Consider the following 72,089-nt stretch of genomic DNA (forward strand, 5'->3'; position numbering starts at 1 on the left):
CCAAACCAATCTATGTATTAAAAATGAAGACATTGTATGTCAAAATTTGTGAATGCAGAGACGCAGAAAAATTTATAGCTTTAAAACTAACATGAAACAACAAAGATTAAAAGTAAATGAGCTAAATTTTCAGCTCATGATTTTGGAGAAATAGCAGGGACAAAACCCCCCAAAACAAGGACGGAAATGATAAGGATAAAAGCAGAAATCAAGAAAATCAAGAGCAGAACAATAGTGAAGATTAACAAAACCTAATGCTGATTCTTTGAAAAGATTAACAAGGTAGACCTCTGATAAGATTAATGAAAAAAAAGAAGCAAACAAGATACATACAGAAAAAGTGATATAACCATAGATACAAGGGAGATTTGAAACAGACACTGAAGATCTTAGAGGAGTTGAATAGGTTCTTAGAAATATATAGCATATAAAATGCTAAAATTGTCACAAGTGGAAACTTGCATAGACCAAATAAATAATAACTTGACATGATCTCAAACAATTATCCAAGACTGACAGCAATAAACAAACAAGCTCCCCCCGCAAAAACCCCTCAGGTTTCAATGAATAGTAAATTTTACCTAAATATCAATGTATAGTAAATTCTGTATTATACTAGTTGTTAAAGAAAGTACAGAAAGATCAAATATTCCCTAGACCACTTTTCACAATTTTACTGAAGTATAACTTATATAATACAAAACTGACCCACTGAAAATATTCAATTTGATAATTTCTAATACATTTTTACCGTTTTGTAACTTTCACTACATTTGCAATTCGGAACCAACTACATCACCCCAGAAAGTTCCTGTGTGCCTGCAGTCAATCCCCATTCCAACCCCCCTCCCAGGCAACCTCTGATTTGCTTTTTATCTCTCAGGTTTTATCTTTTGTAGAAACTTCATGCAATATATATACAATATGTAGCCTTCTTTATGTCTGGCTTTTTTCACTTACTGTAATGTTTCTCAGTCTCATTTACATCATTATTTGTATCACTCATTCATTCCTTCTTATTGCTGAATAGTCTTGCTATAGGTTATATTCATTTCCTAGGGCTGATGTAACAAAACATATGTAGTTTAAACAACAAAATGTATTATTTCATGTTCTGGAGGGTAGAAGTCTGAAATCAACATGTTGGTAAGGCTCTCTCTCTCTGAAGTAAGGTGCTCTCTCTCTGAAGGCTTAAGGGAAGGATCTTTCCTTTCCTTCCTGGCTGCAGATGGGTGCCAGCAATCCTAGGCATTCCTTTGTTTGTGGCAGCATAGCATCAATCCATTTCCATGACCATCTTCCCTCTGTGTTTGCCTCCAAATTCATCTTTTTATAAGGATATCCATCATGGCATTAGGACCTACCCTACTCAAGGGTGACCTCTTTTTACCTGATCGTTTGCAGAGACTGTACTTCCAAATAAGGTCATATTCACTGGTTCAGGATGGACATGAGTTTGGGGGGGAAACTATTGAACCCACGACCTATGCATATACTACATTTTGCTCATCTATTCACTACTTGGGGAATGTTTGGGTTGTTTCCAGCTTTGGTTATTACAAATATTCTCATAGAAAATTTTGTGTAGACATATGTTTTCATTTCTCTTGAGTAGATATCTAGGAGAGGAATCATTGATTCATATGATAAGTATGTATTTAAATTTTTAGGAAATAGTCACATACTCTATTTCTACACATGATTGTCACATTTGGTATTCCTTTGTTGATACAGTTATTCTAGTGAGCATAAGGAGATATCTTATTTTATTTACAATGACCTCCTGATTAATGATCTTGAGCTGCTTTACATGTACCACTAGCTCGTTACATGTATATTCTTTGATAAAATATCTATTCAAATATTTGACCATTTTATAATTAGTATAATTACTAAATTGAAAATTTTCTATATATATATATATATATATATATATATATGGTCTGGAAAAGTCCTTTATGAGATATATGATTTGTAAATGTTCTCTTTCATTCCATGATTTTTGTCATTTTTGTAATGGTTCTTTTGAAGAATGAAACTCTAAAATTTTGCTGAAGTCAAAATTATTTATTTAAATTATCATTTTTTTTCTTTTATGGCTCACAGTTTTGATATCATAGCTAAGAACTATGATAGTTTTGCCAAACGTAAGTTCACAGAGATTTTCTCTTACGTTTTGCCAAACGTAAGTTCACAGAGATTTTCTCTTATGTTTTTGTCTAGAAGTTTTGTAATTTGAGCTCTTATATCTAAGACTATGATCTATTTGAGTTTATTTTTTTGTATGGTTTGAAGTAAGGGATTAAGTTCTTTTTCTTACATATGGATATTCAATTATTCTAGCACTGGTTATTGAATAGTTTATTCTTACCTCATTAAGTTGCCTTGGCCCCTTTATAAAAAAATTAATTGACCATAATTTAAAGGTTTATTTTGTGTCATTGATGTATATATCTATCTTTATGGCATACCATACTGTCTAGACTATTGTAGCTTTATTGTCTTTCAAAGTATGATTGATATGCCTCAAGATAGGAGTGGTGGGTGAGAAGTTGTAAGTAAGGGGATGAAGGTATGGCTGGGGTGTTGCCCTCTCTCTTTTTCCCCCTGAACTCCATTAATCTATTCACAAAAGACCAGGACTTAGATTGACCCACGATTTGTCCTGGACTGTTGATGAACTGGCATGGGTCTTAGAGTAAGGAAAAGGGAATCTTTGGTAGCAGTAAGTCAAGAAGAGACATGAGAGTGGGGCACCTGGTATGGGAGCAGGTGGCTTTCCCATGTTACAAAGGATCAGAAGACCACATCTCCATGGAGACATGATAGGACAATGATGGAGAGCACCAGTGATAGAGGTAATATTTACCATCATATTTAACCAATTAAGATAAAACATCGTGCCCATGAGACTCAACCTTATCTCCAATATGGTTCACAAAATTAGGGAAAAAAACTCTTGCACAGACACAGGCTGCCATAGTGGAGATCAGCTGAGAAGGTATGAATGAGGTCCTATAACTCTATTGCCAACAGTCAAAAAGCAAATATTTGTCCTACTGTTAAAGCTCCTTCCATCTTCCATATCTTCCCCTAGTTTCCTTCCTTCTTGCCTACCTGCCGATCTTATTCCACATAAGATCTGGGTTAGTTATCGAAGGAAACGCACCCTTCATTCCCCGATCCTGATGGCTACCGACATGTGTTTTTCAGTACTTAGAATAACCATCAATGGGGATGAGTTCTAATGTCCTCTCCTTTCTGGGTTCTTTCATAGGAAAAGGATTTTGGACCTCCTAAAAATGGCCTCCTAAAAATGCTTCACATGTTTCACAATGGGCTTTTTCTACTAAGTCACTACCTGCTCTAGAAGCAGAGTGGTTAACCATTTAGTTTCCTGACTTGCTTGTATTCCAGTTCTTACAGAGGCAGAGCACCTGGAAATCATGGAAACCCTGATGAGACTCCACACTTTCTATGGAACAGTGTCCAATAACACATATTCATTTTGTTTTTTATATATATATAATAAATATATAAATATAAATATATTCATGTATTTCCATGGTGTGATTGAAGAGCAGTCTTAACAGCAGATGATGTGACTATCACATATGCATGTAAGATAAAAATCACAATTGTAAGCACAAATTTTCACCAAATGAACAAGCTGTTGAACTAACTGAAATTCTCTTCACGCTTTTTGTGGGGAACTCTCATCAGTGTTTGTTTAAAGAAAATAATAAAGGATAATCTATGTTGGTTGCTACATTCTACGCTACATACTGTGCTAAGTACTTCATGTATATTATTTAGTTTAATAGTCATGACAATCATGTGAAGTAGGTTTATTACTCCTGCTTTATAAATGAAGCAACGGAGGTTTATAAAGTTGGTGTAACTGGTCCAAGGTGACAGAGCTAGTGTGTGTCAGAACTGGGGTTTGAAATCGCATCCACCACACAGCAAAGCTGAGCTCTTGACCATGATGGTTTGTGATGTCACTGAATGAAGGCAGTGATCCATGTTTTACTTGGTTGGAAACAAACAGACAAAATGAAGAGGTCTAGTGAATTTTTCAGTGAGAGTCTTTATTCCTCATCCTCTCTGTCAGTCTTCATGGAAGGATTAAAGGCATTTAAAGATTGCTTGGGGAGCTATGTCTGAAAAATTCCTTTTCAGATGACCAGATCTATCATCTTGAGCAAGTCATTTTTAGAAAATGTCTGACTGGGTGGCTCAGTTGGCTAAGCATCTGCCTTCAGCTCGGGTCATGATCCTGGAGTCCTGGGATGGAGTCCCACATCAGGCTCCCAGCTCCATGGGGAGTTTGCTTCTCCCTTTGACCTCCCCTCTTATGCTCTCTCACTCTTTCTCTCAAATAAATAAATAAAATTAAATAATAAATAAATAAAATAAAAAAAATTCTGACTTCTGAGAATCCATTATGAAAACATGTATTGCCTCTAAATTCTCTGACCATATAAACTTTTGATTGCTGCTGGGCAGGACAGAGAGTTGAGAAACGTAGTCATTCGTCCTTGTTTGAGTGTCTTTTATTCCTTTGGTGGTCACAGAAAGCCATCAGGAGACCCTACTGATCAGAAGGCAAGCTGATTCTAGACAAAGGCATTGCTCCCAGGATTTAGTCCTTGCAGAAACCGACGACATTGTTGTATCTGTCACAAGACGGGGGCTCTAGTGTCTCTTTCTTTAGGCTTCCCTCAGTTTTCAGATAAGTGTAATTTTCAAACCCGTGTTCCAAAAGAATTTTTTCCCCCAAATTTCCAGAATGCTTTTGTATTTAACACCTCTGTGAACTCTGTGACCATGCACACTCATCTGGAAGGTCTATTCAGAGGTGGCTGAGCACTCTGCCAGATTCAGCCTCTGAACCCTAGCACTTCTGCATTATAAATGCTCTTCTTCCCTGACAGCTGGAATTAAATATTCAGAGGCATTTGGCTTAGACTGGAATCGCTTAGTCAAATCTTAGTCACCTATCCATGCACAGAATCTTTAACTCAGGAAAGATTTGTTGGAAACCAGGGAATCAACCTGAGGGATTTTAGTCATGATGTTTCAAGTCAGAGCTAGGTTCTATTAACTGTCTTGAAGAAAGAATGAGCTCACTGTGGGGTGGCTAACAAAGGTTGTTGCTGGAGTGTTCTCAACAGGCATTTTTCCATGAGGAAATCTCCTCTTATCGGTAATGTCCCGAGCAAACCTTTTTTTGCGATTAATTGTCAAGCCCAAACATACATTGATATTCAGTCTCTATCATGGTCACCCTATATAGTTTCTGTACATAGGTGGGCTCACTCTCTTAAAGCACTGAATTGAGATTTAAAAATTTACAGAGCTTAACCAATATTTGCTATGTTTGTCTGCTCTGTACTTCTATTACTTTTTTGGGAAACTCCTCTGACCAAATTTACCTGGTTCTAGCAGTCAATAGCAGTGTTTGTTACAGCTTTGCCCCATCCTGGACCCAGACAAGCTGTGGGCAATAATCCAGACTGGGCCAATCATGGTGGCGAATCAAGGACAAGACTGTGACTCAAGCAGGGCCAGATCACTACACTGAGTTAACAAAGAGAAGTGCTCTTTATAACTAGGAGGATATGAATCTAGGGTTACAGATAGCCATTTATTCTGCAGCATAGTACCTGTCTATGGAAAAAAACCAACATACCAAAGAAAGATGCAGCAGGTGGTAGAGTAAGATAGTCTTGACTACATGGTGTAGGTCCCAGAAGACAGGCCTGAAGTCTTCCCAGGTCCATAATCCCAGTTCTACTTTCTGCTTAATCAAGTTTGACTTTAGTATATGTTACTTAATACACAAAAGTGCCATTATTAACATACTATATCTACTATGTACCAGGTACTGTGTTAGCTAAGGGAGAGACAATGATGAATGAGATATTCTATTATCTTAACTACCAAAACTGAAATATAGACAAAAGACTATGGAAAAATAGTTGGGGAAAGAGTTTGTGTTTTAGAGTTATTGAGAGTTTTTGAACACAAAAACCATGGTATGATCTATATTTGCACTCTGGGTGTACACTCTATATTTACACTCTGGGTGAGCAAAACATTTTATGGCCTTTGCACCAAAGTGAGATTCTGGTCCTTGACAGCCCGATGGGTCAATATAGAGGGTTTCCTGTGGTTGTAGCATTATTTTGGCTAAGTATGTTTTGAATTCATTGATCATAACCTTTTTTTTAAGCCCTCACCTATCCAGACTTTGGATCTAAGAATTTAAATTCTATACTGAATTAAGAATTGTTCTTCTTCCTGAGCATCTTAGTTGTTTCTGTCTGTTGATTTCTAGCTATGTAGTGTACTCTTGAGGCTTGATGATAGACCCATACTAATCACCAAATGAAATAAATTATCAAGAACACTGAAAGCAAAGACTACATTTTGCTGATATTTTGTGTAGTAGCACTAAGTGTGCTTTCTAATGTGTTACAAGTTCTCAATGTATTAGTTTCTCATTGCTGCTGTAACAAATTACCAGAAATCTAGTCACTTAAGACAATAAAAATGTGTTATTTTTTAATTTTGAAGGTCAGAAGTCAAAATTCAGTGTCACACATCTGTATGTAGAAGAATGAAACTTGACCATTCTCTTACACCATACACAAAGTTAAACTCAAAATGTATAAAAGACCTCAATGTGAGACAAGAATCCATCAAAATCCTAGAGGAGAACATAGGCAGTAACCTCTTCGATATCAGCCACAGCAACTTCTTTCAAGATATGTCTCCAAAGGCAAAGGAAACAAAAGCAAAAATGAACTTTTGGGACTTCATCAAGATCAAAAGCTTCTGCACAGCAAAGGAAACAGTCAACAAAACAAAGAGGCAACCCACGGAATGGGAGAAGATATTTGCAAATGACAGTACAGACAAAAGGTTGATAGCCAGGATCTATAAAGAACTCCTCAAACTCAACACACACAAAACAGATAATCATATCAAAAAATGGGCAGAAGATATGAACAGACACTTCTCCAATGAAGACATACAAATGGCTACCAGACACATGAAACAGTGTTCATCATCACTAGCCATCAGGGAGATTCAAATTAAAACCACATTGAGATACCACTTACAGCAGTTAGAATGGCCAAAATTAACAAGACAGGAAAAAACATGTGTTGGAGAGGATGTGGAGAAAGGGAACCCTTTTACATTGTTGGTGGGAATGCAAGTTGGTGCTGCCACTTTGGAGAATAGTGTGGAGATTCCTCAAGAAATTAAAAATAGAGCTTCCCTATGACCCTGTATTTGCACTACTGGGTATTTACCCCAAAGATACAGATGTAGTGAAAAGAAGGACCATCTGTACCCCAATGTTTATAGCAGCAATGACCACGGTCGCCAAACTGTGGAAAGAACCAAGATGCCCTTCAACGGACGAATGGATAAGGAAGATGTGGTCCATATACACTATGGAGTATTATGCCTCCATCAGAAAGGATGAATACCCAACTTTTGTAGCAACATGGACAGGACTGGAAGAGATCATGCTGAGTGAAATAAGTCAAGCAGAGAGAGTCAATTATCATATGGTTTCACTTATTTGTGGAGCATAACAAATAACATGGAGGACATGGGGAGATGGAGAGGAGAAGGGAGTTGAGGGAAATTGGAAGGGGAGGTGAACCATGAGAGACTATGGACTCTGAAAAACAACCTGAGGGTTTTGAAGGGGCAGGGGGTAGGAAGTTGGGGGAACCAGGTGGGGGTATTAGGAAGGGCATGTATTGCATGGAGCACTAGGTGTGAGGCAAAAAGAATGAATACTGTTACACTGAAAAGAAATTTAAAAAAAAAAAGTCAGTGTCACAGGGCTAAAGTCAAGGTGTTAACAGGGCTGGGTTCTTGTGGAGGCTCTAGGGGAAAATCAGCTTCTTCATCTTTTTGAACTTTTAGAGGCTACCTGTATTCCTTGGCTGCCTGCATTCTCTCGCTCTTGGCTCCTTCTTCCAAGTTCAAAGCCAGTGGCCAGTATGTTCCATCTGTATGACCTCTGTTTGCATTGGCACATATCTGTACCTGATTCTGACTCTTGCTTCTCTCTTACTAGATAGGATCTCTGTGGTTACATGAGGCCCAGCTAGACAACCCAGGATAATCTCCCTGTCCCAAGTTCCTTAATTTAATTACATTTACAATGTCCTTTTTGTCACGTTAGGTTATATATTCACAGGTTTTTAGATTAAGACATGGACATTGTTGGTGGGGGCATTATTCTCTTAGCCATGAGAAATCTCCTATTGGATGAATTATTATAATATGATTGATGAGTAACTGATGGGTTATTAGTCATTAAGATGGGCTTCCTGATCTTAATTTTCATTAAGATGTTCATAGAGCCATTTCAGTATTTATTATAGTGATGGAGGTGGCCTACATTAGCTAAAGCTCCAAATTTGAGCTAAGGACTTATTCATAAACTTGCTTTTAGCAAATAACCACATTAAAAATGATAACCTCTAGTTTTTAATAATTGTTAAGACATTATAAGAAGTCTACCTCAAAATTTGTAAACTTCTATTGTTTCATGTACAATGATCATGTGTCCTGGTTTTCAGGGCACAGCCCCAATTTTGATAATTTGTTATATGATTACCCTATTCATATACTGATAGGCCAAATCCCATAACATAGTTTTGAAAACAGTCTCTCCTCTTCACAAAACTATGAAATTTAGCCATGCTAAAGGGCCCAATCATTTTCTTCTGTTGTAGTTCCTTTGTCTAATGTGGGGGAGTCTAAAATCCTATGTAAGTTTTCACACAATTATATGTCTCATGAAAAACTAGGTGGAAATACACTGGAAGAGGAGTTTTGAGTCCTGGTTGCTTTTATAAATTAGCACCAGCAAATACAAAGGGGCATATTAGAAGGTGGAGCAAACAACTTTGCTTTATAGAATAGGTGTATAACTCAAAATTAGCATGTAATTTACATATCACAAATCAGGTGTTTTACTTTATTTTTAAAAATCAGATATTTCACAAACACCAGAAGATTTTCATTGTAAAAAGAGTCATGAAACTTTCATGTTTTGATTGTATTGGGATTTTCCTAAATTTTGATTGTGTTGGAATTTTGATTGTATTAGGATTGTATTGGACTGGGGTCTTGGATACACCTTCTCTTCATTCAGATACTTATTCAGTGCCTGCTCTGTTGTGGCCATCCTGTTGGACACTGAGAAAGAAATCTGGGACAGAATGTTTTGCATGATATAATATTGTAGCTTCCTCTGGAATGTTACTGGTATAATTGATGAAAATGCTTTGGCACTGCTGATTCTCCCAGCTGACCTTTAATTAGGAACTAACTAATTTAACTATTTATTTTTAAAAATAAAGCTAACATCAGATACTTCTTTTAAATAAGTAATCAGATATTTATTTATTGTTTCATTCTTTTCTCTATAAGAGAGATATATTTGAGTGGAATTTTGGGGGAAAATTTCTTTCTATGGGGAAAATTTGAAAAAATTCTGATGAATGTGGTCAACTTGTTGGAGAAGTTGTTTTAACAACAGAATGAGGACAGTTAGTTCTAAAGGAGCACATGGTCTAGTTGTGAGGGACAGACATGCGATCTTGTGATTGAAAATCAGAACAATGTAACAATTATGCTAGCTGTCCACCCAGGGTGCTCTAGGAACACAGAGGCTGGGGTTCAAAATCTAACATGCAGATCTTCTAAGTATTTCTGGTGGAAGCAGTGCCCTCCTTTAGTATGGGAAGATCCGTGTGAACTGGTCAGGTAAAGGCAGTGAGAGGGGCAGCCTATGCAAAAGACCATATATGTCAATTCAGTGAAGTAAGAAACAGTATTTCTGTGTGGCTGAGCAAAGGTGTATAAACAAATAAGAGATCAGGACAAAGGGGTGCCTGGGTGGCTCAGTGGGTTAAAGCCTCTGCCTACGGCTCAGGTCATGATCCCAGGGTCCTGGGGTCAAGCCCCGCATCAGGCTCTCTGCCCTGTGGGGAGCCTGCTTCCTCCTCTCTCTGCCAGCCTCTCTGCCTACTTGTGATCGCTGTCTGTCAAATAAATAAACAAAATCTTTAAAAAAAAAAAAAAAGATCAGGACAAAGAGGTCTTAAAGAGCCTCACACATCCACACATCTAACTAAGGAATTTAGCGTTCCATAAAAGCTAGAGGAGGGGTTTATTTGGAGAATGTTCAATAGGGAAGTGATTTTATAACATTTGCATTTTAAGAGGTTGTCACTTGAGCTCTATGGATAATAGATAGGCTGACAATAGATAGAAGCATGAGATCTCAGGAGTTCAGTTGAGGGTCTAGCTGGGAGGTGAGGAGAGTCTAAACCTGTCTAAACAGCAGTGGGGTTAGAAAGGAAAAAGTGTATTTCATGGGTAAAATATACAATCATATAGCAGTTTGATTTTTGTATGGTAGAAAAGTGGTTATTATTTATTTTAGAAAGAAGATCATTTCTAAAAATTATCTCTGATCATAAAAAAGATTATTTTCAAAGTAAAAAAGCATTTGTCTTCTAATGTCTGACATCAGTGGCATCTCTATGGTGTTGGTACAGGAGCCCAGACTCTCACTAGCATACCACAGAGAATGTGGTGTTATTTTTTGAAATTTCAATTTGGGTAAGAAACATACAGTTTAGCTGTGTTTTTGTGGGTTCTCTGGATATGGCCATACACTGAGTTTTCTTGTGATAGGGGAGATGTCTTATCCCAGGAAGAGTCAGGTGTAGGAATGAGAAGACCCTGGTGGTGGTCCTCTCCTCGCTTCCCCATGAGATTGATTCCAGATTTTCTGATATTCAAAAAGGGATTATGATACCTGTCCTGGATCTCACAAAGCTCTTAAGCGGGTAAACATAAACCAAGAAACAAAAAAATAGCTTTGAATATTATCAGGTGTTAGACTAGGAAGCAGTGTGCTATTTAGAAACATGATGGGCTTTGGCTTCATTAGATACAGGTTCGAAACCCAGGTGGAAATACCTTAGAGGCAAATTGCTTAACCCCATTTGGGTTGTAATTTCAACTGTATAATGGATATAAATAGATCCATTTCAAGGCTCGTGTGAACTAAAACATGTAGAAGAAGTCCTACTGATACTCCTTTTCACTTCCTTTGCAGGAAGAAGTGGCCGGTGAGAACTTGGTTCTTTTCTACTGGCCTAGATATCTAGCTTTTCTTCTCAGGGTGAGGAGGGTGAGGTGGGTAGAGACCTTGCTGCTGCTCTTGGTGTCTGTCAGGCTGAGGAAGACAGATGTTCTGGGATGTTCCCTGTGCCACCTCTTTTAGGCTCTCCTATCTGCTTTGGTCCTTGAGGGAAAACATCTGCTGCTCTTACTGCAGCTTCTCCATTGTCATTTGTCTTCTGATTTGCTTCTGTTTATTTGAAATTTTCATGGATCATTTTAGTAGCCTCCCACTTGACTTTTCCTATCTCCTCCTGCCCCCATTTTGCTCTTTAATTTTCCCATTTTGTTTTCATGGCTACATCATTTATCTTCTTATCAGGCACTTTGGTTGGGTAGAGATTTTGACACGTGTCTTATCTGTTGCTTCCATCTTGGATTTATCAGCTTTGGCCAAAGAAAACTCTTCAGGCAGTGGGCATGGTTTCCTTTTATTGTATTTTTCTTTCCTTTACCGGTCACCCCATTTCTTCTCTGGTCCTACACCAGATTTCCCCCTCACTTCTAGGTTTAATGCTGTCATCTGCCCTTAATGTCATCTCCAGAATGTACTCTGGCTTCTTCCCTGGACATCTTTGCTCTCTTGGCTCTCCACCACTAACATCCCACAAGCCCTTGCTCTTCATATTCCTGTGAGGCATCTGCAGCTTATAACCTTTGCAGGGGGCACTAAGCCTTTTACTGATGACTATAGTGGGATATCACCTGGAGATTTCTTAGAGAGTAGTGCCTTAGGGAGAGAGGAGCCACAGAAAGAGGAGGACCTCACACATTTAAATGTATAACATAACACATATGGAGCACTTTACAGTGGCTGCCATGTTGTAAGTGTTTAATAATTACTACTGCTCAGTACTGGTTGATTACAGATGGCATTTTGGGAGGCTGGGGTAGGAATACCTTGCAACATTTGGAGATTGTGAAACTTAATACCATTCTGATCTAGTCACATGACATTTCATGTTCAGCAGCCGGAACAGAGAAAGAAACATGACTTTGATTTTGGAAGTTGAAAAAGGAATGTTTGGCCCACTGTGATTTTAACGAGTTTGGGGCAGAATCACCCACTCATCTCTTGAAGACCTCGTTAACAGTTTTCTGCTTGCTTGTAAACCACCCTTTCTCCTTATTATTCTGACTTGAAGTATGCACTCATATTCTACTTCCATTTTTTAGAAAGTTCACTGGCCAGCTTGGAGCCGATCTAAAACTATTAGCACTAGTGGCATTTCCCCCTGCTGTGTTTACATGGCATTTCTTCCTTTCCTGGTTAAGTTCATGTGTTTATTGTAGCACTTCTCGTGGTCAGATTTGTGTTCCAGTTTTCCTGTGTATGATCTGTCATTTCTGGGGGACTGTGAGTTTCTGGAAATTAGGAATCATGTTTGAGTCTTTGCATTTTCTGTAGAACTCATATAGCATCTCATACAGAGAGGGCACTCTTTCACGTTAAAGAAACTAAAAAAATAGTCTTTGCCACGATTAAGGGCCAAATGTTCACTAAGTCCAACATAAAGAAATGATTCACTATTTTACAGATTGTCCGTAGAAAAGTTGTTGACAAAAGCTTCTGCTGATGCACTAGCACCAGTTTGTATGGACCCAAGAGAGCTATCATTGAATCTCTAGGAATTTTTTGAGCTAGTTGTGAAGCCATTGGGAACTTGAAATTGGCTTTGCTGGGAATATTTACCCCGTGGAAATCAGCCTGCACTTCCGATCAAGGCTTTTTGAGAGAGTTGTCTAGCTGTCCATGGCTATCTTTGAGATTGTCTTAAACAGCTAAACTTTGCAATAGGAAGCTAAACAGAAGTGCAACCCACGAATTGTCAGTGGGGCAATTAGTTTTCGAAATAGTGAGGGTGAGGGCAAGTGGGGACAACAGGCTTATAATGCTGTCATGAAGAACAGCTCAGCTCTTCCTCGAAAACAAAAGCAAAACCAGATCACAGCGGAAGAAAACAAGGTAACTCCTCGCAGGCAATTTCTCAAAATGGCAAAGCTAGTTCAAGATATTTGCAGGCACCGAGATCTGTCTTGTAATCTAGTCTAGTGGCTCTTAATACTTAAAAATATTTTGCTTCTCTGCCATAGACATATCAAGTTTCCAACAGCATTAAGGAGCACTTTAAAAAACTACCGTGTTAGAAGAAGAGGTTAGAAAATCTACTTGGGGTTATGCAAAGCATATTTAGCACATATCGAAATAAAATGGGGAAATTAAAAACCACTTCTCACTTCGTAATTTCTAGCAGAGTTAACGATACAACATATAAATGATTTCTTAGTGATTCTTATCTGCGAAGACTACAAACATCTTTCATGTTATTGTGCCTGCTTATTTATTAATAACATCTTCACAGATTCTTGTAATTATGAAATTCTTCAAATAATGGTTGTCTAAAGTAGAAATATTAGTCAAGTCCATATACTATGGTGAGACAGTTCCAAAAGAGTGATTATAAAGTTATTTTAAAATGATTTTGAAAATGAATCAAAATATCTTTCACAGGGTATCAGAGTTGTATAATCTGAATATAGTAAAGTAATGTTGGGCTCAGTTTTACTTCAAAGTCTTTAAGAGGTTGAGAGTACAAAATAAATCACACAAAGTAGTTAAAAATAGTCCATGATGTGTAAATATGGTATTTTTGGCTAAAAGACTTCTGGCATCTTACAAGTGACGTATGAAGTCCACTAAAGACTTCTGGGAAAGTTGGAGCTACCATGTTGACTTGGGGGGCTGAAGTAGTGTAGCTCACATATCCAGTTAGTCTTGCCTGTTGAAAAGCACCAGGCATGGGCCCTCAATCACCCAGTGAAGCCATCTCTGGAGATTTTTTTCCCCTGCTTCCCACAAGAGCTCCTTGCTTTTCAGCAGTCCACTGTGTGCCTAAAATTAACAACATGCTACAATGGCTTTTTATAAATGGAATCCCTTAAAGTGATATTCCTTCCCACACTTTTGCAGCCTTCCGGTGGGAATTACTACTGGACTCCACTTATTTGAACAGAAGGTGTGAGTTTAAAGGCACGGACAAACATGCTGGCCATATATTAGCTGTCCTTAGTGATGTACGGATGGATGCTTGAGTGACTTAATGGGCTTAGACTGGCCTCAGAAACCTATTTCACCAAATGCTAAACCTTCACGGAAACCTACCTGGGAAGACTGAAAGTGTTCTGAACAGCTATCTCCACTGAATTTTTTGGCTGAGATTCTCATTTTTCACCTGGTGGTTTTAGTGCCATGAAGCTCCAGCCGTCATCACCATCTTCTGCGAGAAGCTGTAGAGCAAACTTCTGTGACTAGCCACAGGTAGAATCAGCATTCTTTACGAAGGAGATGTTTTAAATAAGGAAACAGAGAGACATCCAAAGGAACAGTGGAAGCTAATTGAACTGCTAGCTGAAGACCAACTCAGAATGACCTTGATGGTGGTGGTGATAAACATTTATTGAGTGCTTATTGCTGCCATGATAGCAAATCATTTAAACCTCACAAAATCCAATTGAGACAGACACAATTCTTATGTCTGTTTTACACAGGATGAAATTGAGGAAAAATGGAAGCAACATACCCTTGGTTATAGAGCTAGAAACAGATGTATGCTGGCTTTTCATCCCAGGAGTCTGACTCCAGAGCTGACTTTTTTTTTTTTTAAGATTTATTTATTTATTTGGGAGAGAGAGAGAGAGAGAGAGAATGCACGTGCATGAGTAGGAGGGGCAGAGGGAGAGGGAGAAAGAATCTCAAGCAGACTTTGCGCTGAGCGGAGAGCACCAGCTCGGGGTTCAATCTCACGACACTGAGATCATGACCTGAGCCAAAACCAAGTTGCTTGCTTAATTGACTGTGCCACCCAGACATTCCCAGAGCTGACTTCTTCTTCTTCTTTTTTTTTTTTAAAGATTTTATTTGTTTATTTGACAGACTGAGATCACAAGTAGACAGAGAGGCAGGCAGAGAGAGAGAGGGAAGCAGGCTCCCCGCTGAGCAGAGAGCCCAATGCGGGACTCGATCCCAGGACCCCGAGATCATGACCTGAGCCGAAGGCAGCAGCTTAACCCACTGAGCCACCCAGGTGCCCCCCAGAGCTGACTTCTTAACTAACACTCTTGAATACCCAAAATGATCCTCCACCACGGGGCACCCAGGAATAATGGAGACAGTGCCTGAGACAGTATGTGCATGTCCTCAAAAACACAGACCTAACCCATGGCCTAATTTCCCATTCTTCCACAGCGTCTATATTTTACCCAACTTCATATAGGCAAGGTCAATCATATATTTGCTTGATTTTTGCAATAAGCTTAGGGTTTTCATATTTGGTGAATAAATATACAGGCTGCCTTATAAATTTGAATTTCAGAGAAGCAAAAAATACTTTTAAAAGTATCAGTACATCCCAAATATGCTTGGTACCTATTTTATATGAAAAGATTATTTTTTTGTTCATCTGAAATTCCAATTTAGCTGGGCATCTTGTATTTTATCTGGCAACCCCAGGTAAGCTGAGCTTCAAACCTGAATGCCAGCACCATGAAAATCATTCTTTCATCTTTTGGAGATGATAGGGAAGAAAACCCCTGCAAACTTGCCTTAGGTTTGTCAGGTTGGAGATGAAATGTTAGTCAAATATGTCTTGGGATGGAGTTAAACAGATGAGATGTGGCGTTTCTATCAATCACAGCTACATTCTCTGGTATTCATGGAGTTGTGTTGCGAATGGGGAGGTGTGTCTTGAGCCCAGGTTATTTTACTTTGATAGCTGCCTAGCACTGCAAACCCGTCACGTAGATTAAAATAAAATCCCTAAATGTTGTTTTAATGAGGTGAGCCCCACATTGCAAATGATCTTCTTTGCTGTGGCCTCTAAAATAAAGTAATCGACCCTGACGCCATTCAGCGTGGGACACATAACTCAAGTCACGGTCAATTATCTTCTGGTGGACTTTAACACAGTGGGAGCCATTGTCCACGTAATGACTATGGAGCTTGCAGGGCCCACGTAACTCCGAGGGGCCCCTGGAGTGCCTCACCTGTGATTAAAGGGCCAGGCCTCATTCATCTTTGCCTGCCCAGCACTTAGCACTGTGTCTGCCACACTTATATTTACAACAAACACTTACTGAGCGCCCACTTTGCACTGGACGTGAGGGCCACAGGAGGAAATGACTTAAGTCCTGGCCCTGTTCTTGTGGGGTTTATAGTCTGGAGAAGGTGTTCAATAAGTAAGTGGAAGAATAGTTAATACAGAGAGTCAAAGCCTTTGAGAACTGGAGGATTCCCTGCCACTCTTCCAATAGATGAGGAAGTGGAGACCCAAGGATGAACACCATATCAGAAGTAAGAAAACTGGAGCTCGGGAACCACTTTACTATTTAGTTTTTGGGAAAGTCACTAAGTTTCTCTTAGCCTTAGTTTGCTTGTCTGTAAAATGGAGATGGTATTTCCACCTAGGTTATAAGGAAAAAATAAGATAATGGTCCAAAGGCTGCAAAGCATTCAGTAATTGTAAAGTATAATGTTCAGAGACATAGAATTGAGATTGCATAGTCAAAACTACAAAGACAGCTTGGTATAGTGGTTAAGAGCAGTCAAACTGGAGCCCGATACCCAGATTTATGGTCAGACTCTTCCATCTACTGACCGTGTGACCTTTGGCAAATTATTTAACCTGTGCCTCAGTTCCCCATCTATAAAATGAGGGCAAATAGGGTACCAACCTTGAAGGATTATTGTAAACATTAATTGAGTTAATATATGACAGCATAATAAGCACTCCATAAATATTGTTTGTAACCCATATCCACTGTAACATCTGGGTATGGGAGGATAGAGGTGTTGTCTTTGGGCTACTGAGACAATGCGCATTTACTATCCGTCCTTCCATTTCAACACAGGGAGATGCATTTTGAGAATATAGTAATAAGAGATGTAAGTTCTACAGTCTGTTTCTTAAATAATTTTCAGGTCAAGGGATGTTTTTATAATCATGTGCTTTGATCAGAGATTTCTGAACAGTTCCCAAATCAAAATATCAGCAATGGAGAATAGAGAGGAATGGAAAACTGATTTATTCATTCCCAGTCAATAAAGTAAGCTTGCAGTAGCTGGATTGTAAATACCCCTGCAAAGTGAGATTTACAAGACATAATATTGGAAGACAGATTTATCCCAGTTGAAAGTGCATTGCTGTTGAAGCAAGTTCAGTGGAATTTATAAGATGGAGCCCTGAATGAGAAGAACTCAGAGGCCTTGGGGAGTCAGACTCATGAGGTTTGCTAGGCACAAGCTGGATTTGCATCTTCAAGAAGGCCAGTCAAAGCATTTTCTGAAAATACTACAAGGAAAGGAGAAAAACAACTCAAGGCAGGGGCATCAGCTTTGTTTAAAACTTCCCTTTGCTCAAGACTGTGGGGTTTATAAATCAAAATTATGTGTCCAGTGAGGAAATGGGAAGTAGAACTGTTTCCAAAAGAAAAAAGGAAAGAAAGCAAGTGATTCATTTTGGCCTAAATAATTGAAAATGCAGAAAGTCCAACTGTTCCTGGCTTCTTTGCCATGAGCTTATTTGTCGTTTTTGCTGTCATGTGGCAGACTCCATGATGAAGACTTGGAAGATGGGCCATTAGAATCCATAAATCTTTAAACTATTTGGTGAAATCAATGGGATCCCAATCTTCAGCTACTCACAGGATTTTTTACTTCCTTTTCACATGGGGCAGAATCCAAACGAAGCAACATGTTTGCATTAATTTTATGTGATAGAAAGGCAGAGAGGGGCACCAGGGTGGCTCAGTTGGCTCAGCATCTGACTCTTGATTTCAGCTTTAGTCACAATCTCAGGGTCACGAGATCAAGCCCAAATCAGGCTTTGCACTTAGTGTGGAGTCTGCTTGAGATTTTCTCTCTCTTCCTCTGCCCCTCTCCATGATCGCATGTGTTAGCTCTCTAAATAAATAAATTAAATCTTTAAAAAATGGAAGAGAAAGGAAGAAAGAAAGGAAGGATAGAGGGAGAGAAGGAGAGATGGAAGAAAGAAAGAAGTAAGAAGAAAAACGGGGGGGGGCAACTGGGTGTCTCAGTTGGTTGCATGTTCAACTCTTGATCTCAGCTCAGGTATTGATCTCAGGGTCCTGAGTTTAAGGTTTATGCAGGGCTCTATGCTGGGCATGGACCCTACTTAAAAAAAAAAAAAAAAAGGATGTGAGGGCAATCTGGCTGTGACATCTGTCACCCCATTGATTGCCAGGTTGATTTGGCTGATCTGGCTTGCTTGCCGGTGTCCCCTTCCTTCTTCACTGTTCCATGTGAATCCTTCCTGAAGATGCATGCTCAGTCAAAGAGGATGACTTTCCCCAATAGAGGAGAGGACAGTTCTTTGGTCAAGGGTGTACCAGTAGCTGCATTTCCCCGCTAGAGCCTCCAAACAAGCTCTCAAGGTCCATTTGTAGGAGAGTATAGGGTAGTTAAGCTTCCAAGACTCCAGAAACATCCCAATGAGGCACTGCATGTGACAGTCTGCCTTTCTAAAAAATAAAATAAAATAAAATAGAGAGAAATGGGGCCAAAGGTAGCTTTTCTGGAGATATAAAATCAGATTTCTAAATGTCACACTGGAATGTCTGATGGGCATTTGGTTCACCTTAAGGGCTGAGTCACTTCCTGGTACAGGGCCCTAAGCGACTGAGAGTCAAACAAGATGTATATTGTGAACTTGTTTTTGGCTTTGAACTATCACATCCTTGAATAATGCCACCAATCAGATTAAGTCCTACACATTTTCTTGATGTCTAGTACGTCAGCAAAATCCCAGGGAGTGGGATTTCATAGTTTTTCAAGCTTTTTCTTCCAGAAGCCCAAAAACATTAAAAAATATTCATTCCTACTATAAAACACCATAGAAAGAGTTAAATGACATGATAGAAAGTAGCAAAATGGGTGAAGAATGCAAAGAAGGGAGATTTTTGTTTTCCTGGTAGGGGGGATAGAAGATTTTTTGGTAAGGGTGGGAGGGACATGGGTGTAGGGGCATGGTGGGGAGCTTTTGAGCTGAAGCCTGAAATGTAGCACAGAGTCAGAAAGTTGTCAGCAGGAGAAAAAAGATATGGTCTATGTGTACAATGGACTATTACTCAGCCATCCAAAAGAGTGAAATTTTGCCATTTGAAACAACACAGGTGGAACTGGAGGGTATTATGCTAAGTGAAACAAGTCAGTCAGAGAAAACAAATGCCATATGCTCTCACGGACGTGTGGAATTTAAGAAACAGAACAGATGTACATAGGGGAAGAAAGGAAAAAAAAAAAAAAAGGAAGAAAGGAAAAAGGGAGACAAACCATGAGAGACTCTTAACTATAGAGAACAAACTGAGGGTTTTTGGAGGGGAAGTGAGTGTGGGTGGGTGGGCTTCCTGGGTGATGGGTATTAAGGTGGGCAGTTGTGATGAGGATTAGGTGCTGTAGGTAAGTGATGAATCACTAAACTCTATTCCCGAAACCAATATCACACTATATGTTAAGAAACTAGAATTTAAATTAAAACTTGAAACAAATAGGGACGCCTGGGTGGCTCAGTGGGTTAAGCAGCTGCCTTCGGCTCAGGTCATGATCCCAGCGTCCTGGGATCGAGTCCCGCATTGGGCTCCTTGCTCTGTGGGGAGCCTGCTTCTCCCTCTGACTCTGCCTGCCACTCTGTCTGCCTGTGCTCGCTCTCACTCGCTCTCTCTCTGGCAAATAAATAAAAATCTTTAAAAAAAAAACTTGAAACAAATAAAAACAACAAAAAAGAAAATTGTTAGCAGAGGAGCTTATGGAAAGAGGAAGGACAGAAAGAAACAGACTAGGATTAGGACTCTCTGGTCATTAAGAGTATTTATTAAAAAAAAAACTGATGGTAATTTTGATAAGTTAGACAAAGACAATAATTCTAATTATTTATCTATTTATAATACAAATGGAGATTAAAAGTTCCCTATCCCGGTCTGCTAACACTTGATATTTTACCATAGAGACTGGGACATTTGTACTTTGCTCCAAAGATATCATTGCTTTAAAATTTACAAATATTAGCCTCATAGGATGTAAAAGAAGTAAAAAGACTATATGAAAGAACTCATTATTCTATGGATTAAGTAGCTGAGTCACAGAGAGATGAAGTGGCTCATTAAAAGGTCACAAAGCTAGTCAGCAGCAGTGCTGGAACTAGAACTCTGAATTTGGAAATCTCAGGACGTTACCTTCTGGTAGAAGGTAGAGAGTACTTGGTAAATATGTGGAAGGAGCCATTTGTTTAATTTCCAAATAAGGACATGGAAAAGCAGCCGCAAGACCAATACCCAGCCATACCTCCTCAGGGTTCAGCAAAAATAGAGAAGGGAATTAAAATATCTAGGTTTCAACCTTTGTGGTTCATCCTTGCAAAAAAGTCTCACCCAATCACGGGTGAAAAAGAAATATATTTTGTGTAACTAGAAAAATAAATGTTTTAATACACAAGGATATTCTGAGAAAAGGGTGGTGATAAAGTTTTATTGGTTGAAAAGTTTTTGCTCTCTTGTTAACTGGACTCAATCTGAAGACTCTTCGTTTCCATTCATTAGAGAGGCGATGAGAACTAGCCTTGCTTAAGGACTGGTTGCTGTTTGGATAAGTTCAGGTTGTGTGCTACCTTCCTGGAGAGGGTGGATCCCTTCAACTGTGAACTCCCTAGGGTTAATGGTTTATTCATCTCTGTATCCCCAACAACTAGTGGTGAGTCCCACGGCGACATTCAATTAAAGTTCTTAGGTGGATCAATATCTTTCTAGACAATTTATTCTGAGCTACAAACCTCATTTCTTTTTTCTTCACAACTTGGCTTATTAAAATGATAGCAACCAAATCCCAACCAAAGTGTTGCTATCATCTGTGATGTGATTTCCTGAAATAAGCCTTGTGGTGGATGGGTCCCCCAGCTGGGTTTAGGGCTCCACTGCAATACAGATTAGATAGCATTCCTTTTTTAAGAACTGGTTTAATCAAGTAAAACTTCCCCTTTCCTAGTCAGGGACTACACAAGTGAGAGCTTTGGCTTTCTAATTTATCAGCCAGTAAATTACAACAGCAAAGGTCTTGTGTAGGCCAGGGATTTTCCACACAGAATGAGGGGGATCCTGGGGGGCCAGGCAGAGCAGATTAGATATGTGACTCATGGTTTGGGTAGCATTACATGTGAACCTGAAAAAGGTCAAGCAGGGAAAAGCTATTTTCTATAAAAAATAAATTAAAAATATAAAAGCTCTCCTTCAAGACATGGGGATTTTGAACTCTGCTGTAAAATTATTATTGAGAACACTGATTAATTTGTAGAAGTATAAAATGAAAGGTTACTTAAGAAGTCGGAAGTAAGGCAAATTTCAAAAGCCCAGACAATTAGAAGATAAAGCAGAAGCAGCTAAAAGGAGCTAATTTTCATATAACTCTCATATTTTCATACAAAAAAATATCATTTATTTCTAGGGTCTTATAGTCCCTATAGTTTATGTTAGCAGAAAACCATGACTGTTGAGATTCTGGCTCTACTTCATTCTGAACCAGAAATATCAGTTTATTATTAATTACATTATCAGTAAGGACACTAAATAATCACTCAACTTGTCTCCCAAGTGTGGATTAGAAGCATTAAACTTGAGCATATTTGAAAATGTTATGAATTTGCATAAGAACATTTAAATAAGAAGCTATAGCAGAATTCTTACCTAAGAGGATGCCTAGATGGTCTCTGAGGACCTTTCCAATTGAGTGACTCAAATGACTTTAAGTAGTCTTGGGGTTACAAACAAACAGAAGTACAATTTACATATTTCTTACTGGTTTTTGCTCTTTGCAGCTGACATTCTGCCTACCATGCTCCCCTTGTAGAGAGATCATCATCTCCCCTGACTTGCTCCCTCTCACTGGACAGTGACCTCCAAGCCTTCTGATGTGTCTGCTAAGATTCTGCAGGCTGAAGATAGGGCTCATGAAGTAAAGGCAATACAGTCTCTGATCTGGACCAGAGAAGAGACCAGTCAGGCTGACCCTTATCAATGAAATCTGGAATGCCTCTCCAACAGGTCCCAAACCTGACCTCTGGCCCTGTACCCACCTGAGGGAGTGAAACGGAACAGGTGTCTGAGAAAGGTGAAAAGGAAGGATCAAAGGATAAAAGGGCTACAGGTTGTTCTCAGCTGGGATTTAGAGGGAGGGGGCTCTAAGCCTTTTTGGAGAGGTGGGGATTTGAATTGCTCTTTGTTTATTCAGTGAAGCCCCAGGAGGTTCTCAAGTGTCCCCAGCACAAATAAGGGACCATGGCAGATGGGATGGAAACAATGGCCATGTCAATGGGAAGAGCCCAGCCAGGCAAGGTAGCATCTGCTTTTGTCTTCTTTCCTTCCCTTGATTAGAGGAAAGAGATGATGGAGCCTTCTGGGCAGATTTTACAGTAATCTCTTGATTTGAATCACAGAATATTAGTGAGGGAAGGCCACAGGGCTGAGGAAGTTGAGAGCAGAGAGAAGTTATGAGCAAGTTGGAATAGGAACCCCACAGATGTATTTCCCTGGTCTCATGTTCCTTTTGTCACATTGCCCCAAGTATGCTTTGCTTGCCTTTCATCTTTATCCCGTTTCCCTTCAGTCTTGATTTCTTGTTTGTTTGCTTTTTTCCCCTCTCTTAACCTGCAGACTGAAAGCTCACTGAAGTCTTTGGTTGTTTTGTTTTGTTTTGTCCTGCTCTGGCTCTTCTGGGAGATAAACTCATTCAATTTATCTGCAATTTCGATCATGAACAACCATCTCTCTTAGATTAGACATGTCTCATCAGAGGTCACTCCAGCCTACGTTTTCCTCCAGCAAAAATAAGTGCTCTGAAAGGTGACCCAGCCGTGGTGGGGAAGAGGAGCACAGGGGACTCCCGTGACTGTGATATATGATGATATTTCTGAAGAAAGTCAAAAGCATTTGGAGACTAAGTTTTGATGAATTGCAGGAAATGGCGGGTTTGCAACCATTCCAGAATTCCCAGGGACTGATTGTCATCGGGCGACGATAAGAATTTTAACTAGCATGTTATGGAACCAATACCAAGGCCAGGACTCAGGCAAAAGCATTCTGCTTGGGTCTCCTATTATGCAGCATTTGCCCCTGGGAGAAGTGCTTAAAGTTGTTTTTAACTTACCTGAGACTTATTTCTCCTTGTCTGCTGAGGCCAAGAATTAGCAGAAAGGAAAAGGAAAAAAAAAAAAAAAAAAGCCTACTGCAAAATACTCCCCTATGAAGATGGAAAATATTTCCCTGCCCTTAATTCCTGTTCTAAGGGCACATTTCTCCTATGAAACCAACCTACATTATAGAATCCTTAACTTGGGCATGAAATTGTCAGGAAAAGGACAAACATTTCTTTGTCTATCAATGGACCTTCACCTTCCAACAGCCAGTGCTGGAAAACACACAGCAGGGACACAATTACACAAGAACAAGAACACAACTGAGACAGTTGAAAACATTATCCCACTATAGATCATGATGACTCAGTTTCATAAGAACAATTGAGGGTAAAGCTAATAAGTAAAAGGAATAGTAGTGAACAAAAGCTTGGGAAGGAGGTTGGCGCTCAATGACCTTTTGAGTAACCCAATCCCTGAAATTCTCATTGTTATCATTCGGAGGGTGTTCGTGATCTCTACCATCTTCTTTGTAAGTTCTTTTCAACCCATCTCTCCGTCAAGCATGGTCTTGGGCACAGAGCACCTAATCCATCTCCATGTTTTAAATGGATTTCTTTCCTTCAGTTGGCGAATCCAAAGATAGGATTTTGTAGGACAAGACTAGGTTTTCCCCTTTCAACAGGGTCATTAAATTATTCAAAGCATGAGATATTTTTATAAAAGCCTGTAGTGTTTTAATAAGGCCAGCTATTTAGGAAGTGGTGACAATGTGCAATCTGCAGAAAGGGGAAGCCTCCGAGGTGCTGTGGTAATAATGCAGTTACTTAAAGAACATTTAAACTACAAATATCTCTGTGGTTTTTTATTTGGTTCCACACTACAGTCACTCTGAGAAATTTCTCAAACCTTGGCTAATCACTTTAAAATGTAAGGCTTAGCAAATGATTATACTTCCCCAAATGCTCTGGTCCTTTCAACTCCACCCCCCCTGCCCCATTTTGGTGTTTGATAAGGGTAAGTAATTCAATACCAAGAAAAGCTACTGAGGGAAATCTAAAGAATTTCAGCAAACAGATGTGGTGGGGAGGACCCAGCTGTAACTCTGAAGTTTCAGTAAAGCTCCAGCTACTGATACAGAAAATAACTGAAATATAATGGAAATATAAGGGAGTAAGTGATTTTCAAAGGCCAATTTGATCCAATGGGATCCATTGAAGTAGGAAGATGTGCTTGGTTATGGTGGAGGGGGAGAACGCACATGGCAAGAGGGCCTGAGCCCCAGTGTTCCAGTGGGTGCTGAGTCATGTTGAAGGAAGCAGCTGGAAGTGTGTGTGTGTGTGTGTGTGTGCTCATGTTGTGTTTGTGTGCTTTAACCTGAATGGGAATGGTGTTTACACTTTCCAGTATCTTTTTATTTGGATGATCATTGATCTAAAGTGGAAATCTTTTGTACAGCCCTCTGGTGGTGTGGTGAGAATATACGGATTTTGCGGACTTCCCCAGGGAGCTGGAGTTAGGTCCCTGGACTAGGAGAGACATTGATATGCACCACAAGAATGGATAATAATGACTGTCTGAGCTCTGCAGCTGGCCTGAAGAAGAGTGACCCAATCGTTTTATTGGTCTCATTTTGGCCAAGGCCAGCAGAAGGCTGTTATTTAGCCATTTCATGAGTGTTAATCTTGTGTGACCAACTCGATTATGAGTTTCTGGAAGGTGGGAATCATGCTTTATACTTAATATTTATGATACTTCTTTAAAAAACCTTTCTCTGCACATGGTACAGTCTATAGAAGGTATTTATAGTATATTTGGAAAATTAAAGAAAATCATCTTTAGATTGGAGAGTACAATATCATAACCTTACTTCCAAGAGGGTCCAAGGTAGCATGCACTCATTATGCCCCCACACCTTGTTCCTACAATACTATTTTCTCATATGTACTCCTGAGTAAACCTCCCAACACACTCTGGAAGGTTTTTATACTCCTTTATCTAATATTAGTGGGCCAATGACTAGTAAATCAAACTATTAAAACCAGAATGTGTAACAGAATCTAGAACTCTGAGCTGGTTGGACTATGGTCCTATTTACACTGACATGTTGGTATGTGCAGAGTGACTACATTTCAACATAACTCATTTTGATAATAATCATAGTTAACATATTTTAAGTATCTACTAAATATGATGGTCCAAACCATATGTACACATACAATTATCACTTTTTCTTAAAACGCCTTTTAGGGTAGGTATTGGTGTTCCTATATTACAAGTGAAGAAATTGATTCTCAGAAAGACTAAGTCAGTAATCAAAGGGCTCCTAACTAGAAAGTAGGGGAATCACGATGTGAACTCAGTCTTTCTGGCTCTAAAGATTGTGTTCCTGCCACCAAACACACTGCTCTTCTGAAACCAAGCAACTAAAAATAAAACATTCAGTTCATCAAAAAATATATATATAAAATATTTAATATTTATATTTTATGTTTTAATTTTATTTTATATTATATATATTTATATTATATTATATATTTATTTTATTTTATATTTATATTGTATATATATTTTATATTAAAGTTCTATATATATATAGTTCCAGACACTATATCTATTTTATATTTATATTTTATATTTTATTTTATATACATATATATATATTCTTCCAGACACTCTTATATTCAACCATTCTAATTCCTTTAATGAACTTAAGACTTTTAATTTCATAAACAACTGTAACTTTTGCCATCTCATTTTATTTTCACAATGGCCCTATAGTATATAGGCTTATGTAATTTGGATTCCAGATGAAGATGGTCAGAATGAGATCATGGAAAGGTAAATAACATGTCCAAGTTCACCCAGTTGGAAAGTGGCAGACCTAGTCATGTATCCCAACTCTTCACTATTGCATAAACAGCTCCTCATGTAAGTCACTTGGCCCATGGACCTGAAGCCCTTTGTGAGCCATCAGTCTCCACATTATAAAAAAGTCAATGAAGAAGTTGTTCAAGTAATTGCGGGCTCCTATCTCCCCATCCTACATTCTGTTTATGACTTTAATGTGACTCTCAGGGTATTTCCTCCTCTGTGAAACAATTCATAGCATGTACCGCAGGATATGAAAATAATATAGTTTGGGGGTTTGCAGGTCAAATAGCCCCAGCATTTCTCCGTATTTTGCCCTCAGATTCCTTTGTTAGGATGACATCTTCGAGACAGCAGGAAGCTTCTAAGTAATTTGGAATAAAAACAGACTCTCTGGTTGTTTCCTCAATTGTATTTTTGCTAATGATTTGCATAACTAGTTGCCAGGGCTAATGAGTAGTGCCCTCCCCTCCCACATTTTCACTAAGGCCATAAATGGAATCTGGGGAGGCTGCATGTACTATTGACTTCTACTTAACAGTGGGTGGCAGGAACTCCGAAGTTTAATCCCAGACCTGCTACTAATTTCCTGGACGGCTTTTGGTCCGTCCATTAATCTCTCTCTATCACTGTTTCCTTCTCTGGAAGAGATAGCAAGAATAATGGGATGTTTTATGCATTAACACATTTATGATCCTAATGTGCTCTGTAAAAGCATGGCTTTCTGGAAATGCTCAGTGGTAGCAGGTAAATCAAATGAAAACCAGTTCCTTTTTTTTCTAATATGACATATTGACGGGATCTATCTTTTGCTGACTGCCATATTTAGAAGATAGGCCTGGGGCGGATTAGAGAGCTGAGTGTGTTACTATGTGAAAAGCACTGTATTTTCAAATGCCTAGTCCTGAATTATCTGATGATAATCACAAAGGTGCCTTAAAGTGAGGACAAGTACATAAGGGGATTCTTCTAATATCAGGACTAATAAAATTAAAATCTCGTACTTTCTCAGGAGGAGCATTTCCATTATTCATGGGGAATGTGAAGCTGGGACCGATCTCATTAGGATTTTGGCTGGAAGTACTTAATTTTTTCTATAACAGAACACTTTGGTTATGAATTTTACAAATATTTTACTGCATCTGAATGACTTATATGAGACCAGGGAGGACAAAACGACCTCCAAGATGTCATTCTGGATGAACTGCATTGCATATTCTCTAAGAAATGTTCTTGCCTATTTTGTCTCTATAAATTCTTCAGCCTCCTAGGAAGAGATGAGAAGGCTCTAAGGAGAGCTCAAATCATATGTGCAATGACCTTGTGCAAGATAGAATTAAAATGTGGTTCAGTTATAAAATTGCAGTCTAGTCTAGTCTTATTTTTAAAAAGTAATACTATAATTTAAATGCATTTGGCTTGTTTTTATGCTTTAGCATTTTCTTTATTCAGGGGCTATTGTTTTTGACATTAGAAATGGGGAAAAATACAAATAATCAAAATTAGTTTATTTTTGAAGAAACCAGAGAACTCCATCAGTTTTTCCTTGTAAGGTAAAATTATAGTGTCTGCTTTTTCAGTGAATTGCTAGTCAACGGAGTCTAAGTGGACCATATGATTATATGAGAAAGTATAAGATAAATCCAGGGAAAACTTTGAATAGATAAGTCAGCCTAAAGCAGGGCATTTTGCAAAGTGTTCATACTGTGCTTTCAAAAATCTCCCATCTTGGAAAATGATATGGAGGGTTTCAGTCAAGAAACTTAGTTATTGTTTGGTGGGTGATATATAATGTGGGAAATACAGTAAATGCAAGGCTCTTTTTGTGGTTTGTGTTTTGGGTTTTCCTAATCCATTTATCTATAAATAATTTATAATTAGTATAGTCAAAGTTCTCAGTTATGACACCAGTGTGAACTTATGTACAGTACACCACAAAGCTCGCTGATGAGATCTATAATATCGTAGTTTAGATTCATTAAATATAGATTTCCAATGTATCTTCCAAATGGAAAATGCCCTCTTATAAACTATTTCTGGTCACTGTAGCCTAGGATATTCAGATCAATCTTCTTGTTAAAAATAATAAAAACTGGATATAATTTCTATTTAAAAATCAAAATTTTCAAAGAGCTAAAAAAAATGGGGAAATTCCAGGTCAATTTATGAATGAAAGCTAGTATCCAGAAATGTAGGTAGAATATTGGAACATTCAGGCTTCTTATGACCTTAAAGTATTTGCACATGCAGCACATCTGGATTTGGGGTAACTAGCTCCATGGAGTATTAGGAATTTTATGGGAAGACCACACTAATTAACTGGGGACCCAAAGAACCATATACTTAAGGCTAAATCAGACCTAAACCCATTCTTTTCCTCTAATGTTAGGGAGTAAAAAAGACTTCATCAGTAGTAAGCATGTCAGAAGAGAAGGGAAGGAAGGAATACATAAAAACCTATCCCAGAAATGGCTATAGACTGGTACAGAATTTTACCCTGACGTATATAACCTGGGTGAGTCCTAGAACTTGAACCCTCAGTTTGAGGTGGTTCCTGTGTAGAAGTATCTTGCGATTCTGCAGAAGCAAAAACAAAGAAGCGAAAACAAAGCATCTGCACTACAAAACAAAAGAGGCAACTATTCATCCCAGGTTGCAGATGGTTTTCTTTTCTTTCTTTCTTTTTCCTTCCTTCCTTCCTCCCTTTCTTTTTTCTTTTTTTAAAATATTTTATTCATTTATTTGACAGAGAGAGAGAGCACAAACAGGTAGAGCAGCAGACAGAAGGAGAAGGAGAAACAGGTTCTCCACTGAGCAGGGAGCCTGATGTGGGACTTGATCCCAGGTCCTTGGGATCATGACCCAAGCTGAAGGCAGACACTCAATGACGGAGCCATCCAGGTGCCCCTCAAGTTTGTTTTCAAGGGCAATGATCAATATGCATTCAAAGTAGCTGACCAAGTAGCAGCTGAAACTGGTCAGCACAGATATCAGATTTTGTATTTAGCAGACCTAGATTATAAAGCAACTATGCCTACAAATTTGAAATACTAAACAAAAAGCTTGAAAAGATCTATAGAAAATAGGAAACCATAAAAAAAATGACAGAAAAGAAATTTACGATTTCAGGATCTCACAACATAACCAAAACCTGAAAAAAAAAAAAAAAAAGGTAGAAATTACATTACTTCTTATCCTTGCAGCTTCTTTTCTGGTTTTGGTCAGTTCTCAACATAGTGTCTTTGAGCCTCAAGGAATCAGATAATAGAGTAACATCTCCTTTATCTTTTCTACAGGGTCGTCATCTCAGCAAACCCTGGAAAATAATTGTCCAATATCTGTTCTTACTTTTTTTTTTTTTAAAAGATTTTATTTATTTATTTGACAGAGATCACAAATAGGCAGAGAGAGAGAGAGAGAGGAGGAAGCAGGATCCCTGCCGAGCAGAGATCCCGATGTGGGACTCGATCCCAGGACCCCGGGATCACGACCTGAGCCGAAGGCAGAGGCTTAACCCACTGAGCCACCCAGGGGCCCCTGCCTGTTCTTATCTTAAAAAAAAAAACCTCCACACAACCAAGAACAGACTTAGTTTAGTTCAGTGCTTTCTGGTACACAGTAAGTGCTTATATAAATGATAGCTACTGTTTTATTTTTTTACTTCAAATGATATTGTTTTAGTAGTTATACACAGAAGAGTCTCTTGCATGGATGAGACAGTCTTATAACACAGTCCTTTTGAAATCTCACTTAGAATCCTGAAGAAAAAAGAAAAAAAAAAGAATCCTGAAGAAAGACTATGGCTAAGTTCTGCATTCCTATCATTGAATAGTTCATTATTTTTTGAGTATTAACTGACTCTAGATAGGTTTTGAACATCTATATCAGAGTATATTCTTTGAGTATGTGTGTGTGTATGTGTATATATGTGCATACGGACATATGTGGGATGCGTCTGTGTGTGTATATGGGTGGATGTGGGAGTGGCACATGACTGTGTGTAGGTATGACTATGTATGTGAGTGAGTGTGTTTGTGGGCACATGCATGTGTGTATGTGGTAGGCCTGCACTCTACTTTTCTGAAACGAGACTCCACATGTGGTGTCATGAATCAAGACTTCCTTCTTTTCTTAGTTTTAGACTTATTGCTGACAGCTACTTATAACCAAGTTCCCCTAAACACCCACACATGATGGAAGAATGGAGACCTGGACAGTTGGGCTTAGTTCCTTCAGGCTTATGAGAAATTTGCTCTAATTTATTGAAAAATTTTCTCAAAATGGATATAAGCCAAAGACTGGGCTGTTAAAAGTGATGTTTACATGGTCCCCTGATATTGTGAGCTCTTGATCCCCAACAGTACTGTAACTGGAATAAAGACCTTGTTTAATGCTTCTGGAGCAGGCTTAAAGAATTACATCTTCTGTGTGTGTGTGTGTGTGTGTGTGTGTTTGTGGTATGACGTGTGTGGTGTGGTGGTGTGTGTGCATGTGTGCGTGGAGTGCACATATGTGTGAGATATGGTATGTGGTGTGTGTACATGTGTACACCTGTGTATCTGTGTGTCATGTGTGTGTGTATAGTATGGTGTTTTGTGTGTGTATAATGTGTGTATGTGTTGTATGTGTTGTGGTATGTATGTGTGTGATAAGTGGGGTATGTGTGTATGTGTGAGAGGCAGGATATATATATGTATACACATATATATGTGTCTTCTACTGCAGCAGTGTGACCAATGTGTGTTGCACTAGACAGCACTAGACGGCACTAGACAGCAATGGGTCTAACAGTCTTTAGGGTTCCTGATGTGCTAAAACTCCTCATATTTCACCATTTCCTTCATTTTTAAATTAAATCTGTCAACACAAAGCTGAAGTTGCAATCCTTTTGTTGTAAAATCATTATTTAAAAAAATAAAACGTGTAAGTCAAACAAAAAACATTGGGAAGAATACTGAGTGTTTTGAAGATGGGCCCAAGTTACAAACAAACTTAGTTTCAACCCAGAACACACCTTTTTGAGCCTCACACCCACACTGGAAAAAGAAAAGAAAGGAAAGAGTAAAAGAAATGATCAGGTTGACTTGGATGTTGTCTGCTCTCATCACTCCTCATTTGGGGGAGAAGATCTGCAGATAGGAAAATTGTGAAACTTGTTTCCAGGATGCCAACAGCTTGGATACAGTCAAATACCACACCAAGATCTAGCGAGAAGGTTTTCTGGAAAGCCCTCTTCTGGTTGTCTTCCCACTTTCCCTCAATTCCAGGAACCCCCTGAGCTGAGTTCCCCTACAACCTGGAAAGAAAATGGTTTTCATCTGCCTGGAAAGAGTATGTGTGACCTGAACAAATCAATCTTGGGCCGTCACATTCTCTGATGTTGGAATGATTATCCCTCCCTTTCCTGGCTAAGTTTTGAGGAGTTGAGATCAACAGGCACCGAGCACATGGGATGGATGGGGGTGCAGACCGGGCACTCAGGGGGCAGGGCAGCTCAGGCCTGAGGAACGCCACCCTCGCTCGGCATCACATTGGCCTCTGGTGGCTCGCAAGCAGCTGACAGACGGCTCAATCATTTCCTCAGGGCCAGCAGGCTCCCGGCACCAGCTGGCTTTGACATTAGTGCTCAGGCCCTGACTGACAGGGGACTTGTCCTTGGCCGAGCCCTGGAGGCCCATGAGAGTCTATTCAAACTCCTCCTTTCGTCTGTTGATTTACTGTCCCTGTTGGCCAGTTGTTGATCCAGTTTTCCTCTCCATTTGCTCACAGGGCACCCCAGAAACCATCTTCTAGTAATATATTTGGTTTATGATTTCCTCAGGAGCTAAGGAAGAAAAACAAGGTAGGCAGTGCACCTGCTGGATTTTAATATGCACGAGGCTGCTCAGCCAGGGCAGCACAGAAAGACAGACGGCATAGGTCCCTGGCCCAGATGGAGCTCACATTACTCTATCAGGATACCAGCAGAAGAAGAATTAGGTCCCTTTGAAATATATTTGTTATTTTATTTATAGCTCCATTTGGGCCGTGCTGCCTGTAAGTCTGATTTTGGCCAGTGCACTGCCACGGAGTGGGATTCCAAATGGCAAACATCAGGAAGATGGAGATGGCCTAGAAGCAGCCACGATGCACTGCAGGTGGGCAGGGATGGCTCTACCACTGCCGAGGTTGAAAGGCAAAGACAACCTGTTTGTTACTGACTTCCTTCCAGACACAAAAAGTGGGTTCTCGGTCTCCTGCCCAAGGCTCCACTGATATTCAGCTGGTTGTGGAGGAAGTCTGTCCTGCAGAATCAAGTCTACTCTGCTTCTCCTTCTAGCCTCTTTTCTACTAAACCTTCATATGGGATCGTGGAACTGCTTGGAGTAAATCTGTCCCCAGCACATATTGTCATATATTTTGTCATCTGGGTTGAACTACATAGGGGTAAGCCATATGCACTTCCAGGATGCAAAGCAAACTGGTGTTTCACCTTCCTGTTTCAGGTGTGGGTTTCAAGGACTCCAAGTGCCTCTCTGTCTTTCTTTCTCCTTTTCCTCTTTAAAAGACAATTGTAAAAAATTGGGGGCAGAGCAAAAAGGGAGGTATGGCAAATGTGTGCCATCTTCAGGTAATACATGCACTGGGAAGCAGAGAAATGCATATAAAAGTGTAATTTGTCCTGCGATTTCTGAATTTATCACTTACACCAGCAGTTCTCAAAGAGTAGCTCCTGGACCAACAGCATTAACATTACCTGGAAACATTAGAAATTCAAATTCTTGGCCTCGACTGCAGGACCCCTGAAGCACAAACTCTGGAGTTGGGGCCTGGTGACCATTTTATCAAGCCCTCCAGTTGCAAATTCCCCTCAAGCTGAAGGTTCACTGGTCTGGACCGATCATGTTTTCTTAACCCCCTATTGGTTTTGATTATCGAGGAGAACCTTGGCCAAGGAGAAGGAAGTATCATGCTTAGGGTGAAGAAAGGCTTCCAGAAGTCACAAGGGTGCCAAGGATTTCCCAAAGGACTAAAATAACAAAATCACACACTGCACAGTTTTTCTGGTTGCTTTGATGCCGGCAAATGAGGGCGCCATTTTCTCCATTCATGAAGTACAATAAAGGCCACAACGTCTATCTTCTCCACAGCTTTAGGAAGCTCTGAAAGGCTCCCCTTTGAGGGCTATCCCATGAGTGATGCTCCTCAAATGAACTGATGAACTAGAATGAAAGTCTGATGATAATACATCCTTCTAACAAGGCTGTTCTCCTGGTCCCTGCTCATAGTCTTAGACAGCCAAGCGGGAGAGGGTGTTCTAACTCCAAAGTGCACATTGTCAAGGCCACAGCAAGCCACTGTCTAAGCTGTTACAGCATGGCCACCCCTAAATTAAGCAGCTGGTAGGTAGCAGCTTCTCAGAGCATGTTCATTCACTGCCTGAATCTCCTGACAGGACTCTGGACTGTGGCAGATGTTGTGCACATTCTAGAATTTTAACCAAGTTTATCTGGGGAAGATCTCCTGATGTATGGAAGTTCTCAGCCCTTGGGACTCTGTCACCAACTGGCTTGTAACCTTGGGTTACCTAATTCCTGGGTTCTGTGTGTTCTTATTTGAAAAATGGGGAGGTTGGATAAAAGCATCTCTAAGATTCTTTGATAGTCTATGATGATCTGATTCATGCTAGAGTCCTTCAGCCAGTTCTTTGGAGAAAAATGATCTTTCTGTGGGAGAGGAGTCTCTTGACTCATTGCCATTGCCACTTGGAATATTCAGTTTAGGTCCTGTTGGGTTCAATGAATATTTATAGGAATCATTCACAAGTGCTCCTGGTTACTTGGGTCACCTTAATGTATAGTTTTCCAACATTTCAGTCATCACATAGTATAGAAGGAGGTATTCACAAGGGTTGCTTTATCAGGAGCCAGCCACTGTGCCTTGACACGATTGTCAAGTAGGGCTGAGGAGAAGGAAGGCGTTTCTCTGGGGCAACTATGCCAAGCCAAGCTTTCTCCCATGCTTTAGGAGGAAGGGTTTGGAAGGCATTTCACTGAGGTCTTCCCTTAGGCTGTCTATGCAATGGCCTGCAGGTGCTAATCAGTGCACCTGCAAAGTCTTGTCAACACACACGCCAACAACTTTTAATAATCTCCAGCTGAAATGATGCTAGGTCCTGGGAGAAAGCTGCCCCCTTAACATCTGGGAGGAATCTCAACTTTAACACAAGATCCAAAAGACTCACCCTCAGGAAACTGCCAGGTACTAAATGTACATTCTTGGGAGGCTCTGATCTTCTTTGCCAGAGTTTAATGTTGATTCCACGCACCTTGGTTTACGAAATCCAAGCTGAGTTCTTTGATTCTCTGCAAGTTGCCCAACTGTGGTTTGCAGTCATCCTGTGAAATGCAATTAGAAACACCAACGGCCCTATGAATGACATCAGCCTGAAGCCTAAAAAAATTTCTCCTAAGATTGTCTGGGAAGAAGAAATAGAGAAACAGGAAAAGACAAAGGGAGAGAGAAAGAAAGAAAAGAAGAAGAAAGAAAGAAAGAAAAGAAGGAAAAAAAAGAAAGAAATCTAAAACAGAACCACGTAATTCAGGATTGAGGACAAGTGTAGCTGTACAACTTCTACATCTTTTGTGAGTCTCAGGAGAAAAGCTTTTTTTATTTTATATTTTATTTTATTTTTATTTATTTGACAGAGAGAGACAGTGAGAGAGGGAATACCACTAGGAGAAGTGGGAGAGGGAGAAGCAGGTCTCCCACTGATCAGGGACTCTGATGTGGGACTTGATCCCAGGACCCTGGGATCATGACCTGAGCCAAAGGCAGATGCTTAATGACTGAGCAACCCAGGCACCCAAGGAGAAAACCTCTTTGAATAGTGTGCTTCATTTTGAGTTTGAGTAGTGGTTGCAGAGAAGAAGGTCAGTACTCGTGAATGTGTGTACTTCCTGGGGAAAGGTCAGATCTGTTGACCTAATGTTGTTGCCTGAATTAGTTCTTGGCCCTGCAGTAACAAAGTTCTAGACACCAAGTTGCTTAAACAACAGAAGTTTATTGTCTCATAGCTCTGGAGGTTACAGGTCTGAGATCGGATGCCCCCACTATTGGTTCCACTGAGGCTGTGAGGGAGAAGCTGCTCAATTCCTCCTCTGCTTCTGGTGGTGAGCTAGCAGTCTTCGGTATGCTCTGGCTTATCGATGTATCACCCCAAACATCACCATCTTTTTCTCACAGTGTTCTCCTTGCGTGTGTGTCTGTCTCTATGGCTGCATTTTCCTTTTCATAAGGATACCATCATACTGGATTCAGGCCCAAACTAATGGGATAATTTTATCTTGCTCATATCCTCACCTCCAAATAAAGTCACATTCTGAGACATTGAGGATTAGGATATCAACACATGAGTTTTTTGGGGAACACAACTTACGTCACAACCTTACACCTCCTCGGTACATCCTTGGTACCATGTAGTGGTCACACTGGTGCCTCTCATCAGTTAGTCTGTGTTGTTTTATGGAAGAAGTTCTACCTCGTTAGGTTTCAGATGTGCTGAACAGATTGGTGAAGCAGGTTTTCTTTTTCAAAGACAGCTGCTAAAGATCTCTTGTCTCAGATGTTCTTCTGAGCTCTGCCGCTCCCCACCTAGAGGGAGAAACCGTTCCTCTCTCCTTCAGTCACAACTGTTCTTCATGTCTCAGTAGAATGCAACACAACTACTGTCCTGCAAATTCTGATACCAACTCCCGTGAAAGTCTTGCAGCTTTCATCTGAATGGCTTGGTGGCTTGGATGTCCTCTTCTTGTGAGAAAGCCCAAAGGTCCAATATGGGTCCAATATGGTCCTTAGCCAAGCTTCCATTTAACAACCAGTATCAAGTGCCAGCCCTCTGAGGGCGTCATTTTGTGTGTCCAGCTCAGCCGAGCTTTCAGGCTGCAACTCCAGCTGATGATATGTGATTCTGCCAACCCCAACGATGATCCCAAGGGAAAGCCATGCATGAGCCCCAGTCAAACCACAGAACCTCTGAGAGATAATATTAAATTTTTGTTTCAAGCCACATCATTTTGCTGGTGGTTTGTTACATAGCAATCAATAGAACAGTTGGCCGTGTTAGAAAAATGATTTTTATTTTTGAACAGAAAGCAGAACTTTATTCCAAGGGCCAGATGTTATTTAAAATTATTTACACTTGTTGAAATCATGTGGAGGGACCCGTCAGCTCAGCTGAGAGGAAAGCCCCTTCTATACAGCCACCAAGGGCCTCAAGTGTTCCCGAAGTGGGAGCCTAGTCACCCTTGGCCAAATGCCCAGGGGCTTCCTCCTTTTACCAAGTGATTCAGTAACAGCTTTCAAAGCAAGCTTTCTTGGTTTAGATAAGATAAATAAAAGATAATCTTAAAAATGTGCATGGATCACTACATGGCAATATGTATTTTGGTGGGATTGATATTTTAATATTTCATGTGAAATTGCATTGGCTTTTTTCTCACACATAGTAGTAGAATTCTGAGCCTAAATCCCTGAGAGCCTTGGATTTAGGCTTTGAAATCTAGTCTAGGAAGTGCCTTCACATTTCTTAAAACCAAGAACAGGAAGGGTTTCTTTCTCTCTTTATTATTGTTTTTTATTTTAGGATCTGGTTTATGTAGAAATGATAGATTTAAGTACTTTAAAAAGTTTGGGTATTTGACTGTTTTTAGAAAGGAAAGAACTAAAGATATACAAATATATAATATGTTGTGTGTGTTCTTAAGAAATAAACAAAGAGAGAGAGAGAGAGAGAGAGAGAGAGAGAGAGACTATAAAGGAAAAATGGGGAGGAAAGGATCCTGGTGTGTAATACCTGTGATTTTTATCAAAGTTGAGACATTGGGAGTGGAATTAGCTGTACTAAACAACTCTAGAATGCCATTTTGGTATGTGTCCTAAGGAGGCAGAGATTCATGACATACATTAAAAGAGGAGACCCTGATACAGGATTTCTAAATTCCTGAGCTGTGTGGTGGGAGGAATTATTAGGTAATTTATATGTTAGATATAGAACATTAATTTCAGTTTAACAGCAGGCTTAGTGAAATAGTGATTTTTTTTTTAACAAAGAGGGATTTAATTTATAATTCTCTTAGCAGGAACATTAAAGAAGTGATATGCAATCATCAAATGATGTGTTTAGAAAGTATTATTAATATGCAGTCCATCTCCTGGAAAGAGAGTTACTCGGTAGATTATAATTCCATCCCTGTATCCTGAAGGGTTATTAACAAAACTAATCATAGCATGTCTTCGTAGGCTTGTGCAGGAGAGGAGGAAAAAGCAAGGTGAAGAGGTTAAGGAAGGGAAAAGAAAACATTGAGAAAGGAGCAGCTTTCACAACTGGCAGCAAATTTGGTCTGCACACGTGCACGGCCCCACAAGAATGCCACATGATGGCAAGAATCTGCTTTAATGACACTAGCTTTCTACTCTGCTCGGCATGAACTTAAACTAATTGAGCAGCCCAGCAACCAGCAGTAAATAAATTCATTCATTCAATGGCCAATAGACTTTATTGAGTGATAACTAAGCACAGGGGGCCCTCAGCTAGGCTTCCACACACAACAGTAAGGAACATACATACAGTCTCTGCCTTTAGCCTAGTGAGATAAATTCCAAACCACCACAAAAAGAAATTGTAGAACCAGAAGTGGTATAACTTCTTTGAAGGAGGATTTACGTTTATGAAAACAGAATGATAGTAAACATAGTCTAGGAGTTAAGGGAAGATGGCTCTCGCTACCAATTGACAGTTGACCTGAAGAATAAGACGAGTAGAGGTAACCAGGTGGAGAAGGGTACTAGAGTGTTCTGGGCAGAAGGAGAGCATGTGCAAAGACCCTGTGGGGTTGGAGACAGCAATGATGCAGACATTCTGCAGGCAGGCCCATGGAGCTAGAATCCAAGCATCCTTACCTACTGTCCAACTCTTGCCTGTCTCTCTAGGCTTCTGTGTTCCAGTCATCTGGGCTTTTAACCTAGCAGGAAAGGTATTCCTCCTAGTGGTCGAGAAGCAATCTGCTTCCAAGCTGGTGGAAGGGAGGAAACCTGGCAAGAATGTTCACCCTGTCAGAAGAACAATGGTCTGGGGAAATTGGAGAGGGAGACGAGCCATGAGAGACTGTGGACTCTGAGGAACTTCCTGAGGGTTTTGGAGGGGAGGGGGCTAGGGGGTTGGGTGAGTCTGGTGTTGGGTGTTAAGGAGGGCACGTATTACATGGAGTACTGGGTGTGGTGCATAAACAATGAATTCTGGAACACTGAAAAGAAATACAGGAAAAAAGAGACACTTTGGTCCGAGACACTTGAGCAAAACCTCTCTTTGTTTGGGCAACAGTGGTGGTGAGCTCAGAAAGTGTGCCCGCCCCCAAACCGGGACAGTAAGTGACAGAGTATCAACAAGAATAAGGAGTGAGAATACCCTCAGATGATGGTTCTCTTTATTTTTTTTTTTTTGGTTTTTAATATTTTTTCTGAACTTAGTGGCAAAGGGAGGAATTAATCCTAATCTTCAGATCATGGCACATTATTATCATTGTTCTGGGCAAGGGTTCTCTTGCTGTGACCTATGTGAGTGTGTGTATATGTATTCAGTCACACATGTGCATTTATGTAGACATATATATGCATAAGTACATAAGTACGTGTAGATGTGTGTGTGTATGTGTGTGTGTGTATGTAATACCCATTTCTGCATCCGAGATAGACTATATATTCTTTTCAACCTATATGGATCACTTATATAAATTAAATGTGTCCTAGGTCACAAAATTCTCAAAAATTACAAAAAAGTATAATTTGGTAAATTCAGAAGTAAACACAGGAGATAGAGAACCCGTTTCTCCCATAGCACCAACACCATTTATCTGTAATTTTTATAAAAAATTAAGTTCATTAACAAAGAGGAAAAGTATGTAAATTATAAAATATATAGAAGCAAAAGAAACAAATGGTATTTCGAGTATCTATAGAAATGAAGCCAAATGATTCTTAGGAGTAATTTTATATGCTGAAATGCATTTACAAGGGAAATAATAGTAGGTGAACCAGGATTTTAACTTGCAAAATTAGAAAAATACAAACAACAAAATAAGCACAAACCCAAACTGATGGAAAAGAAGGAAGCAGTAAAGTTAAGAGCAGAAGTCAAAGAGTCAAAATAGAATTGGTTAATATCCCAGAAGCTGGATCTCTACACCCAAATCCTATGGCAACTATGATAAGAAAAGGAGAAGTTATAAACTATGTCAACTAATAAAAGAAAAACATATAACTTTACATATAAAAGAATTTTTTAAAAAAGCATTGAGTTTCCAAAAAATAAAACTAATTATACTGATCCATTTAATACCTAGATGCATCAGTCAACGTTTAGGAAAATACACGTGATAAAATTTTCCCAAGGAGAATTTAAAAACCTGTGATCATGACTTTAAAAGGAATTAAAACCATGAAGAGCTCCTCATCTGCTAATTTTCAAATACGAAGCAAAGATAAGCATATGTTTTACTAAAAATCTAAAGGCCAGTGTTATTCCAGAGTATAGAAAAGATGGAAAGTTATTCAATTATCTTAATGAGACCAATACGACCATAATCCAAAGACAGTAAAGAGGGAAAAAAAACTACAGATCAATCTCAGTTAAATTTAGTGCAGGTATGAAAACCCTAAATGAATTTATTAGGGAAAAAGAATCTAGCAGTGTTTTAATAGAATAACATGTAAGGTTTATCTTGGATTGCAGGGACTGTTTGATATTTTTTAACAGTATCAGCATAATTTACTACAATAACATATTAGAAGGAGAATACCACCCATTCATTCCATGAGATGTTACAAAAGCATTTGATAATTCTAATCCCTATTAATGATAAAAAATTCTATCTTAACTTTTTGGAACAAGAGACACCTTCCTTAATTCAAAAAGAGTGTCTGCTAGAAACTTACAGCAAATATCATGCAACAGTTCAATTAAAGCCCAGGAGAAAGATGAGAATGTCTGTCCTTACTTACTGGAAGGCTTAGCCACATACTAGAACGCCATAAAAATTAAATTTGAAGTGGCGGGGGGTGGGAGGTCGGGGCACCAGGTGGTGAGTATTATAGAGGGCATGGATTGCATGGAGCACTGGGTGTGGTGCAAAAATAGTGAATACTGTTATGCTGAAAATAAAAAATAAATTAAAAAAATAAAACAGTAAAACCTTTCAAAAAATTTAAATGAGATGTAAATATTTGAGAAAAAAAAAAGAATAAAATTTTCATTTCATACTATAGTGGGTGCTGGGGTATGCTACCAAGCTCTCCCCAGTCCATGACTGAAGCACTCATTCTCCCATGTTTCTAAGAGTATTGAGGGATGAATTTCCCCTAGTGGTGGTGGGTCTTGGTTGAAGAGAGCTGCCTTCCTCAAAGTCCCTGGATATGGTTCATATTCAGACTGGATAAGATGAGGATATCAATGCTTGGTCCATTGCTTCAACTCTGCAACTGTGCAGGGCCATCCCAGCTCTGGAGTTCCCTGAGGAAAAGCCCTGTGGCCTTTGTTGTGACAGCATCACTACCCAACTTCTCCCTCTGCTCATCTTGCTATGCCTCCCTCCTCAATAGAAGTTAATCTGGAAAGATCTTCCTGATAATTTGTCTGCTTGGAAATCTCCATCTCATAGTCAACTTTCTAGGAACTAGACCCAAAACTCACACCCTTTCATATAAACCAGCAAAATATGAAGCCTGACAAAACGGTCTATCAAAATGACCCGTAGACAAATACAAGATCAATGTATAAAACTCAGTATCTTTCTTTTAATCAGTAGAAAACAATTAGTAAGTATGATCAATAAAAATGTCTTTTAGCAACAAAACTATGAAGTAATTGCAAATAAAATTAACAAAAATATACAGGATCTTTTTGAAAAAATAATTTTTATTTTTTTATTTTTTTATAGAAGAACACTGAAGAAGACCAGGGTAAGTGGAGAGACTATTGTAGAAAGCCTCTCTGACACAGCCGGGACTGATAATTGGTCAGTTGATGATAAAAGTGTCCTAAGGCATGAAATACTTAAAGAAAAGATAAATGTAAACCTAAAACACGTTACTGAAAATTTCAACATATAAATTGACATTTTTTTCATCAATATTTTTCTGTAGAGCTGAGCTTTAAGTGCCTTCTTTAAGCAAGGTCATTGACTAGAGTTCCTTGTTGACTTTTTTGGTATAAATCCTATCTGAAAAGGCAGCATCTCAGATGTCTGGTTTTGTTTCCTTTGAGCTGACACTTGTAGTTTAAAGCATTGATGAGGTAATAGGAGAGCAGAATCCTTCTAGAGTTTCACAATTTGCTTATTGTAACATTTGACCAATTTTTCACATGAAATATTGGCAACCGCTTTACACCGGATCTAAGTCACTCAATACATCTTTGGTAGGAACAACAATTCTCTTTTTGTGTCGCATTGGTTTGTGTAGCATTTATTTGGGTTGCCTACTACTACTAGCTGGTGAAGATATCAGGAAAGCGTGTGTTAAGCTTTCAACTCAGTGAGAAATAAAATATGCAGGGGTTCTGGAAGTGTTTTCTAGCTGGATGCACTCAGAATGTCATGGGTTTTAGTTTATTCTCAATACTTTAGTTATGGGGAGTTTAAACTCAATAGTGGAAAGATGTCAAATCTTTCAAAATTAGCTGATAAGTTGAGCATGATTGCTAGAATTGTCTTTTTCTTCCTCCTCCCTCCCTCCTTCTCCCTTTCTTTCTTTCTTTCTTTCTTTCTTTCTTTCTTTTTCTTTCTCTCTCTCTTTCTTTCTTTCTCTTTCTCCTTTTTCCCTCGCCCCTCCTCCCTCTTTCTCTCTTTTCTCCCTTCCTTCCTTTCTTTCTTTTTTAAAAATATTTTATTTATTTATTTATTTGACACAGAGAGAGCGAGCGAGAGAGAGAGATCACAAGTAGGCAGAGAGGTAGGTGGGGGGGTGGGGGTGGGGAAGCAGGCTCGCTGCTGAGCAGAGAGCCTGATATGGGGCTCGATGACAGGACCCCAAGATCATGACCTGAGCGGAAGGCAGAGGCTTGAACCCACTGAGCCACCGAGGCGCCTCCTCTTTCCTTCCTTCCTTCCTTCCCTTCCTTCCTCTTATGCAATCTCTACACCAAGTGCGGGGCTCAAACTCAGGATATTTATCTAACAAGGGATGAACCAAATAAAGAGGTATGCCACACTCCAAAAGAACAACCGCGTGTTCTATTTTATATAGGCAGAAATCTGGGGACTAGGTGTGGGGATAGACTTTAAGGGATCTGAATCTGATAGGACTGTTGTCTTTAGAGAATGGGGGATCAAGATCTCTCCCTTTCTCCACACACCCAGAGGGAAGGCCATGTGAGGACACGTTGAGAAATCAGCTCTCACCAGAAACTAAACCTGTTGGCACCTTGATCTTAGTCTTCCAGCCTCTGGAACTGCGGGAAACTAAATGTGTGCTGTTGAAGCCACCCATCCTGGCTGTGGTGTCTTGCTATTGTTATGTCAGCTAGCTAGTGGTCTAGTACAGGTAGGGTAAATAAATATTTAGAAAAAAATCACTGGGGTAGTAGGTCCATTTTATTTTTCTACTACTTAAATAAATAAAAACTAATTGAAGTTTTTTTCTTTTTATTTCCAAGGCATTTTATGAGCAAACTCGACCCTGGCAGATTTGAGGATTTTGGAAGTGTATTCTCTTGCAGAACAAGACAGGATGACTATGGGCTTACAGGGGGGCTACCAGAGGGTCTGGGCGAGTGTAGCCTACCTTTTCCACACTCTCTGAAGAACCTACATAACTTTGGCCAACACAGGACTGTTTGCTGCTGGCTGATCTTTCTGGTGTACACTTTTGTTCAGCACCACCCACTGCATCAATTTTCCTGGAGACAAGTCCTCCTGAAACATCCTATGTTCCTCTCATCATAGACCTTATATAATGCTTGATAATTATCTATATTTACATACAGCTTCCCCTGTGGATCAGAAACTTCTCGAGAACAAATCATCTGCCTCCATTCGGTAGTTTCCAAAATTAACAAGCATTAGGATTTCCTGGGGATCTTGTTAAAAGGCAGGTTCTCATTTAGTAGGGCTGAGGTGGGGGCCAAGACTCTGCATTTCCTCTTCTTTTACATTTAGGAATAATTGACATACATCATTCTATGATTTTTTTAGGTGTACAGCACAATGATTCGTACCATATTTGTGTATATATATAGTGAGGTGATCATCACAGTAAGTCTGGTTACCATCAATTGCTATACCTAGATTTACAGATCTGTTTTTCTTGTGATGAGAACTTTAAAGATTCACACTCCTAACGACTTTCAAATATGCAATACAGTATTATTAAGTAGTCACCCTGCTGTCCATTATATCCCTGTGACTTACGATATAATTAACTGCGCATTTGCACCTTTTGCCTCTATTTTCCCATTTTGCCCTTCAGCAACCCATGCTTCTGGCAACCACTGACCTGTACTTCATTTTATTATGCTTTGCTTCATTGTACTTTACAGATTCTGCTATTTTTACAAATTGAAGGTTTGTGGCAACTTCATTGAACAAGTCTACTGGCGCCATTTTTTAAGCAGCATTTGCTCACTTCCTGTCCCTGAGTCACATTCTGGTAGTATAGTGTTTCAGACTTTTTCATTATTATTGTATTTGTTAGGGTGATCTGTGATCAGTGATCTTGGGTGCTACTCCTGGAATTGTTTTAGGGCGCTATGAACAGTGCCCATGTAAGATGGCAAACTTAATTACTGGTAAATGTTGCCTGTGTTCTGACTGCTCCACTGACCACTGAAACTCTGCATTTCTATCAAGCTCCCATAAAGTTACTAATGGCACTGGGTGTTGGTCCACAATGAGTAGCCAGGACTTTTTTGTGTGTTCTTTGTGCTTTTCAGATCCAAAACAATAATGGCTAATGGTGCTTATGTAAAAGAAATCTATTAACTATGATTCCAGTGACTTCAAATTCTGGTTTCACGTTAGAATCACAGTAAGAGGCTTTAAACAATTATATTGCCTATGTCCCATCCCAAGTGGTTTTGACCTAATTAGTTCAGAGTGGAGCCTGGGCATTGGTAGGTTTTAAAGCTTGAATGTGCCCCTTGGATTGAGAAGCACCGGATGTGTCTGTCAACTCTTTGAAGATGGGAATTCTTGTTCTTATTCACTGGCCTGTCACAGGGCTGGGTGTACTGGAGCTCCTTCATAGGAGTTGGTCAAGTAAATTAACTCCTTTATCTCGGCTTAGGTTCAGTGTTTCTAAGATACTTCAGGGTGGGCAGGACATTTTCTTAAAAAGGAAGGTGGTGCTAAAAGTGACACATTTATGAGGTGACAAAGTCAAGGGTGAGAGTGTCAGGGGACACTGAATTAGAAAGTAAGCTGACTCTAGTGACATCGTATGACTCAGAGTGGGTGGTAGAGGGGCCTCGCTAAGGATGTCAGCTTTCAAGTTACTGCAAGAAAGCAGCTTTGCCCGGACTATAGTCCAAGTAACCCTCTTTACCAAGTGAGTGGCGCCCTTCTAGCAATGAACAAATTTGAATGAAGCAGGTTGATTGTTGAGTCCATTTATGTATTTTTACATACCGGACATAGATGTAAGCAGAGAACCAAACTTACTGACATCCAGGCATGCTAGCAAGAGGATTATTTGGAAACCTCTACTGACCCTCAAAGAATTTTATTTTAAATGATAAGATTTCAAATGCTGAGAAGATTAGGACAGCCTCTTAGAGAGGCTTTGATAATGAATAAAGAAAGAAACAATGACAGAGGAAGGTCTTGGTACCAGAAGAAAGAATGAAGTGGTCACTTGGGAAGTAAGTTGGAATAAAGGCTGTTTTGAGTCCAGTGGCTTCTGGGAATATCCAGTGGGGCAGGTCCAGCCAAGTGTCCAGAGATCAGAGGGAGAATTATGCCAGACCCAGAGCAGACCAATTCATGACAACCTGTTGTTAAATTTTCAGTAGTTCTGTGAACCAGTTATTAAACACCACCATTATTGAAATTTAAGTTGTAAAAGTTACCCTAGAATAAATTATATGTAAAACAAACTAAAAAATAATCAAAACTCTTTACTTTCTAATTGTTTTACCACATTTCGCTATTAAGGACACTCTGGAGATGATTTATTCTCTTGTGACTTCATGGTGGAAATACCATCGAATGGTGTGCTGTTGCACATTTCCTTCTGACTGTGCATTTGGTGACATCATGGTGGAAGCCTGAGTATTTACAGGAACCATGGAAACAGATAAATGATGCAGATGAGGAACTGATTCATTGGTTGACTGTCTAGTTTAGGAAAGTGATGGAGAAAATGTTAATAATATATATGAAGTCAAAATTAAATAAATTCATATTAAAGAGTGCATAATATCTTAACCATTACAGTATAATTGGCACAAAAGATTGATACAGTCATTCCAGGATTGGAAAACTGTGATCTGGGTCAGCAAAGCAGTCACTCAAGGAACTGACAAATGAGGGTATGTTTTTCACTTTCCTTTTACTCATTAACTTGTTAATAACATAAAGGAAAATTTAACCGTCACTCATGTAAGAAGATACTGGTTGGTCAGTTGAAGCCAGAGGTTGGCTATGGATAAAATAGTTTAGCAAAAATCACTGAAAGCTTTCTGTGACATTCGATTGTTTATAAAGAAATGACAACACAGCATATTCTATATATTACCATTATTTGTAAATTATGTGAGAGAGACATTTATTAGATATTTACCAGCTCATCATTGGCTAAAGGTAACCTGGATTCTTCGTTAATTAAAAACCTGAGAGTGGCTATGCCAAGAGGAAGCAGGCAAAGTGTGTAAGCACGTGAGACTACTTGGGGGCACATCTAAGGCTGGGTAACTGGGCATGTGACTTAATCTCAATGTGGCCTAGATTCCTTAATCTATATAACCTGTTACATATGATGGCGATGAGGCTGAGATGGCTAATATACGAATAACACTTAGAACAGTGTCGGGTGGTACCTGCTAAATTATCATTATTTTATTATTAGAATCAAGGGACCAAGGAGCTGAATGACTGATCACAAAAAGGTTTTTGGAACTACGTTTCTTTCACTGATGAAGTAAGAAAAAAAAGAAGTCCACTGGATTATCGTAGGTCTTGGTTGTTAGGTAAAGGTTGGTGGATATGCTGGGATCTAAAGTTGATTTTCCAGGCTGCTTTGGCTGCAAGGAGAGACTGAGATTGATGGTGGACACTAGTTTCCGAGCACTCACTTCTTCCAGCTCATGGCTCTGTCTCCTGCCCTTTGCATGACATCCTAACATTAAATTGTATTGTGAGGAATTAAGGTTAGTCTCTTTGCACAACTGCAGGTGGTGGCTGGGATACTAAAGACTCACTGCCTCTTATACAAAACCTCTGGGCCAGATGAATTTTAGAATTCAAAATTGGGGAGGTCTTAGAAAGCTAACATGGCTCCCTATAAGGTATATTGCATTAAAACCCTCGGTGGAGTTTGATGCAACCTGTCATCAAATACGTGGGTATTTCTATAATGGCATCAATTAGTGTTCTCAGCAGGTCTTACCAATATAAAGACTATAAATCGCTTAACATCAGTTTGGATCGGGTTTCACTACTGGATGAGTTTAGATGAGGTTAAGTATTGCCATCAAATGAGTAATAAGAAAAGTTGTGGATTTGGAAAATGGGTAAGGGCTATAGACCCATAATGACTGGCCAAAGCTTGCACACGTCCCTAGAGGACTGGAACCCTGGGAATGAGTGTGTTTGGGTGGATGAGGTTATATAGCCTTGCCTGCTTGTAGCCCAGTCCCCTCCCCTATCCCATTTTACCCGTTCCTCTTTCCCTCTCCTCCCACTGGGAGGTTTCTAGAGGTGACCAGCAGAATACAAACTTCTTTCCCTTTTATACGATTCAGCAGCATTTTAACCATCTCCCATTCCTACCACACAAGGAAACAGGCCTGAGATCTTAAGAGAGTTTGATGTGGCAATTGGGTGCTATAGGATCTGCTTGCCTCGCATGGTGAGGAGGGAATGGAAAAAAGATGACTGCGTGAGCTTGCAAATCATCAGTAAAGCTACTGATTCAGTTATAGGAGATGGTTTCCATGGTTTCGTAAAATACCAACTTTGGATCTCAGGAATAACCAAATTCATTTAAAAAACAACTCAGGATCAATCAAGATTTAGACAAGAGCCTTAGGGAATGGCGTTTCCAAGCAAAACATCCCAGGACCCGCCTTTAGCAAAATCAAGAAGTCTGTCTTGATGGGCTCTTCCACTTTTTTTCTGGAGGCAGAGTACAGGAATGGTGGTGGGGGATGGAGGTGGGGCAGGGGTTGGAGATTGGGGGGTTAGAGGGAGAGAGAATCTTTAGTAGGCTCCACGCCCAGTGTGGAATTCAACTTAGGGCTTTATCTCTTGACCCTGAGATCAGGACCTGAGGTAAAACCAAGAGTCGCTGCATAACCAACTAAGCCATCCAGGTGCCCCTGGGCTCTTCCAGTTTTTATGGGCCTACCCTAATAATAGCACTAGGCCTTGGTAGATGGCTGTTCTATCCTAGGGTTCTCGACTGTCCTAAAACAAAATTCCCACTTGAAGACCGCCAGGGACTCAGAAAGAAAGCTAAGCAATAGTGTACCTAGCCTCCAAATACTACCACCAACAACCCTGACATATCTTATCACCAAAGAATTCCTTTTATAGAGGATATGAGGGGTATAGAAGGAAGCCACACCCCTAGCGACAAACAGCTTTACTGCCTTCTGCTTCCTCATGTCTGTGAGAATTTTAAATTTTACCCTGTAAATTCTTTGTCTTCACATTAAAGAATGGTTTCCCTCAAACTTTTTCAGGAAGAGTTAACGCACCAGGAAGATACTTCCTGCCTCCCTGGGGCTTGCGTATTTGTTAGCAGAGCGCTAAAGACACAGGTGGACGCCTGAACTTTCTTTGAATAACATGGAGTCGATGTGTATTCCTGTGAATTGTCCTAGGAGGAATGGACTTGGGATATCACACCGACTTCATCTGCATCTCCACACTGGATCTCCCAGCCACAGAGCGTGGTTATAGAAGACAAGGGTTTGAGAGGGAATCCTGTTTGCCTACGACCCAGCTCTTGTTTTCCTGTGTGGGAGAGTGGAGACCCAGACAAGTTGAAGGATTTGCTTGAGGCTGTGGAACCAAGATTCCTTGCTGAATCTCCTGCCTCCAGTCCTGTTTAAACCTGGTTGATAGTGTAGGCGGTGCTGATACCAGTTAAAGAGCAGGTGGGTTATGTGCATAAACCAGCCACCTCTCTTTCCCCTTCCTGTGGCCTGGCAGTTCAAAGGAGTTGAAGATACATATGCTGTGTTTTACCATTTGCAAAGGGTAAGTGTCTCTTCCTCCTGTTTTTCTAGTTGAATAATGATTCAACAGTGACTCAAGATCTTAGAACAAGGCTTATGCAGACATCAGAGATAAGACTTATCAAGCTCTGAGAACGTATTTGCTACAAAAGAAGTGGTAGGGGCTATTATATCCACCAGAGGGTCTTCCTGTTTGCTAGCTTGGTTGGTTGGGGAGGGTTGTTTTTGTTTTTGTTTGTTTTCTCTGCCTGCCCTATACTTAAAAGATCATCCTACATAGTGTTGCTGGGTAATTGGGGAAATTTCCTTTTGTGACAGGTGGCCTAATTGCAATGAAATTAGGATTATTAGTCTTACAGAAAACGTACTGCCTTTCTCGTTGTAGTAAACTGTCTTAAGGGCTATGATTATTCTTCCTTATATCATAAAAGTATTCAGGTTTTGGTATCGGTTGTCTTGAAATATAGAATCGCTTTTTTTGGTCATTTCTCTGTGGGTCATTTCGGATGATTTAGATTCCAGCAGTTCAGAAATGGCACCGATTTTTTTTGAACTCTTCAGGGGAATTATTGTTCGATCAGCCTGGGAGGAAGCCTCCCAGAGAGGAGCCAGAGAGGGACTGGCGTGGTTCTCACCACCACAGTGAGCTGGAAAGCCCTCCCCATGATCCCCGTATCTCTCTGCTCGTCTTCTCAACAGAGAGAAAGAATCGAGATGTGAGAGAGAATTTGCAAGTCTTAGACTAAAAGCCTGGAGACAGCTACGTGACTCAGTAGATGATTGGCTGGGTACTTCACATACATTATTGTGGCCATTCAGAGAAAAAAATGACAGGGTGGGACACAGTTTGTTAATTCACCAGACTTTTATTGAGCACCTATTATGCGCTAGATGCTTGCCACTCAGTTGATGACTTGGTTCAGCAAGATCACAGATAGTCCTCCAGACTACTCAGATGGGGTGTAGGAGAATCAGGAGCGTTCCTTCAGCACGTTCTTTATGATTAATACTGCATTTATTTGCCACCTTGCCCTGTTTTCTAGACTGACCTAGACTGGATAGGTCTTTCTGTCTGGTTTTGATCAAGCAAATCAACAACAACTTGATTTTGAAGGATATTTGAAGTGAACACTTTGGTTCCAGGTTATGCCAGTCTCCTAAGGATGGTTATCTGGGGATCTACAGTGCTGCCTTCTAGTCTACGATGCTGTTCAGTTCATTGCTTGACTTTGGGATTAACACAGTGGTTTATCGGGTGGTTTGTCTAGAAAAGTCCTTCTTAGAAGTTAAAAAGCAGAAACAGGAGTGGATTCTAACTTTAGAAAGACAAAGCTCATAGGAACTGGGTACTTCATCATTTTTACAGGAAACAATATTTTAAAATCTTCATTTCAAAACTATACACCTACCTCCCTTTGATTACTTATAGCATCGAGGATTTGGGATAGACTTTAGTACAATTCTATATTTTATTTTTCTTATACTGCAAGACATAATTTTAAAAAGAAATAAATTTGTCTCATTTGAACGTGAAAAAATTTGTGAAGTTAATGTAAGCTCTGAAAATTATAAAACTATGTGGAGTAAATAAGATTGAGGAAAACAGAAATGGGGCCAAAACACAGAATTGTTTGAGGAAACTTCAGTGTGTGAAATTATGCCATATTTTTAGAATTATTAGAGAAATATTTGTATAATTTTTCCCTTTGGCCAATTTTCCCACCATACAAATAATTCCTTTCTACTCTGTGAGTTTCTATTTTTATGTGTCAGATTTTATTTAATGAGGCAGAATTTGAAGAAGCTCTATCATTACAGGAATTTATAGTTTATAAAAGTTACGGATATTTGAGGTGGGAGCTGGCTATTTAAAATAGCATGTATGTGTACCAACAACAACAAAGCCTAAACTAAGAAAAGCCAGTAAATCTTGGAACGTTATTTTCACTGCTGAGCTGTTTTAGGAATAAAGAAGAACAAAGAAAATAATATTGTATTGTATTTAGACTATTGTGACACATTTGGAAGCTGAAAAGAAGATACGTAGAAGAAACAAATAAGTACTTTTTTAAAGCTTAATGTTTTAAAAGGAATTTAAGTGCCTGTAAAAAAAAAGTTTCCTTTTGACTGTCGATAATCTTTTTGGCAGACATGGAAAGGGAGAGCCTTTATACCTTCATATTTTTAGTTCATAACAAAGGATAACTGCACACGAATGGGGAGACCATTAACCCCCATTTTTGCCCTTGAACATAATCTGTGATCACATTGTGCCAACGAGACCAGTGAACAGCAATGACAATGAATTATCTGAACTTTCTCAAACATCTGGACGTTTGGCACCCAGAAGCAAAACATCTGGAGATTTGTTTGAGTTCTCCTACTTTTTTCCCCACCACGTTTGACAATTGTGTCAGAATAATAATGGCCACGGAGTACTTCCTAAGTGCCAGAGCCCGGCTAAATATTTTATCTGCATCGGCTTGTTTAACCCTCGTGACAATTGAATGGGTTCTCTATTCCGAGCACAATCATTTTACAGAGGAGGGCTCTGAGGCTCAGAGAGGGAAGTGCAGAGCTAGGAGGAGAATTCCGTCTGTTTGATGATAAACGATCGGCTGTTAACTATATTCCATTTTGCCAAGACAACTACCGAGGGTCAGAACAACCAATGGCCTACATCCAATTTGTGGCTATGCTATTGAAAGAAGCAGAGATGGCAGAATACCTAATTATGACGCAGAGATATCACTGTTGTCAGCCAATCTGGTAATCTGGGGAAAACAGTCCTGTTTTGCTCTTATTGGCAACACAGACATGTTCAGATTCATTGACAATTGTGTATTCCATGAATTACAGGTTGGGTAATAACAAAACAACTTAAAAATACTTGCATCTGATTTGTCAGGTGAAAACATGAAGAAAATGAGGAAAGAAACAAAGGTGAACAAACCCAAATCCATTAAGGGTGAGTATTGATGTCCAGGCTAGAGAGGAGCTTTCCTTCTCCTTCCTAGTTTGCTGTTAGAGTTGTAACTATGTAACCTTGAGCAAGTTACTGAATCTCGGAAGCCTTGGTTTCCTTCTTTGCTAAACACAAATAAATATCAGAACCTACTGCATCCTACTTTGCTGAAGGATGGGATAAAATAACACGTGTACATGCTTCGAGCAGTGCCTGGCTCACGGTACCATCTCAAAGCATTAGTTACTATTATTATCATGAAAAAAATTTGTTATAACTTAAGCGAGTACGTGAGGGAACTGAAATTCAGGACTACACCTGACACTTACCCCTGCCAGCAGGAGGCCACTGGAGAGCAGACAAAGCTCCTGCAACTGCCACCCTCTGTTCTTGTTTACATACCTTCACCCTTCAGAGGAAAGCGAGCATCGCTTCCTCTGTTACTACTGCCCCCTGCTGGCTGGGGAGGGAAAGAGGAGCTGGCTCAGGCGAAACACAATTTGTCTTTCTTCTTACTTCCTTTCTCTCACTTCTCTCTGCCAGGTCTTCAGATTTCTTTAAATATTAAAGCTGAACAACCTTAGCCTCATATAAAAGGATGCGAGGGCATGAATGTAATCATTGCCTCTTTAGTGCTGTAAAATTTTATGGTTATGTAGAAACTCTTTTTTTTTTTTAACAGCTCTACGATGGAATTTCTCTGGGCAAATAATGAGTTATGCCCAGAGACACATAGTGGGAGTAGTGTATTTTTTGACTTTTCAACACAGACAGATGGTTTACGCATCTTCAGCATTCAGAACTTTCTGAGAAGCATTATATAATCTCAGTGCAGTTACTAAATGAAATAAGAAATTCCTCGTTTGGCAGATGGAGCTTGCGTATCGAGTTCATAAACTTTAATGCTTCTCCCAAGCCCCAAATCAGAGACAACCTGCTCCAAGTCAGTTTCCCATTTGCACTTAATTAGGGAGTGTGTTTTGGAGGTCAGTGAAAACCAACGGGGTTGGTTTTAAAATAAAATTATTTGGGAGGCAACTATCCAACTTTTTCTGGAATGAGGGCAAGAAAAACGGGGACATGGAGTGAAGTTATTGGATACCTTATCTGGAACTGCCCAAAAAGTTGTCTGGGATCCAAAGAACACACAGTACCTTCTGGATCAGGGGAAAGGAGCCAAAATGCTCTAATATTCCCCCAAATTTTCATAACTGTGCAATTTCACATAATTTTAAGGATTCCAACTACTGGAGAACAAAAGCCTTCTCAGAGTTGTAATCGTGTCACGCTTACGGAAGTAGAGACAGCAAGTCTCCTGGTTAAGCAAAATGTGTGTGTGCAGATTAGAGAAAATGGTTGGTACTTAGGACAGGTAACCAGTTGTCACTTTGGCTAAATGGTCTTGTAAACTTGGGCTTCTCGGAGGTAACACAATGAAGCCCAAACCCATTACACTTTATTGTATGTGTATGCAATATCCTTTTAGTTATAGGAAATTTTATTTTACTTGTGCTAGCCTTGTCCTAAAATGTTCTGGAGAATCAGAACTTGAATTCTGAGTCACAAACTCTAAGTCGAAAATCAAGTCAGAGAGAGTAAATTTCCTTCATAGATGAGGAAAAAATATTCTGATAGGCTAGGAAGTTCTTTGTAGTTGTTTATTTTTCTTTCTTCTTAAAAAATAATATTTTAGCTACTTCTAAATTCCATTTGGTTTTTACAGTGTCCATTAATGCAGAAGGACATGGCCAAGATCCACAATTTCTGAATTGTGGTCAACAAGCTTTTATCATAATATGGAGCCTTTGGCTTCAATATAGTGAAAAGATCTTCAAACTCGTATACAGAACATGGTTAACCTTTTTATATTTTTCTTATGCACACACACACACACACACACACACACACCCCTAACTTGAGGTAGGATTCATTACATATATACTGTGTAGGTTCAGTGATAAATTGTTCTGAGATGAAGTTTTGAGGCTTCTAAACTAAATTTCCCTCAAAGGCAGTTCATATGTCAAGTTGCTGCATTCACCAAATGACTGAAGTGTAACCATAACCAATGTAGCATGACCAATGCATCAGAATGAATCCGCTATTTCTCTTTAGTCTCTTAATTTGATAGTGATGATAACAGGGAATTTGTCATACTTTGTTTCCAATATTTGGCAGACCATTCAGATTATGGCCCTTACAAGTTACCTGTATATAAATCACCCTAAATTCAGTGCAGCTGGAATTTTTTTCTGTGTTAATAGAAGTTACCTGGTTTTAGATGTTAATTCTCTGAAGCTCTGATGTTTCAGGCTACTGGACTGGGTCATATGCCATGTGGTAGGCAGCCTCTAAGAGGTCTCTCAATGATTCCTACCTCCTGCCTTTGTGCAATTTTCTCCCTTTCAGTGTGGACTGAATGTACTGACTTACTTCTAAGGAATGGAATATGACAGAAGCCTTGGAATGACACGAAGCTTAGGTTATAAGGAGACCACGGCTTCTGTCTCAGGTGCCCTGTCATACGCTCTCTCTTTTTAGTACCTCTCATGCTAGGGAAAGTATGCCGCCATATTGTGTGCATTCCTATGGAGAGACCCACATGGCAAAGAATTGACAACTCTGGTCAACAACCAGTGAGCGCCTGCCAACATCCTCAAAAGTGAGCTTAGAAGCAGATCCCCTCTCTGTCAATGGTTGAAGTGACTGTGGTCCCCGCTGACACTATCTCTGCAGCTTTGGGAGAGACCCTGAACCACAGTACACCCAGCTAAACCAAGCCCAGATTCCTAACGCGCACTAATTATGAGACAGCGAATGTTTGTTCCACTACACTGTTAAGTTTGGGGGATAATATGTCAGATAACAATTGATAACTAACAAGTATTTCTACCTCTGTTGGTGGTTAAACATCATAGAGTAACTATTTAAAAGTAGTTATTAAATACACATATCCATATTCCTTGGCAGGCATGCTAGGCTGGGCCCCCATCCAGCAGGAGAAGAGAGTGGGGGTCCATTTGGATCTAAAGTTAATAAACATACTGTGCACATGTAATGACAATGCTTCATTTCACCTGAGATTTGGGTCATCCTCAAAAATCATATAAAAAAAAAAGAAAGATGTTTGAACTATGAATGGAAGGAAAACTCTATCTGAGGTTTATTTTTTTTTTTTGACTTTTCCAGAATTATGCTTTTCTGAGCATTAAGAAAAAAAAATTCCTTTTCTATCAAGTCAAGTCAGATCAGCTTTCTTCAATCACTTTAATTATATATAGACTCTGGGAGCAGGGAAGTGAGACTTGTGATTTCGTTTATTCATTCCTCTAAATGATATAAATGCGTCAAAGTGCTCATAGCTTCGCCTTAAATAGTCTGTTGTAAAATAGAAAAGCCCAGAGAGTTCTGCCCAAAGCAGTTTTTTTTTTTTTCCTTTAGAAAATTTAACAATAAATGTCTCAGGGTCAGAAGGATGCTGTTGGTCGGAGCTGAGAGCCCACAAAGATTGTAGCAGTCACATTAAAACAATATTGTTTGTCCTCCCCTCCATTTCCTCAGGGGTGCACAATACTTTTTCCTCCCCACCCTGCAGCTCTCTTTCTAAAATTGTTTTGGACCTTCGGGGGCCTTCTATATTAAGACTGAAGGAAACTGGAACCGTTACTTGCTCTTTCTTCAGAGCATTTTTCCTGGATGTGATAAACTGAGTGAATGCGCAAGAGCCCTGGCTTCCCAAGAGGCTGTGACCCACCTCTCACAGACCCATTGCCCCACACCCTGCAATTTGCCCTCTCCCCTGCACCTTCACCCTCTATTTGATGTTCCTCCACACTTGCTGGCTTTCCTATCCACCTTCCACAGTTTGCCACAAAGCAAAGTGGGGTGAGGAGAAGGCAAAACAAAACGTAACAGAAGACCATTCAGAAGTTTCTCTCCTGCTCTGAAAGAGTGCAGCACCCTGGCCAAGTGAGCACCGTTCAGTGAATTCTTCTAGGTAATTAGTTTCTTAGAAATTTGCTGGGTTGTAGAATCTTCTTCCCTTGAATCTTAGGAATGTCTGAAATACCAGACAAGCACTCTTCCCACAAAGTTATGTTAAAAGGCTGAATTAACAGAAAATGTTGTGTGTCACACATATCAACATTTAAATGAGAATAATGAATCTGGCCAGTGAGATTTCTGAGACCATTCAATGTTGCCAGAACGTATTTTTCCATGCCATAACAGAAACTGAAAGGTATGTTTGCTACTTCAGTTTCCTCTGGAATTACACTGGTCCTGTCATTTTCTCCAGTGGTTACTTTTTGTGAATCTATAGGGCAAGCTATCATTATGGATTGTTTATTTGGCTCTTCTTCAATCCATAGTCCTGTTAATATCCCTTTCTTGATTTTTCCAAGGGTTGAGGAGAGCCTGGCTTATTTGCTGGAGGCTGTTATTTTTTGCTCTTGTTAAATTTTTCTTGCCTCTCCTGTGTTTAGAGTCACTTCCTGTGCCCACTCTGTTCCCTAGAGGCCTTTCTGCTCTTGAACTGAGTCTTCTGCTGAGTGTCTAGGACCTTGAATCAGAGTTTGATTATAAATTGAAATGAAAGCTGTCCCAAGTGTAACTAGAATTTCATCTTTCCTAATGCCAAGCCCTGTTACCTCTCCGGGGTCAACGGAGAATATCTCCGTTTTCAAGATTCTGCAAGACTGAAAATCAGATCTTGGGTTTTAAGAGGGGAGTGTTTGCATAGTGACAAGAACAGGGGGGATGGAAGGGTTGCATTATTCTAACGCTCCTTGCCCCGGCCCTACCTACCTTCTACATGTAAGAATTTTCACTTTGGACAGTTTTTAAAGATCTCACTGCAGAAACAGTAGCAGGTTGGCTAATGGCTCCAAGGCATTTTAACACCATAGCCATCAGATACATCTCTCTCCTTTCCCTTCTGTAAAACAAAAGGCATGCCACCCTAGAGCAGGGTTTATGATTGCCTGATGGATAGTGTGCTCCTGGAACAAAACATTATTAACAGATGACTTATAAAAATTGTCCTTGCAGTTCCGTGATGGAAAACAACTGTTATTTAAAAACTGAGCCAAAGATGAAACCTTTATTGAATATATATGCTTCATAAAAATATATTGAATGTATATTCAATAAACACATATGCCTCCAATACAATCAATGCTAGTTATCAAATATTAAATTACTTGTGTCCTTTATTCTAACACTTATAATGAGTTCCATGACATCAGCCAAGACTCTTAAGCTCTCTAGGCATCTGTTTCTATGTCTGTAAAATCTGAGGAACTGAAAAATAATTCAACTCCATCTCTATAGCTCCTCATTCTCTGCTTCTGTGACTCTCATTTAGGTTTGGAGATGGAGACTATGGGCCATCAAAATCCACAGAAGACTCCCTAACCTCAAACCTGCCAAAAGATTCAACCTTCTCCTCCTAACGCAGTTTAACTAGAATGACTCAAAAGAAGCTAAATAGACCATATGATCTCATTTTTCACTTACTGTTCCAACTGACCTCATAGAGCTTTTATGAGCAATTAAATGAGAAGGAGGGAGGAGGTGGTGGAGGAGAATCAAAGGCCTGAGTCCATTCATAAGCTGGATTAGTGAGCTGTGCTGCATTCCCCATGGCTTGTGGATAGCTTCATCTCAAGCAGTCCCACTGGAGGTTCTGGACTTCCTCAATACAGTGAAGTGCTCTCCTCGGTAAAGATGAAGTGGCCCAAGATTGCCTGTAGGAGAGGCCCTTTTAGTCATGCTTTTTGGTAATGGCGATGACTCTCATGGAGCCATGCTTCCTCTGGCCTGTCTTCTGGTGGGAATGCATGTGAGTGTTTGTGTGAAGACTGGGGGACCGAGTCCCATGAGGAGGCATCACATCTGTCTCCTGGAGAGCAGTTTTCATCTATTTGTGGATTGTTCTTAGATAAGGCTAGCTTATCTTGTGTAAACCCAACAGCTTCTTTGTACCTTGATCTAACTGAATTAAGTGAAGTGCACTTGTTTACTACAGGACTGATGACCTGTTGACTCTGAGAAGAAAATGTCATTAGCATCGCACAAAGAAAGATGAAAGTCTGTCCACAGTAACATCTAACCTTCAGGGTGAATCACATAAAGCTCTTCTTGACTGAGAAAAGTCAGAAGTTTTCTTAACAGGATCTTATTTTTCTTGTTTCAGAATCTTCAGGAAATGTAGAGTTCCCAATCCATGAACTCTGCCCTATTGAGAGAGATAGACTAGGTGTTTTCCTGGCACATCTTTGTCAAAATAATTATTTTCCATGTCCAAGGAACCCACAAATTATTCTAGTATCAGTGCCTTCAAACAGAGAATGTTTCAAGAGAGCTTCTCATCATCTGCTTGTTTTCATGTTCACCTCCACGTGACTTTTTAAACTGAGAAATAAAATTTCATCACCGCAGTGAGTGGAGATAGCTCAAGAACACGAAGTTAAAGTGTGCGGTTACCTGGAGAGGAAAAGAGGTCTTCCAGAACTTAGGGACAGCTCAGGCTCACGCTCCCATACCTGCCATGCCCACCATTTAACCCATCAAAGGCTCTAAGCCACTCCCAAATTTCCTTAGAGCCCCAACTTATTTCTTGGGGTTTCAGGCCATCACCTATTAGCTACATGACCTTTAAAAAGCAACTATGCCTCTGGGACATCAGTTCTAGTTTGGGAAATGGAATAATAATTCTGGCTCTACATACCACACAGGCCCATTATAAAGACCAAAAAGGATGATATGCATGATAGGCTTTTAAAAAAGCCAAATTTATGATACAGACACAAAGTAATAGATTCCGGTGATATCAATATTTTGATATGAAACCCTCCTGGTTCAGTAACTTGAAAAGGATAAAATAGATCTTTTTGTGCTCAGGAGTTTTTTAAATTCTTTTCCTTCCAAACTATAAAAACTCATATACTTTGGTTCATTTCTCTGTGTTCCAGCCTTTCAATAAGCTGATATCACAGCAGAGTTAAAATAAAAGCAAACAGACAGTGGCCTAGATGTGTGTGTGTGTGTGTGTGTGTGTGTGTGTGTGTGTGCATTTAGAAAATGCACATGTACCTTTGACCTAGCTACTACATATGTTCATACAATTAAAAACGGAATAATGACTCATTAACCAAACAAGCCCCAGAAAAAAATACTCATTTAATACAATCATAGCAACTTCCTCACTGTTTCCACTTCATTGCTGCTTATGTGAGTAAAAACAACATGCTAAATGGAGACTTTCAGGATCCCATGGGACCAATTAATGCCACGTGACTTCCTCTCTGCCTTCCATGAAAATAACTATATTATAATGGTCTGTGATATTAATATCAGCTTTGGAAAAGGCAGGCAGCAGCTCCATAGGGAAGGAAGTGGCCTGAGCAAGAACTGTGGAATGTGCAGTATTTGACAGACTGGAGGCCACATCTTTTCATAAGCTCTATCACATAGTTAAAAGAGGTGGGGACACCAAATGGGCTTGTGGGTTAATTAGGGTTAAAAGGCCACCAGGGTAGTCTGTCTCTGATCTTGAACTCCAAGAAAGTGTGGTTAGTGGGGGAAGTTTTAGAAATTCAAGTTCTCAGAAATAAACCCATTTCCAAAGCTTCACTCCCTGCCCCCACCCCACCAAATTTCTCCAGATTTCTGCCCACCACAGAAGCAGGATGTGTTTTGGCAGCCTCTGTTTGTGTTGGAGTGTAGATGTGAGCTCAAGACTGGTGAGTGCACCTCCCAAGTGCATTGAGTAGTTTGGTGGGGTTTTCTAGTGACACCAGAAGGCAGGGTAGAACCAAAGGGAATATGAGGCATAGCTCCCTAAGCCTTGCTCCACGGTTCCTTCAAATGCAATTGTAAGACTCCCAGGTCCATGTCCCACCCAGGTTCTCTCCTGATCCAAACTCCCTTCAGCATCCTGGAGAGATTCAGTGTTCTTCCTGTGGCCAAATTCTCCTCTCTAGCAAATGGCAGTGGTCCAATTTTCTTGACTATAGATTGCTGTGGTTCATGAACTCCACTCAAGGGTGGTCCCAAAGCACAGCGGAGAATAAAAATTCCCTTGGGGGTAGATGTTGACTGGCACACCTAGTGAACCAAGAGAAACTGCCTATGGCAGTTTTTGGACAGTAGCTGATGATTTGGTCAGATAATCAGAGGATTAGACGGAAAAAATATTGGAGAGTTGGAGATGAAGAACTTTAGGGAAGAAGTTGGATAAACTTAGAATAAACCCAGAGTATGAAAATATTTGTACCTAATCGGCATGCTCACCAAAGCATTTCCACTGTGAAGACATTTTAAAATAATCATGAGGAGAAAATGACTTTTATTAAAGGTGATCATCAGTTGTGTTACTTGATCAATGAACTCGTTAACAAAATAGCTATGGTGGCAGGAATGAACCTAATGACATGAACCTTAATGACAAGGACTTCTTCTCATCATTGTGACCTGGCTGTACCTGATCTGAGTCCTCTACTGGCCAGAGTAGCAACCAGTCCTGAGCACTACGATGGCACTGTTCCCAGGAGGGCCAGAAACTATTGATATTGGACCCTTCTATTGTGGTAGGAGAAGAAATTACCCACAGAAACAGACAGTTATTTTATTTTTAGGTTTTCACTGCCCCACTGTGCTTCTACTAGTACTCCCTTCAGAGGAACTTACTTAAATTCTTAAACTCCATAATAGAATCTCTACTCTAGATTTTTAAACTTTATATTCATTGTGATTTTCTTGATATTTGATTTCCAAATCTCCTTAAAAGAGTTAAGATGACTCCTCCTAATATATGACAATGTCATTCAAATAAACTTTTGAAATAATTTAAACAAACTGACCTATAGTAAAGATTTAAATTGTGAATAGATTGCTCCAAGAAACTCACTTTACAGAGAAAGAAATAAAGGAATGGGCTGATGACTATTGAATTCACTGGTCTAGCCATGTGTCCTACTATCCAGAAGCAATGGACCTTACAGAAAGAGAGAATTATCTCTTGAAGACTCAGATGTGATAGCAGCTAGCTACCAGCTGGTAGACAATGCCTTGCGAATTTATGATGCTGTCCCTCAGGATGAAGCGTTTACTTTGAACTAATGATAAATAAATGGCATTCTTTCTCCCTGTCCTAAAACACATAAACTCAGGAGTTTGGAGGGAAGAATCATGGGATACCACTCATAATTTCACTGAACAACCCACTATCAAATTTCTGCATTCTGTCTCTGGGCTCTGCTGGTCCAGTACCCAATAGGTGTGCTGACAGGACCCCATTTTTCATTAGGAAAAACAAAAGAGGCAGATATTTACTCTCTCTGTTCCTGACACCAGTATGTCCAGTATGACCTAGATTTGGTCAATCCTACTTAAGATCCCATGCAAGACTTTGAAACCTGAGCGGGGGATGTACAGACCAAAGGGGCAGATAAGAAGCTATTTATGCCTGTCCCTGCAGGGAGTTGAGAGAGTCCCGAGGTGGGGCTGGCTAGTGTCTAGTGTGGATGTGGTGAGAACAAAAGCAATACCAGCTGCTGAGAGCCTGTGACATTTTCACCTGTTGGGTCCAGTGCTGTCATCCCAGCTATGTATCTGGCTTTCTTCCCTCCATTTTCTAAGTCAGGTTCTCCAGCCTTCATATTGGCTTGGGAGTTTTCAATATCCTCCCAATAAATTATTTTCCTGCTTAAGATGGCCAGAGTTAATTCTTATTATATGTTCAATGATACAATGGCTCAAGGTACCATTCATTCTACTTGGATGACCTCACTGTTGGCTTCTGTGGTCATGTTGGGATCAGTCACTGTCTTGGTGTAAGACTCCTCTTTCCACCAGAGGCTTGCTACTCTCCAGCTTTCCATGTTGTATCTGTCTCTACTTCCTTTTTCAGTTGAGAAGAACCTTTCCCTCTGAGAGCATGCCATGGTTTTTCCTCTGGACTGGTTTAGGAGACAATAGGAGGAAATCACTATGAAGCAAGTGCAATTGTCCTTGAAGTTGATTCCAGGTCTTTGTGGGGATTGATTAGATGAGTTCTGACTACCTTGATTCAAGGTAATGTCCTTTTTCCTCAGGTTAAAATTATACTAATTTGCTTTCCCTTTTTATACTGTAAATTTACTTCCTGGATCTGGCAATTAATTGCAGTATATTCCAAACTTCTTCTTCCCAGACAGCCCTTTGGGATATTAAAAGTTTTATCTCCTTGGTGTTCCTTACTCTGACACATTTAAACTCTTCTCCAATAAAAAGAGGGGATTTGGGAGTCTTAATCATTGATATATAGTTTCAGACAGACAGAGGTCCACTGAGTGATACAATTTTGCTTCGACATTTTGATCTGAAAGGGCCCACTGAGAATAAGGGAAACACGAAATGTTTTGAATAGAAAAAGATGATCAAGCATTCATGTAAATTTTTCATTTAACAAATAATTTTTGAGGAGCTATTATGCACTGGGTATTACCTTTCTCACTGGAGAGTTGTATATGAACAAATAAAGTGTCTTACACTTATTTTGGGGGATACAGATGGTAAATGGATAAAAAAGAACCTGTGTTCAATGGGGTGTGACAGGAGCATGTTCACATGTTCAAGAAACTATGAAATGGCCAGTGTGCCTGCAGAGTGAGCAATAGAGCAAAAGTAGACATAGTGGGGAAGTGGAACTTACAAGACCTTGAGAACATTGGAAGGATTCAGGCTTTGGCTTCAGGATAGAAAGACATTTGAAGAATGAAATGCAGGTTATCCAACCTACGTATTTTTTTTACATGGATGAGTACAATTTTTTTTTAAATTGAGGTAAATTTTACATGTGGTGAAATCATGGATTTTAAGGTGAATCTGTCCATATGGCCCTGTAACTAACACTTCTGTTAAGATAAAAATATATTGTCATCATCCCAGAAATTTTTCTAATTTCCCTTCTCAGTCCATTCTTGCCCCCAGGAAACCACTACTCCAGTTTTAATCAAAATAAATTAGTTATGTATTTGTCCTAGAATTTCATTTAAATGGAATCATATGGTACCGGCTCTCATGTGGCTGGCTTCTTCTACTCAGCATAATGCTTTGGAGAGTCCCTTATATAGGATCAGTAGCTCATTTCTAAAAACTGAAATATAATTGACATTTTATTATTTTCAGGTGCACAACATAATGATTCAATATTTGTACACATTGTGAAATAATCATCATGATGAGTTTAGTCAACATCTATCACCATATGTAGTTATAAAGTATTTTTTCTTGTGATAAGAACTTTTAAGACTTATTCTATTAACAACTTTCAGACATGTAATACAGTGTTACTGACTATATCACCATACTGTGCATTACATTCCATGACTTATTTATTTTATAACTGGAAGTGTATACTTTTGGACCCCCTTCTCCCACTTCCCACACTCCTCACCCCCAGCAACCACCAATGTGTTCTTTGTATCTATGATCTCTGTTTTATTATTGTTTTTAGAATCCACATATAAGTGAGATCATATGGTGTTTTTCTTTGTCTATCTTATTTTTACTCAGCATAATGTTCTCAAGGTCCATTCATGTTGTCACAAAATGGCAAGATTTAATTCTTTCTTATGGCTGAATAATATTCTGTATATATAAAATGGAATATATACACACCATATCTTCTGTATCCATTCATTATTGATCAACACTTAGGTTGGTTCCATGTCTTAGCTATTGTAAATAATACTGCAGTGAACATAGGGGTGCATATATATTTTTGGCTTTGTATTTTCATTTTTTTCCAAAGAAGACCTAAAGGTAGAATTGCTGAATTTTATGGTAGTTCCTCTGTAAAATTTTTTTAAAAGATTTATTTGAGAGAGAGAGAAAGCATAAGTGGGTGGGGTAGGTAGAAGGAGAGAGACTCTGAAGTAGACTCAGCGCTGAGTGCAGAGGCTGACAGGACCTTGAGATCTTGACATAAGCCAAAACCAAGAGTCCGATGTTTGGTGCCGCTCAGGGGTCCCTCCATAAGTTTTTGAGATACCTCCATACTGTTTTCTATAAAGGTTGCACAATTTACATTCCCAACAACAGTGCACAAGGGTTCCTTTTTCTCCACATTCTCACCAACACTTGTTATCTCTTGGTTTTTTTTTGTTTTTTTTTTTTTTAATTTTTTATTTTTTATAAACATATATTTTTATCCCCAGGGGTACAGGTCTGTGAATCACCAGGTTTACACACTTCACAGCACTCACCAAAGCACATACCCTCCCCAATGTCCATAATCCCACCCCCTTCTCCCAAACCCCCTCCCCCCGGCACAATGGAATACTATGCAGCCATCAAAAGAAATGAAATCTTGCCATTTGCAACAACATGGATGGAACTAGAGCGTATCATGCTTAGCGAAATAAGTCAAGCAGAGAAAGACAACTATCATATGATCTCCCTGATATGAGGAAGTGGTGATGCAACATGGAGGCTTAAGTGGGTATCTCTTGTTTGATTATAGCTTTTCCAAAAGGTGTGGCGTTTTATCTCATGGTGGTTTTGATTTTTCATTTCCCTGATAATTAGTAATGTTGAGCATTTTTTAAAATGTACCTATTGCCCATCTGTATATCTTAGGAAAGTGTTTAGCAGTTCACTCTTTTTATTGCCAAATAATAATCCATTGTATGACTACATCTCAAGCTATTTATCCATTTTACCATCAATGGTTATCTGGGTTATTTTTTTGCTTTGTTTTGTTCTGTTTATTTTTGCCATTATTAATAAAGCTTCTCTGAACATTCCTGTCATGTCTTTTTTTGTTTGTTTGTTTGTTTCTTTTTGGACACATTTTCATTTCTCTTTAGCAAATTCCTAGAAGGGTAGTTTCTGGGTCATAGAGTCAATGTATCTTTAACCTTTCAAGAAGTTGACTAATAGCTTTTCAAAGAGGTTGTACTATTTTATGCTTCCATCAGCAATATAAGAGGGTCCTGTTTGCTCTACCTTCTCCAGAAAATTTGGTGCTGTCAGCTTTTGAAATTTTAGCTGTATCTTACTATATCTTACTTCTATACATGCTTTAAACCTCACCTTATGGTGTTACTAGTTTTGCTTTAAATAGTCAATTTTTTAAAAAATTGAAGAAGCATTTTATAGTAAACCACTATTTATTATTTCTAGCACTCTATTTCTTCCTGTGGGTTCTCATTTCTATATGGTATCATTAATCTTCACCCTGAAGAAAATCCTTTGGCTTTTCTTGTAGTTAAGTTCTATCAACTTTTGATTATTTGAAGATTGTGTTGTTTTAGTCTCCTTTTTGAAGGATGTTTTAATTGATGATGTGATTCAATTCTGTGTTCATAGTGGGGTTTTCTCTTTGGTTATCTTAAAGGTGACATTCCATTATTTTCTGGCTGCTGTTGTTTCCAAATACATGAATATTAGACAGTTTTAACTATCCCATAGATACTTATATTGCTTTATTTTTCTCTGTTCTTCTATCATTTCCAATCTATCTTTTCCCATTTTGTTCATCTATTGAATTTTTAATTATTATTTCAGTTTAATAATTTTTATTTGATTCTTCATTTTCTAGTTCTTTTTCTTTGTTGATATGCCCTATATCTTCATTCATTAAGGTCATATTTCCTTCAATACTTTGAACATATTTTCCTTCATTTCCTTGATAATATTTTCTCATAATCATTTAAAAGTTTGGTATATCCAATATCTGGGCCGATTCAGGATAAGTTTTTCTTTCTTTTCTTTTTTTTTTTTTTCTTTTATTGCTTCTTTTCCCTTGATTTGGGTCCGGTTTTCCTTTTCCTTTGCATATTTTGATTATTTCTGATCAACTCTGTGAATGCTACATTGTTGAGGTTCTAAAACGTATTGCGTTTTGTTTCGGTAGGAAGTTCAAGGACCAGTTGTTTACAGTAAACTTCTAAAGACTGTTTTCTGCTCTAGTACGGGAGAGCTATGGAGATCCTGAAGTGTCTCCCACCTCCACCCCGACTTGCAGGTAGAGGGAAACAATCTCCAAATTCTGTCTCCCCTGAAAATTTTGTCAGAGCCTTGTTTAAGCAATTTTAGGGCAGATACAGGTTAGGAATTCTCCCAGAGTATAGTCCTGACTCCTATGACTTGGCCTTTCTGATACCTCAGATATGTTCTTCACTCTGGCTGTACCTAAACTCCAATATCCCCAAGTACCACCCATTCCTATAATATATTTATTTTAGTCACAAACTCCAAGCAGCAACTCTCTGGATACCCTCAGCTAGTCTTGTCCTGTGCATGGTGAGCCCAGTTGTCAGCCCAGAACTTGCAGTTTTCCTCACCTGGGCTTTTGAAGAGTTCCTTCCTCCCTGGTTACCTGTCCTTAAGATTCCAGGTGCTTCACTATCCTGAACTCTGATATATACTAAGTCAGTACAGCTCAAGGCACTAAGATGGTGAACTGATGCCTCGTATAGTTGTGTAGCTTCTTGTTTTCCTTAGGAATCACAAGTGTTTCTTTTCCTCTGATCCAATGGCTGACAACAGTTGCTCATATATTTTTCTAGTTCTATGGTTGTTAATTGTGTGAGGTTCTATAGAACCATATAGATTCTATAGAACCATGTGTGAGGTTCTATAGAACGTATATGTTCATAGAACCATAGTTCTATGGTTGTTAATTGTTAATTGTGTGAGGTTGTGTGAAGTTGTTAATTGTATGGTACCAGTTACTTTGTCTTGGCCAGAAGCAAAGGAATTCCCTTTTTAAGCAAATTTTCCCACCTCCCCTCCATGGTCTTGACACATTTGGTCTGCGAACCACACTGCCATTCCTGGACAACCTAGCCTCTCCTTTTCCTCCAGGATATTTTATTTTGTAAGCCTTTTAGTTCTTCTTTGTTACCAGATCTTTATTGGGATTATCTTCAGCTACTCAAACTCATCTTCCAGGCTGAAAATGCTGGTGTTCAAGCTGTGGGTTTCCGGTTCCTTTCCTCCCAGAATGTCCTGGGCTTCTAGTGTAAATCGGCTCATCTTCTCTTCCTCTCTCTTCTCCACTACTCTGTACAACAAACAAGTGGTACAAAAACAGCAAAATGTCCTATCAAATACTAATTCCAGGATAATAGATGCTTAGTTGCCTTCCCTATATTAACATGCCTAAGAGGGCTGCTCAGGACAATTCTCTAACTTGAGCAAACTAAAGCAAGACAAAACAAAACAAGTGCATCCCAGAAGGTTTTGGTAAATAATCAAAGTTTTTAAGGAATATACTCCTAGCTCACACAGGTAGCTAGTGACAGAATTAGCTATAATGTTGCCTGTTGATCTCACAGAGGCTGCTTTTCCAGTGCATACACTTAGCAACAATCTATATTTCTTAGATTGACTAGTTGCTCAACAGAATTCAGTAGGACTGAGAAAGAGTTATACTTTGGTTGCGGTGGTGATGGTGGTGTGGGTGAGTATGGGTGGTGGCAGGCAGGTTGCCGCTGTGGCTGGAAAAGCAAGTTCTGTAGGTAGGGTGCTTCTGTGGCTGGACAGGAAATAGGGCAGGAGCTCTCAGTACCTGGGCTTGGCAGACGGGTGCTATTGGGACTGGCCCTGTCTGGTTCTCTCTATGAACTAGAACATAGTTCTAGTGAACATTCCCTAGTTTAGGGTCAGCCCCTTTTGCCTCTCTAGTGGTTTTCACATGCACAGTATCTCTGATAATACCTATCTTGCTGGTCCTCTGTGCAAAAAAACATTTCTTTCCAGACTTGAGCCTTTGGCTATGTTGGAAAAATAAATAAATAAATGAATAAATAAATAAATAAAAAGAACTTCAGATTCTTGAAAATCAGACGTGCCGGGCTCTGCAACCTCTGTCTCCCTATGCCCTCATTTCACTGGGTCCTGCTTGGACAAGTGACTGGGGGTGTGGGGGTGGGGTGGGAGGAGGCTGCTTCTTGCCTCTGCTTTCTCCTGCCCCCTCCAAAGGTGCTCAGGGTCCACCCCCTGGTGATACAGTCTCCCCTGAGTAACAGAATGCACCCAAGCAGTCCTAAGGGGAGGGAAGCTGTCTCCCCACCCCCTCTTCACCCCCATGCCCCCCCCCCCACCACAGTAACGTAGCTATGTTGCAGCTACATTCAGAAAAACCTATAGGGAGCTCCTCGGCAGGGCGACTTTGATGATTTCTTCAGACACACGGAGCAGACTGACAAATTGACTTTCAAGCGAAAGGTCAGTGCCGAGAACCGAAGGGATAGAGCATCTGGATTCACAATTAAAACGCCTGCAGAGCACGGTTTGCAGCTCCGGCGTCTCATTGTGTAGGAGGTGCTGTCAGAGGGACTCCTCTGGCAGCCCCGTCGGACTCTGGCCCGGGATTGGAGAAATAAAAATTCCTTCTGGTTGGTCTGCGCGCCTGCGCACTGCGCCCGGGACGGTGTGTGGGTGTTCGAAGGGCGCCCTTGCTCTTTGGCAAAAGCACAAACAGCTTTCTGCGAACTCAGTTCTGCCCCAGAGTTGACCTCCGGCGTGGTCGGTCCCGGGTGAGTCGCATCTCAGAAGCGCGGGCTGGGTCATCGCGGCGCCGCACTTAGCCGTGGGTTGGAGAACACGGACCACGGCGCTGGGACACCAGGTTCAATCGCCGATTTGCTCTCTGACCTTGGGTCGATTGTCTTTTCCAAGGTAGTTGGGGCTGCTCCCGGACACCTGCAGAACATGTCTCTGATCGTCCAGTTTAATAGGACGCTGGACCCCCGTCCACGCCGTTCCTCTAGGATACTTGGTCGTAGGAACAATTGTTGTTTCCAGTTTACAAAGTGTTCCCACACTCAAAGATAGGATGAAAGAAAACAGGATAGTCCTAGGAAGGGCCTGAGGTTCAAGACCTCAGAAAGCGCTGGGTGGTTTGGGGGGCCTGAAAGCCTAGAGCTCTAGTTCCTCAGGAGGCTTTATCTGCCCACCACTTGCTTTTGAGTTCTTAACTCATATCATGAAGCAGGTAGATGATAAAACCCTGTAATGACACCATTCATTATGGGATGTTTACTTTCCCCCTCTTTGCAGCAGTGAGCCCCACAGGAGATCTTTAAAACCTCTGTTGAATGATGGGACACAAACCTCTCTCCACAGTGGAGGTTCTGCGTGTCCTTCTACCTCACACAGGCCCAGCAGGTGGTTCCACTTGGGGAGCACTTAGGAAGGGATATTTATAACTCACTCTTCCCCTTCTTCCTCCTCCCAGGAAGCGGTCAAGATAATGAAATTAAGCTTCTGGTAGAAAGTGCTGAAGACTGTGGCTAGGAAGAGACAGACAGAAGCTAGGCATGGAGTTCAGAAGGTCTTGATTTAAAAACAAAACAAACAAACAAACAAAACACCCAAACCCAGTGTTTTCTGACAAGAAAGAAATCCAGAGGAGAGTCTGAGGCCGGGGCTGCCAGGGTTGGGAGCCAAGGCACTTTTTGCTTTAATAATGCAGGCTTTGGAGCTATTCTGCCAGGAACTAAATCCTTCTCTGACTTACTACCTGTGTGACCTTGGGCATGTTCTTCTCTGTGAAGATAAGAGTAATGATATCTATCTCACAGAGTTGTGGCAAAGGTAAAATTAGTTAACATGGTGAAATGTTTAGAACAGTCTCTAGCTCATAGTGACTCTTGGTAGATATCATTAATTTTCTGTGGGAGTAATTCACCATCCTTTTTACCTTCCTCCTTCACCTGCTGCTGTCAGGTAAATATAATCTTATTTGAGCTTTATATGAGAGGGGCAGGGCAAGTAAAATTATTATCATCCTTTGATAGATGAGAAACTATCTAAGTTCTTTCTTTGGAGCCTTCAGGTTCCTGATTCTTGCTTACATTTTTTCTTGTCTTTCTCCTGTTCACTTTTCAGATTCATTTCATTTTCTATTAAGTAAAAGAGTCAGTTATATTTATATATTTATGTATAACAAATATTTGTTGAACAACTTCTGCATACCAGAATGCTTGGAACATAAGGTGAATAAGACCTATTGAGTCCTTGCTTTCGTGGGGATTATAACTTCATGCTTTTCTTGTCTTCTGTCTTAGAATCTAAGCTCCTAACTGATCTGATTTATCTTTATATCCACCAAAGTATTTAGCAAAAAAGATCAGTAAGTATTCAAATGCTTGTTGATGTAATACTTACAGCAAATATTTGAGTACTTACAAATTTAGACACTGTTAATTGTTTTACATTATCTATTAAATCCTATAATAACAGTCCTAAGAGATGGGTATTTTCATTTTATGGATAGAAAAACCAATATGAGAGGCCTGCTTCAGTTCACTCCAATGGTAAGTTAGTGCCAGCACTTGGCCCGTCTTTGGATGGCCCATACTTGAAAATACCATGTTTTCAACTTGGAAGAAGTTGAGCTAGATGGGCTCTGTTAAATTATCTGAATAGATGGGCAAATTAAATCTCAACGCTCTTAAGTTGAGAGTTGCATATATCCGTACTACCCTTTGACCTTTTTCACTTGACCCTCTTTGTATTCCCTCAAAGAATGAAATTTCCTACTTGGACTAAGGCATTGCCTGCAAGGCATCCCTGTTTCCCTGGCATCCATGTTTGGTGGTAAATTTATGCTCTCTTGCATCCTGTTGGCAAGGAAACAGCAAACTAGAGGCTGGGCCACAACCCCAGGAAATAGAAACATCGGTCATTCTGCTTGCCACCCTGCTTGAAACATAGGGGCCTATTTTTAGACATATGTAGAGCAAGGAAATAATTAAACAGTAGCTTGCCTAGTGACTAAGTTAGAAGTCTGCATTCTGTGAAGACAACACAGATTTTAAAATATTTATTTTATTTGATGAATGATTGGTGCATTTTGGTCCCAGCCAATAGGTTGTCAAGTATACAGAACTTGTTTTAGTGTTTTTGCTTTACCAGAGAGATGAGTAATCCTTATTTCTTAATCTAAGTTTTATGGTGAGCTTTGAAAATCATTCACTCTTCAGGATACATTTAAGGACTATTTTTAAAATGAAAAACTGGAAATATGATCCCCATTTCTATGTCTTTGTTGCAACAACAAGATATGGCTCAGGAATTTGTTAGTACACCTTTGCTATTGAAGGAGTGCGTATTGGCAAATTATTAAAGTGAATTTTCATGTATGCTTTGTAGAATTCACCACATTACCTTGGAGTCACTTGTTTACATATTTAAAATTAAAAAGATTAATGAAAAAAAATTTTCTATGTAAAGAAACAAAGGATGGCCATAAGAGACGATAAGCCTATCAGTAAAAATATTTCAATTATTCAATTCTGTCTGTAGGTGTATTAAGCATCTAACACATAATTGGACACAAATACGGTCTCTAACTATAAAAACAGTCACTCATTAATGCACAGTTGTAAATACTCTGTGTGAAAATTCATAAATGTGGGTTCTTTGGGTGATATTTAGAATTGGCCATCGTATTGGGAAAATGGGGGAGAACTTCAGTTTCTAGACCTATTTTGCATTAATTTTGGATTAAGTTTGGAATGAAACATCTCATATAGAAACACTTTGAAATATAGATCAAAATATAATAATCAAGGTATTAAATGTATACTCAAGTTTGCAAGAAGGAAAGGAAATTTTGTAGGGAAAAAATATAATGGAAACAACTAACAAAGAGATAGAAATCACGTGAGCTGTTGCTCTAGTTACCTTGGTTGTGGAGAGGAGATTGATCTTCAGGATTTGAGAGTCTGGGTTTTAAAGCTCCTGAGGGGATAAATGCAGACAACAATAACTGCAAACCCAAAAATGTCTCCTTTGAAAAAACCAGATACTCGTGCTCACATGGGATTATAGTTCAATATTTGTACTACTGGTGTGGGCCAGGGATACCTAGATAATGTACCCGGATTGACTAGCAGAAGGTAAAATACCTCTTTGGACGTGCAAGGTATTAATCTAGGGTATACAAGATATCCATAATAATCTCCACTGAAGATCAGTTCATTATCCACAATTACAAAACACGAATCCACCATAAGCAAAAATCACATAAAGAAAATTAGAAGGATTAGGCTGCCAAGATACTCAAATAACAATTTATTATCTTTAAGAGATAATAAAATAAATATCTCTTAGATGATGAAAGACATTTTTAAAAAAGGATTAAAAATATAGACTGTATGGTGACTAACATAACATAAAAGAATAAACATATAAAGCATTATCAAAATAGATTCTGAAAAAGAACCAAATAAACCTTCTAGAAATTAAAAAAATTCATAAAAATAGTAGCTAGATGGTACGCAGATTAGATACAGCTGGTTAGGGAATGAGTACACCAAAAGGCAGATGTGAAGGAATTCCCCAGAGACAGTCCAGAAGGATTAAAAAAAATGAAAGAAAAGGAAAAAATATATAT

Source organism: Mustela putorius, unplaced genomic scaffold, assembly GCF_011764305.1.
Source record: "Mustela putorius furo isolate JIRA1106 unplaced genomic scaffold, ASM1176430v1.1 tig00000508_pilon_pilon_pilon, whole genome shotgun sequence".
NCBI classification, from domain to species: domain Eukaryota; kingdom Metazoa; phylum Chordata; class Mammalia; order Carnivora; family Mustelidae; genus Mustela; species Mustela putorius.